General features: G+C 42.0%; 1 protein-coding gene across 2 annotated transcripts; it reads right to left on the bottom strand.

Moving 5' to 3' along the window:
• Positions 1–16,402: 16,402 nt before the first annotated feature.
• On the bottom strand, positions 16,403–61,175 carry wnt7bb (wingless-type MMTV integration site family, member 7Bb). 2 transcript variants are annotated; one of them, XM_044124899.1, is made up of 4 exons: positions 55,025–55,481; positions 46,458–46,684; positions 24,247–24,518; positions 16,403–18,949 (listed from the first exon to the last, which is right to left on the bottom strand). In XM_044124899.1, exons 1-4 carry the CDS (start codon positions 55,105–55,107, stop codon positions 18,470–18,472), a joined length of 1,062 nt encoding a protein of 353 aa, XP_043980834.1. In that variant the 5' UTR covers positions 55,108–55,481; the 3' UTR covers positions 16,403–18,469. The 2 variants fall into 2 exon arrangements, with proteins under 2 accessions (XP_043980834.1, XP_043980835.1); XM_044124900.1 differs by lacking the exon at positions 55,025–55,481 and adding an exon at positions 61,038–61,175 and having other exon boundaries at positions 16,404–18,949.
• Between the last annotated feature and the right edge of the window lie 10,914 nt (positions 61,176–72,089).

The following is a 72,089-nucleotide window of genomic DNA, read 5'->3' as shown; positions in this document are numbered from 1 at the left end:
GAGGCGGTAAACTCCCTCCCGGATTCCTCGTCACATTGTTCGACCTTTTCCTCCCGAGCCCTTCGCGACGCAAAGCTGCGGGGAGGCGCTGGAATGCCCGACGCCGAATTCCTCCGAGTGGCGGTTTGACCTGTCGCTGCACTCAGTGTCGGCTCAAGCAACGCCGTGGTTAACCACCGGCCGCCAACCGGAGGGGTCGTCAACCTAACACAATAATAATAACCATAGTAATATTAATAATAATAAATATACACACTCACACAGACCTCGTGACCTATTGGGCTAACAAACCCATTTCCAACTTCAGCATCAAATTTTCAGTGACGTAACAAAAGCGTAGGCCTTTAGATTTAGTATAATTGACTTGTAGCGTTGTCTATTGGGGATCATAAAATCTCCAGATTTTTAAAAGAAGGTGCTATGAAATTATTCATAGTACTCATGTTCTGTCGTTTTCTGCCAACAGATCCCATCAGATATCAGGCGACTGTTTGAATCCCTCAGACTTCAGTCAGGCATTTAGGATCCAAACGACCATAGATAAATTTAATAAAGTAAAAATCTTTAGTCAGATACTGAAAATCTGTACCGCCAATCACAATTCCCCAGAGTATTTCCCCTTTAAGTAGACTTGCATTTGTGTGTTCATGTCAGGTTTTTGATCATTGGATTACTTGTTAGTGTTATGACTTATCGGTGAATTACTGATTCTGCAGGCCAGATACAATATAATCATTTAGGTCCCAGTTCCGGTTCATGAGGCATGCAGTTAAGGCCTGAGGAAAAAATGAAAAATACACTTCAAAATTCATCATAGACTTTTTTATTTTTTGAAATGACATATTATGTAATGAGTTTGAATACATCAATATAACTGAATAGCCTAATGATTTGTTAATTTTAAAACAACTCATGAGGTAATATATCACGCCAGTAAAGCAGGGTCCAAATAAAAACCTAAGCAGCACTTGATCATTTTTTTATTATACATAGTAATTAAACTGATTTACACTTGTTATTTTATATAAAGTATAATACAATCATGAATAACTCACTGGACAGAGTTTTACAGTAGATTAAATGCTCGTCACAAAATGTTTGGCAGGCATTCAGTTAGACACCTAAATCTGCAGCTGCAGTTGGAATAACACCTGACTGCCTACAACGCGCCTGGCTGCAGGCCTCCCTCCTCAAGCAGCTATAGCTTCCCCTTTAGCTCATCTGGAAAAAAAAAAAAAGACAGTTTGGCCCCGCCGCTGCTTTTTTTTGTGACATACAGTATCTTGCTGAGTCCACGGCGTCTCCAAGCGGATTCGGACCGATATCCGGTGAGTTGTAAACATTAGACTCTCTCAGCAAGGCTTGTGGTGGTGCACCTGTTTACTGAAAGCAGCCCCCTCCACCCCCAGAAAAAAATGTCAGATTTGCTGTGGTGCAGAGGAGACCCGCTCTTCTCAAATCAAGAGTGTCTGAGACATCTCATTGCTTTCCCAAAATTGCAGAGCAGAGTTTTCCCCCTGCACACAAAAACATGCCACGTTGGTTTCATTTGATATCCGATCACAGATTATGTTCCCCTTTTCAGAATTAGGAAATATTTCTCTAGGATATTTTGTGCCAGAAATATTATATTATGGTTAAAGAAAAACCATTCATGCAATGTTGAGACAGCAGGGCTTAACAGAGGGAAGAAGAAGAAGAAAAAAGACGTTTTGTGAATAATGTCCTCTTGCTCAGTCTCATTGTAGGTCTTTTTTTTTTTTTTTCTTCCCCTCCTCTCTGAGCGCCCAAATACGTTTAACCAACACTTGCTACCAGCCAAACCATCAAATAACTAACATGCAACATATTTTAAAACCAAATGAGAGCAAGCTACCACAGCAACTTTGTGAAAACCAAGCTCCTCTCAGGCAGGGGGGCTGCAAATGAGTCCAAATAATGACACAACACGACCAAGAAACAGCTGTGTGGAAGCGATGGGAAAGAAAAGTGTTCTGTCGGGGCAGAGAGGACTCATGTGGTCCTTTTCAGGGCTGGGGAGGAGGAAAAAGGAGCCTCTCATGGCCCATTGTGCAGGAATACACCAACCCCAACACCGTTCTCATTACCCGGGCCGCTCTCAACCACTAGGAGGGTTTGTGTTTGTGCACAGCTTTCACGTTTCTTAGCCTCTTTTATAACAAGTTTTTTTTTTTTTTTTTTTTTTGTGGTTGTTTAAACTGAAAGAAAGTTGGAAAAAAAAGTGTGCGTAATTCAAATTAAATGTATTAAATATTTGGAATTTTTTAAATGGAATTATCAACTGTTATCCTTTAAGTTAAATCACATTATTCAAATTTTATTTACAAAAAATTATTTAGGTGACTCGCAAAACAACTCAGGCATCTTGAGAGAATGCTCAAGATTTAAAAAAAAGTTTTTTTGTTTTTTTTGGTGTTCCGTCATTTTGATAAACGGTGTCAAAAAAAAAAATCATTTATTTTTACCCAACAATTTTTAAAAAAGGATAATAATGACGCTTAATTGCATTTTATTTTTATTCTGTGTCATATTCAACAAGCTGAACAGATAATCCACATTTTGCCATCATACTCTTAGCAGAAACGTTTCTTATGTTGGTTTGATTCCACATGTTCTCTGTGCGTAACGTTGAAAATGTCGATCTGCACCAAACGGTCAGGTGTAGATGTAATCTGCCAAAAAAAAAAAAAAATCACTCTTCAGTCACAGTTTAAAGCCCTCTGTGTTGATGTAAACATCCATCCAACACGTTATTCCCATTTTTATGAGGGATTGACACAAAGAAGTGGAAACTTGTAAAGTGGTTTTATTTTTGATTTTTTTTTTCTAAATAGGAATTGGGGAAACTGTGGTATGCTAATGTATACAACCCTCTTTGCTCTGCCACTTTGTGTAAATTAATATTAGTATAACAAAACCTGTTTTAAGAAGGACTCAGAGGTTGGTTGTAGACAGATGAGGGAATACAGAGATAAAGTTCTGGAAGTAAACCGGGACGCAAAACTTCTCTATATTCCAAGCTTTAAACACCAACGCTCTGTTACCCATCATCTGAAAACGAAAGGAGCAAAGCTACATATCCGACCTTCGTGACAAGATCGTTGAAAGTAAACCAGATGTAGCCTTTACAGTTTGCTAGAAGGAACGATGGGGAACCAGCAGGCCTACATGGACGGGCCGAGGTCAGACGGAGGTGAAGCTGAACGTTTTTGCAGCACTCATAAAACGCTACATGTCAGAAAAGAACTGACACTTTAAACACGCAAAACACGAAGGTGACGGTGATGATTTTTTTTTTGTGGTCAGAGTTGAGAGGAAGATGGATGGAGTTAAACACAGGAAAGCCGTTAGGGAGGGAAAAGTTGCTGAGAGGTAATATTAATGTATAATAATAATAATAATAATAATAATAATAATAATATAAGTCTAGACGGAAAGAAAGTTAGTGGCAAGAAAGTCTGCATTTGTTTGTATCGAGTCAGAAACATTTAACAAAGGGTTACAAGCAACCCAACAGCAGACCTGCTTGTTCAAGGACTGGACCAATGCTACGTCACTTCCTTTCTTTAGAAATCCAGAAATGTGAAATGAAACAACTACTTCTACCTTAGAAGTTTCGTTTTACCAAGAAGTTAGAAATATTTCTTTTTGAAAGCAGAAGAACGCATCGCATTTTCTTCTGCACGTTTGTCTTTTTTTCAACTGTAAACACGGATTTATGTGGTCCCATTGTTTAGTTTTTCTCTTAACACTTGGAGTAAAGTTAGAAAAGTAAACTCAGAAAAGTAAATAGCAATCATTAAGCCCAATGATTTGCTGTAACGTAGAGGAAGGGACGTTGTGACGACTTCCTGAAGGAGTTCCAGAAAGAGCCAGAGATTTTAAAGGGACAGAGACCCCATTTCAAGGCGTTAAGTTATGAAGTAAAATTTATTTTTAGGTCAGATTTCAAATCTGTAGCCCCTTTACAAAAACTGAAGTTAACATGGTTACTTAGTTATGCTATAAAAACGTCACTCTCTGCCTGGAAAACACGTACTGTCCCTTTAATATTGGGACGTTTCACGAAACAAAAAGTGAACCAACAAAGCGAAGTCAAATGGCTTCAGTTTGGTGCTCATGTGCAAAACCCTTCAATCTTTATCTGCTCCTGGGAGCCCCTTTTTGAAACTACAACATTTTTATTTTCACCATGTTTCTCGTTTTTTAAGCAGAAAAAATGATTTTAGGAGAATTTTCAGCCCTGTAAATATAGTAAATTAATGTGGTTTAAGGCCATAACACTTGTCCATATTTTAATGTAACACGGAAAAAGTAAAGTTGGTGCTTTTGCTAAATGTGAGCCCTCCTCTGCCTCCTCCCTCTCGGGATATTTTATGAATCCACATTCATCAGCTTGACTTTCATGTAGCCTCGGTTTGAGTCGTGAGTATTTCATGCCGCGGCTTCACATTAAGGCCGCGCAGCTCCGCAATCACGAGGGCCTCCGAGGTACGAAGTGTTGAGTTTGCAGATAGTCCGGCTTACTGCACCACCAACCTATAATCTGCTAGATTTACTGCACACCTTGGCCCGCCTCTGTAATTAGAAAACTTCCTAATAGTCCCGGCGCACAATGACTGCAAACACGAGGATGTTGCCATAGCGACGACTGTCACTGCTGCTAACCGAACTTCAAGCTGCGTTTCTGGTTTCCCCTGCCAGTAGTTATCACTGAGGCAACGGTTTAATGAACAACAGCAGGTTTTCACGTTCAGATGATAGAAGAAAAATAAAAACAGCGAGCCATAGGAAGAAGAAGGATTGTTTGGCTGTGAGTGGATTCCATCAGGTTATGGAGCATCAATGAAAGAAGCAGGGAGAGGATTGCTACAGGCATGCTGTACGTTGAAACGGTAAAGATTCTCCGGGAGAAACTTGTATACCTGCAGATGTGATTGTCATAAACGGAGTCCTGGCATTGTTTTCTCTCCTTTCTAGTGGATGCTGTCGTCTCCTAAGCAACGACGTTCACCTGTTGGCTTCAAGGTGTATTCTCAAATGTTCTTCATCTACTGTTATTTAAAACCTCCGCCTCATCAAGAAGGTAATTACGGGCAATAACTGAGACTGAAAGATTTCGCTATTTATTTTTGTGGATAATTAGATAACGATCTAAATTTTTAGTTTATTAATAATTCCCACTTTCCAGCAGCTATTTATAGGCATTATTAGCCAACCCAGACTTTATGTTTCTGCTGCTTTTACTCATCAGTTTTTCTGCACTGATGTATTGTAAATGTCTTTTTTTTTAATATACACATCACATAATGTACATTTTTGGAAAAGTGAGCAGACTTAAGGCATCCAGTCGGATGTGCCTGTTTTTAAAAGTCTTACAAAATGTATATCTTAACATATTGCTTTTCACACATCAGTGACTTTTTGTGCGAACCTTAAATTTAAATATCTGTTACTACGCCTGAGCTTCCAGCTTTGCAGGGAAAATAGACCCTTTTCTTTTCTATTCCATTCTTTGTACTAAAGAAATAAGAGTTCAGATGTTTCTCAGTGTAGCCAATTATAAACACGGAGAAGAATGATCAAGTCATTTGGAGTCCATAAAGCCAGAAAAGAAGAAGAAGAAGAAAAATAAAAACCTCAGTTACTTCAACATTTTCTCTGGCAGGATTCTAAAGCAGAGGAACAGCAGGAAGGAAACTTTTACCAGTTTTCAAACCTCTCAAAAACCTCCGTATACCTTGAAACAAGCGGTCAGCCCCTTTTTCTGGCGGCCACCGATCCTGAAAAAATGTCTTAAAAACCCACACCAGGAGCCCCAGCAGCCTGTCCCAGATGACTCTACCAGTCTGAGGGGTCAATCGTTGCTCTGCGGCTGCGAGCAGCGGGACAAGTGTCTGATCGCTCGGGCCAACACCCACCGTCTGACATCTGCTGTTGCCTTCTCATCGCACACAGACGGGGGAAGGTCCAAAGAGACCAAGCAGACAGTTGGCACTGGGCAGCGCAGGACAGGACAGGACAGGACTGGTGGAGGTCTGAGCGTCTGCGTTCTCCATCACTCTGGCCGCCTCGGCTCCACGTGGAGCGCTTTGAGTTCTGTGATGGTGATGAGAGGTGTAACTGCAGGTTGTTAAATGGATTTCACCGCTGCTCCAGGAACATAACGGCGCTTCCCTCCCCGGTGAGGTCTGATGCATTTATGCGTTTCTGGATCTCTCTCCTTTATTTTTTTTTGCCATTCACCTCTATAAAACAGTGAATATACGGGTAGAAGTTTTCTTTGGAGCGATGAAACGTACGTCCATATGTCAGAACCATGACACTCAAAATTAGAAACATGAATTTTTCCTCTTGCTTTCCGCCCAAACTGGCTAATTGATAGAACATCTCCAGCGGTGGGTTGAAGCCAACCTGCAATAGAGGAGCCACTCTCTCAATCTGCTTTTCTGATTTGTGGGACGGCTAATAAAAATCTACGCTAAGCAGATTAAAGAAAGATAGGTTATTATTATTTTTTATTTTATTTTGCCGAACCATTCAGAGCACTAAACGACAAAGAACGAGGGCAGAATTAATGCAGGGGTTTTATGTGAAAACATAAATCTGATTTGTTGTGTTTACAGTATTCAAAGCAGGCGATCAAACTATTCTACGCTTTAATGAGATTTACGGCACATGTGGCACTTCACAGCGTCTCGCAGGATGAAAAATATGTTGTTCGCAGAAAGACTTCATGAACCAATTCAGAATTACTAAATAATTACAAACAACCAAGCTTGGCTTCGAGATAAATTTGTGCCAAACTCTAAAGATGTGTCTTTAATTTAAATGCTTTGTTGCATCAAAGACGCCCACGAGAAAAAACAGCGTAAAAACAGATGCGTAGACGTAAAGCTTGGATGCCAGTTGAGTTGATCTTCTTTTACAAGTTATGTCTCGCTGTTAAAATCTACAAGAAGAAATCTGATGCTTTTAAACACTTGCTATGTTTATATAGAATATGTCTAACCACACATTTAGTTTGATGTGCTTCTAGCTTAGTTTGAATAGATCTTCAGAAAACATCCTGTAGCAGCGAATGAGTCTGAGGGATTTAAAGAGTTCGTAAAATAGCTTAGCATGAGCTATTCCACAGTACAGAGAATAATCTACAAAAAGTAAATGTTCAAAACGGATTAAGATCAGGTAAAATGCTAAAAGGACTCTCTAAACTCCCCTAAAATGTTGTTGTTTAGCACGCTTTTGCTAAAAAAGTTTACATTTTGTGAGAGGTGTGCAATTACAAAATGTTTGCTCTATAAGAACAACTTCCTGTAAGCATTTATGTATTTATTGTCCTGATATGTGGTCAAATTCATGATAGGTTCTGTGATGGTGAGGAGGCCATGTTGGGCTGCAGCGAAGACCCGATACGTCCTGCTTCAAAGTCGGCATGAGGTTATTTGCTTTGCAATGAGTTGCGCCAAGTTTCTCCTTCGTGTTGGTGTGAAATAATTCACACGGAGAATTAGACCATTGTAGAGATTATTGCAAAAGTCCTGATCGTAGGGTGTTTTCCCATGAAAATTGAAACATTAGTTTCATTTTCAGCCACTGCAGTTCGCTTTCGCAATGCAGCGTGTCAAACGAACCAAACCCCTCCCTGCAACCTGCTCCCCTCCTCGCCTTTGGCGGCGCTGCATCAAGAACCACGGGAGGAAACGACGTGAAAATCTCCGAAGAAGACATGAGCGCAGCTTCATTCTTCACGAAATGAAATCAAAAAAGGAGTGGCATCAGGTTTTAGCGGTCTTTGGTCGTTGCTCCTGCTAGCATAAGATGGCTGGATTTGTTTTGGCTGTATTTACCCAGAATGCTCTACTTCGCTTCCTGCTTTTGGAGCGGTCTCCGGTCCGTCTGGCATTCACATTTGCATTCAAACCGCACCAGAGTTCCCTTCAACCAAACAGACACCTAGCTTTTTGGAGTTCGCCTTTTTGGACAGGATCAGAGTTTGATTGCGCGTTCACAGCTGCCAAAACAAACCGGACTTTGATTAAAGTGGACTAAACCAGAATGGTGTGAATTCGCCCTTAATCTTCATCCTTTCAGGGAAATTTCAGTCTGGCTTTCATGTTTTTCTAAAACACCAAACAAAGAAAGAAATCCAGTCTAATCTGGGTGGCTGATCAATTAAAACAATTATTTTTGCACAACTTGATATTTAAAAAAAAAAAAAAAATCCTGTTTCCCCAGCCTGAGAAATTTCAGCTATGTTGTTTCAACTCCTTCAGCCAAAGTAAAATCAACTAAAGACTGGGTGTGTTGTACATTTAACAGATAAAATATCCATTTCAAATTGCCGATGGCGCACTGAAATATCGGCTTTAGCGGTGGACGAGCACAGTGAACGGACGACGGTTTTCGTAAAAAATGTGTCCATTTTCTCTTGGGATCTGCTCCGTGTTAGCTTCGTTTGGGTACTAAAGAAGCAGAAGAGCTTGGAGGACTGTCAGTGCAAGAGCAGCATCTTAAACAAAGACATGTGTTACCAAAGAGGTGCAGTGCAACTCAATCCATATTCTAATGCACTGGATTGGCTCATAAAGAGAAGAAGAGAGAGGGTTAACAGCGGTGATCAACGACTCAATGAACCAGAGGAACTTCTCCGTACCGTCGATGTGACCTTGGTGCCCTCATCATCTATCTGGATGTCAGGACCGCGATGGTGATGAGGCGAGGCCCAGTCGGTTGGTAGGAAGTGGAGGGGATGTGTTTGCAGGCCGGGGCCCTGATGGGCCGATGTGGTACATGGGGAGCTTGTCGGGGGGAAATGAGATTCAGAGCAGAAAAAAAAAATTTAAAAAAAGAGGGGAAAATCTTGGAGGAGCGTAGCTGGATTAAAGCCCCAACCAGCCTCTAACTTTTCCCAAACCACACAGAGCTGGTGTCCAATGCCCTACATATTAGCCATGTACACATGCCCACTTCCAGCTTACGACACAGATGGAGATAGAAATATACAAGAGCTTAGGCAATTACTTTTCTTTTTTTCCTCCTGATGTTGCTCTCTCTGTGGTGAGGACGCTTTAGCTGTCAACTCTCAGATCGGGAGCTGGACTAACGCAATTCGCTAAGTGAACTTTGTCAACTCGCCGCTTGCTGGTCGTCATTTGCCAAAATTACTTTGCTGGGTTTTGACCCAGCTGGAAAAGCCATTAAATGTAGATGAAGATGATTTTCTTGAACAATGAAGCCTTGTGTATCAGACTCGAAATGTCAGGAGCTCGAACTGCGTGTTTGTGTGTCGTTCCGGTGACCCTCCGTTCCCCGATTGGAAAAGCAAAGAAATTCAGCAGAATTTTCCGTGTGTGTGTGACCCACATTGTGGAACCTTCCTCACCTCCTCGCCTTTTTTTTTCCACAAGCTCGACGTGGAAGGGAGATTCACTTCATCTGGATTTCACTCTATTTGTTTCTAGGGTTTGGTTGGAGTGAGGTGAATGAGGGAAGTAATTATGACGTGAAGGCGTGCGCTTCAGAACTGTGTCAGTTCATCACACTGTCATCTAAACAAGCTTCCAGATACATTCCTCTTAGACTTTGGGTCGTATTGACTCACTCAGCTACTGCTATGGTTTTGATGATGCAAATCTCCCCTATTGCAACCTAAACTTCCTCTGTTGGATTAAAATCTCATGTTGGGATTGGAGTACAGTGGACTCACAGTCATGATCAGGGAACAACCTTGAGATGATTTGAGGTTTGTGACATGGTGTTTAGCAACAATGTGCAGACAGACTGGCGTTTTAACAATGCCCAATTGGATGGCCACAATGTACCAATGAAATCGCACCATCACCAGACCTTTGACCCTTGGATACACAAGACGGACCGACGTCTTCTTGTCGTTTGCTCAAATTTCTGACCTTATGTGGTAATGTGGCCTCGGTTTTCCTTTTTGGTTTAAATTTATGTTTCTTATATTTCTGTTTTGAATTGTGTGTTATATTTCAAAGTTATTTACTTTTCTTAGATTTAGTTGAGTTATATTTTTGGGGTGTTGTGTTGCATGTTTCTGATTGGTTGTTTTGAGGTCACGTGCCACCCGGAGACGCCCGGCACGTGCAGACCGGGAAGGATATAAGCCATGGACACCGAGACAGCGGCACGAGAGGAAGACAATAGGCGGTTGGATGGACAGCGGACGAACCCAGGGTGGCCGTTGTTGTTGGAGTTGGGGGACGGTGCAGGTGGACTAGAGATGGGAAGACTGGTCGCCGTTGAGGAGCGGCGGCTGGATTGTTGTCAAGGTTCTCCAGGAAACGGAGGATTGGTCGGATCGAGCCAAGAAAGGGTTGCGCCCTTTGATCAGCTGACAGTCCCCATTATAGACTTGTTTATTGACTTATCGTCAAGGACTGCCTGCACCTCCTCCTCTTCTGATTATTCATTTTTAAATAAATTATTGTAAATTTTATCGGTCTGTTGGAAACTGTTCACAATCCTCGCAGTTTTTATTTGGTACACCACTCGGGTGGCACACTTTAATCCTGCAGCTTAAATCTAGACTCATCGGACCAGGCAATTTTATTTTATTTGTTTAGGAACTGTAGATTTAGTTGAAAACCTACAAGACTCAGGCCTGAAATGTTTAATTTTGCAATGAACGACGATTCTTTAAAACATCCTTCAGATTAATAAAACATTTATTTTAATTTGAAGACGGACAAAGGCAACATTTTTATTTTCTTTTTATTTTCTTGTCACTCGGATCGCCATAGAGTTGCACATGCATAAAAACTGCAATATATATATATATATATATATATATATATATATATATATATATATATATGAAAAATGAAGGAACCGCTGCGCACCCCATTGAAAAGCTCAGTTATTCCACCAAATATTGATTTCCGAACTCTTCCTGAGTTAAGACCATGTCCAACATGGAGCAGGTCACGTTACACTGATTACTGAAGGCTTAAAACACCTTTTAGAATTAGTGAAACTTTTTTAAAAAATCAAAATAAAACAAAAAAAATTGAAATTTTTACCATAAATAGAGCAAAAATTTTGCTTTTGTGGTCCCACCATTGCGTTGTGATAAAAACTTACTTTGAAGATCTGCAGTGAAGTCGATCAAAAAGCAATGAATTTCTTCAGGGAAGTTTTTTTTCCCTTCTATTAGTGTGGACAACATTTGATGCTGCGTGCAGCTTAACAAAACCGACGACCAGAATTTTACAAATGGCAGCTGTGGAGTGTCAAGTTCTGCGGTCTCAGCTGCTCACCATATTGATGTTGTTTTATCAGAAAGGATCATTTAGAGTGCAGAACTTGGAGCCTTTCTGAGGTTCTTTGGTTTTGACTGAGGTAATTTATCGTAATCTTAGCTTTCGCTTCAACTTATTATTCGCTGCATTTGAGCGATATGTGAAATTCAACTCAAGACGAAGTTAATCACGGATTGGAAAAGCGAATTGTTGAGCAATCAACTGTAAAATCCGGCAGACACCGTGGCTTGATCAACGTGTTGCCCAAAAAGTCGGAGTCTTCCCTCATCCGTTTGCATCACAGCACTAGAAAATGTTGCTCCTTTCCGTGTCGGAGCGCAGGGGGACAAATTGCTGAGAAAAGCGACGACTTTTGTAGCTTTTTCTTTTCCTCCAGGGTGGAGTTTGCTTTCAGAAGCCCCGACCTCGAGTCGTGAAAACAAAGCGAGTAGGGAAAAATAACTTCCAAGATGAAGCCGTGGCCTGGACGTCCGCAAATAAAACCACTTCGCACCTACAGAGGTGCCATTTAGACGGACGTGTGACGCGAGCGGACGCCCCGGAGAGTTTACCGGAAGGCCGAACAACGAGCCGGAGGCTCAGAAACTCGACGGCGCCCGAGCTTAGATCCGTCCCATCGCCTCATACTGCTGATGCCGTCTTCCCCAGTAGCTGTGAGGCCTGCAGGCTTCACCGCAAGAGCATTAACCTCATTTTACAAGCACAGCTCATTCTCCCAGTCCAACATAAACAGGTGGACATCCCAGTCTGAGTACTGTTAACGTCCAAGTGTGCGCTGCACGATAAATGCTCAGTTTCCAGGTTATTTACAGCTTATATGCACAACTACAGCCGGTTATTAGACTTAAGGAAGACACAGCTGTAATTTGCTTCAATGCGTAATATGTAAAAGGTCAATTCAAACGCACAGCTGTTTACAGAATAAATCACTTTAAGCGTTATGCCGAATCAGGAGGAATCTTTCAATTTCAAACAGCAACGGCGAAAACAAAAACTCACAGAGACGGAAAGCCCTCGCTGCTGGTGCAATGTTTGAACAATCCAGTTGCAGACGGATGAATAAAGTCAGGTTGTGTTAACAGACCTCAGCCTGGGGTCTCCATGATCCCCACTTTGCCTTGTGGTCTATGATGTCACGCAGGGATTTTTTTTTATTTTTTTATTTTTTTGCCTTTGAATGGCCATGTGTTCCTCACCACTAATATCAAACAGATGACGAGAAAACCTCCAAATGATGGTCTTTCACAAAGACAAGCAGTCAAAACAAAGATATAGCAACACAGAGAAACAGCTCTGAGGCTGATCACATGACACCAAAAGACTGCGCCGTTTTAATCGCTGCAGGCTGTGCTGCGGTCGCGCTGCGTTCATCGGCGTTGGTTTGGGGCTGACGGTTTTTGGACCATCTCAGATTTTAGCTCGTGTTAGAATCTTATTGTTGTTTTTATGTAGTTTGTCTTTATTTTTAAATGTGCAAAAATAAAATAAAATAAAGTCAAATGAGGGTCATTATAATGCCAGGAGCACAGCGGTACCTCCATGAATGTTCACAGGACAACGGGACCAAAAGGGTTAAAGCTAGCCAGTTATTTTAGGACTAACCAGATTCCAGTGTCAGAGATAGAACAAGGATTCAACAGACCACCACTTCAAGCCTCTAAAACCTTTTGTTCACACTGCTACTTCAGTTTAATGCTTCAGACTGCCAATCAGCTGGCTGAAAGTAAGTCCATACAGCATGAGCTAATTCTCACAAAATGTGATGAAGGAACAAAAAACATCTGATAACTACAGCTGTAAACGTTGTTCTTTTAGATTAAATGCATGGGATTAATCAAAAAACCTCTTTTGAGGGCTACTTGGGTCACAGCGGTGCGGTCTTGTACTGCGGTCAACTGAGAAAATGCAGAGTCGCAAACGGCAGTGAAAAGATGAGCGAGGAGAGTCAGACGGCTGTTCTCAGAGGAACATTTCACTTTTGAAAAACACATCGGGACTAAGGTAACTAAGAACTAAGGTAAATATAACAACCAGTTTATAGTTAACATTTCTAAATTACGTTTGAAACAAGTATAACTTAAAAAAAAGAACCTGGCTTGAGACAGTAAAACACTTTCTTGAACGTGATTAATTGTCGCGCCATAACGTGATTAATCACTTTAATTTTTTTTTGTGTGTGTGTCTCTTGACGGCATTAGTGATAACACGTGGACAAGTCATGGGAAATATGAACTACGACCCCCAGTAATGCTGTTTCAGTCCAAACACAAACTCATCCCCAAGACATTGTCACTCAATCACAAAATCATCTAAATACATTTGGAGCCAAGTGTCGGATTGAGAAAATTAAAATCCTGAAGGATTTACTGGTCTTAAAGTATTTCTAAATTACAAAATGTGAAACAAACTGATTTAGTTGTTCTCAACCACGGGGACAATGCAGGGGAGCTTACGGGGTTCCGGTCCCCTGGGCTTCAGACGACTAACAAAACACATCTTACTTCTGCTCTGCTGCCCACCCACAATGCTTTTCACACGCACATGGGGGGGACGACGAATGGACGGAGCAGCGCGGCTCTCACAGAATCATAGAAAGACACAACAGAAACTTGGAATGGGAAATTAGGTGCCATGTAAGTGACCAATAAAGTTTTGTTTGATTTCAAAAGGATCTAATTAAAGGAAATTTCAAACTCTTTTAATTCCTTTGGCTGCCCAGGAGAGTGGCCTCAACGCGGTAAATAACTTTAACGGCGCCCCTAAATTTCTTTGAACTACTCTCTCGACCAGTAACCAAGTCGCCTCAACAGCTGCTCCTGCTTACACAGTGTACCCACTATTTCTCAGAGAAAAACCGCCCTCAATTAGCTCCTCTCTTAAATAACCGCTCTTTTCACTCGCAGTTTCCGGCTACGCATGCACCTCCTTTCACTGAGCCGTCCCATTCGTCTCCGAAACACCCCCACAAAAGGTCTTACACTTCTCTCTGTGTGCCCCTTAAATAAGGGCCACACTGAGCCACTTCCCATTCACATCAGATCATTTGCATAAAGGTCCTCTTCTTATTCAGAGTCGTCAGAGGCGCTCCGGCCGAGCCCAGCCGTAAACACGGGACTCTAGTGCTGAGCCAGAATGAAAAATCCTCTATTTTTATTATTTAGTTTGTCTTTATTCTTAACCTTTTATGTCCTAAATTTAAAATCTCTGCCTGGATTTTTTTTTTTTTTTTTGCTTATTTCAATTGTAAGCAGTTCTTTAAATGTCCTGTGAGTAAATATTTTTGCCCATTTATCCATAACAACTGGAACTTTCAACTTCCAGCAAGTTTATTTTGGCAATTTACCGTGAGCAAAATTACCGTAATAACCCGAAAGCGCAACCGTTGGGAGTTTTTCCCAGATAGCGCTACCTGTGGCTGAATTATGGTACTGCACATTTGGCTAAATCGTTTAGGACTTACGGGGTTAAAATCGAAGGACATCGAGGCAGTTCCATAAAAAGATTTTGAGGCTTTGACCAGTCATGTTGGATACCTCCATTTTGAAATGATTTGCTAAAAAACAACAACAACAAAAAAAAAACATGCTGCTTTTTTTCACATTAGTTAGAATTCCCAAAATAATTGACTTAAGAACATCTGAGTTAAATTAAGGAGAACTTGTCGGTATATTTTAAGGCACGACCGTGTTTTGGTTTTCAACGTGTGCACTGACAGCAGGACAAACGCAGTGAACCGGTGCACTTCATGGGAAAATAACTTTATCAGGAAAAGATTCAACGCATTTGTCCGGGAAGTTCAAGCTCAGGCACAAATGGATCTGACAAAAGCAAGACTGTCCCACCAGAAATTATTCACAAGGCCGTCGAAGGACGGTAAAGTCAGTGTTGTTTAAGAGGCTGCAGAAAATCTACAGTCTTAGTCACGAGGAACATTTTGGGACGGCGCTGAAAGGAGGCGTACAAACCCGACTCGGTCACACCAGTTCTTCTGTAAGGAGGGAAACCACTGGGAGAAGATGGCGGAAACGTAGCCAAGACGTTTCACCCAAGACATGCGCTACAAAGATATTTGGATGAAGTGATCAAATCTGTCTAAACATCTGACTTTGAAGATAGGAATGAATTGTTTGAATATTATCCTGGCAAATAGGGGAACAAATTTCTATTTCTAACTCCGAGACGTTGAGAGAAAAAAAAAAAGTAAAACGTCTTTTTTTTTCTTTTCAATTTGAAATTTTTTGCTCAATATCAGTTTCTCATAGAAAAACTTGGAACAATCTGAGGAATTTGCCCAGATTCTGTTTCCATCAGTGTTTCGGGCTCGTCGGTGACAGTTGGTTCCCATTATCTGAGCTCATTGTTCGTCGTTATTGTGATTCTGATCACATTTCATAGAGATGAAGACCTTTCTACACACGAGCAGAGAGAGAGAGAGAGAGAGAGAGAAAAAAACGACTACTTCTTCCACGCTGACCACAATCAGGACGTACGACCGCAGCATATTACGAACATATGCTGTGTACAAAATAACATTGCTGTCAGCCGAATGCTTGATTTATTTGGGTTTAATTTTTAATGATTTATGCTTCCCCAAACTGTCTGCCAGTTGTGTGTGGGCGTGTGTGTGTTTTCCTTCAAAGAGGGAAAAATTTATTCAAATAATAGCTTGGGAAGCTTGTTGGAACAGTCGAAACTGGCAACTAAACACCGAAGACAAAATGTCTTGTACGGACATGCAAAAGCAATAAAAGAAGAATGTGGAGTTCTGACTCCACTGGGTTGCAGGATAATCCTGTGTTATGTGTCATGAAGCACTTCATCATTAAATCAAAGAAACATCTTTTTATATACATGTAGAAAAATAAAATAATTCCTTCTTTCAATAAACAGGGTTTGTTTTTAGTGTGCTGCTTGAAAAGCCATTTGAAAAGAAACGGGAATATGATTGATGTGGTGAATCAGTAAGTCATTTAAAAAGTGTACGTGTGCATTTTATCATTTACATTTGAATTCATTTATGCGAGCTACACCTCAGAAATCTACGAACATAACTTGAAATATAAAAATATCCCAGACTACATCACACTAAACCTTTAACATCAGGTTTAATCAGTGTCAAAAACTCCAATATGGAAAAAAAATGTACAAATACTTAGTCATAAAATAACTTAAATTCAGTTAAATTAAACTGTTTAGACTCTATTATTTGAGTAGATCCAACATCTGAAGTGCATGTTCTGCACTGGTTTGCTGTATTTTGGTACAACGGTTTTAATTCCTGAAATTAATACCATTGGATTAATAAAATCATCTGACTGCGAAGGCTGTAAAAACACCAAATCCAGAGAAGCAGAATATAAGACCAATAAAATCGATTCCATTTTTCTTGCCTTATTCAGAAACGCCATCCCACTTAAAATCCATTTGTATGTTTTTTGTCGTATGGGTTTCTCCGCATCCACTTTGGCTTGAATTGCTGTTGCCATGGAGGCTCTGATCCAGATTATTAAAAATCTATTTCCATCTAAAGGACATTTGACCATCTGAGCAACAGTCCAGTCATTTTTTTCCTTCCTTAGCCAAAGTTACAAGCCATTGGTCATCAAGTACAAATGACTCAGCATGTCATTTCTGCATCCAAAACTCTTGAACCGGCGTTGTTTTTACCATGTTTTTAAGGTTGCGGTCATCCCAAAGGCCTGTGCTCTTTTTGCTGCCGCACTTTTTCCTACCACTCAACCTTCCAGCACACTGACCTGCCTGCTTCCTTAGCAATGATGTGTTTTTCTCCCAGTGGAGGAAGTCAAGCCACTGTCACATTTTCTAACTGTTGTCTAACATTTCTGTATTTAAGATGTTTTACACATTGGTTCTGTGCAACACTCTGATATTGTGATATAATCTTTAACATTTGCAAAAATGAACGCTTGAAATGTGTCACTCTGTGAGGAGCCTGAGGACAAATCATTTGGATTTCACTTCATCATTGAAAGACATGATTTTTCTGTGATACTTTATGTTGTTGTAATTGCACACCCACCATGTTCAGAATATAAAACCTTGCATGATTGTGCAGTTTTGTTTATTTCCCATGTTCTGGTGGCGATTCTGTTCCTCCCCCCCGAATGATCAGACATCAGCGTAGAAATGAAAGAAAAAGAAACTTCAAACTATAAAGTCGGGAATTATGTATTTTGCTGTCAACACAACAGTAGCAATGAAAGCTTTTTCTCTTTTCTTCTCCCCTTTTCTAAAAGGTAATGTTTTAGAAACGACGTGGTCATCTCCTAATAGTTTCTAAAACTGTATTTCTTATTACATTTAGTAAAAAAAAAAAAAAAGACATCTCTACCCGTTAGTGCTTTTGTTTTAAGATACTATAACATAAATAGACAATTTATTTTCAGTGTTCAGAACAGACAGTTCCAGTGTAACTGGAAAACTAACATTCTCCACCGTATTCCAGTTGGCAGCAAAGGGTTTGACAGAGTTCCCCACTCGAAACTTTGGTGCAACACATTGCACCACGCTTTTACAAAATGTTCTTCATTTCTCGGCCTCTGACACCGGACCCAGACAATCTGGGAGGGTGCGGGTCGAGATTCAGTTAAGCTCCCGTTTAGCGGAGATACAACAAGACCTATAAAAGTTTTTTTTTTCTTTTTTCTTTTTTTTTTCTTTAAATCATAGATTTGACAGATCTTCCCCCCCAGTCACCTCAGATCAGCCGTGGCCATTTTTTTTGTCATTCCCGTCCGTCTCTGAGTTCATCCCAAAAACCGACGCGCGTATTCTCTTCCCTTCTGCCCCCCGTAACCCCACCAGACTGCAACGTGCAGCCTGTCCCCTCCGAGGGCCTTCTGGTTCCTTACGGGTGGTCCCAACTTCACTGTGGATACATCAGTACAAGAGCACAATCCCTATCTGACAGCAAAATTCTGGGCTATGATCTACTGATACTTAGCAATTACTTTCTGGAAAGCAATTAGATAAGATTCTGCTGTGCAAAACGACGCCACGAAGAGCTGATAGTGTTAAATCCCGTTCGCTTAGCTATACAATCTCTCACTGCTCGAAGACGTGCGGATATCTCGCTCTGTCGGGTCTTTGTTCAACTAGTCCTTGGCGTTTCGCCCGCCGATGACGACATTCCTTGCGGCCTTTTACTTGCAGGTAAAAACCTCCGTCCTCTCGCTGCACGTGTTGCATTTGACGAAGCAGCACCACTGGAACTTACAGTTGCACTGCCACACTTTGGTGTACTGGTGCGTGTTGTAGCCGCGGCCGCAGCACATGAGGTCGCAGCCGTCCGTGTGCGGCGACGTGCGGTTGCACAGGCGTCCCTGGGTGCCCACGCTCCCCGTGGCCGCGTCCTCCTCGCAGTAGTTGGGCGACCTCTCGATGTAAACGAGGTCCGTCTCCATGGGCTTGCGGTAGCCCTGAGTCTGCTTCACTTTGAGGTGGGTGGGCTGGCGTAGCCGGCTGGCCCGCACCACCTCCACGTGCACGGCGTCGTTGTACTTCTCCTTGAGGATGTAGCCGATCTCGCGGAACTTCGGGAGCGTCGTCCAGCAGGTCTTGGTGGTGCAGGAGCCGGAAACGCCGTGGCACTTGCACTCCAGCTTCATCCTTTCTTCCAAAACCTGCAGAGTGGTGAGGGAAGACAAGAACACCTGTAACTGGGCCAGACAAACACACGTCACCGAGCGTTGCAACTGTTCTGTGCACGGATGAGGGCAGTGACCCAGAACTACATATGGTGAAATTCAATTCAGGTTGTTTTTTTAAGTGCTGATTCACAACAAATGTCATCTCGAGGCTAAACAGTCAACCAAATAATCAACCAGCCAGCCTATTGAAGAAACTAATCAAGCAATAATCCAACCAAGCAACAAATGAACTGAGTAATTCAACCCTTACTGTTCGTGGTTCAGTATTCACAGATTCACCTGCTCGCAACTTTTTCAATGTAACTCCAAAATATAAACTTGAATTTGCCTATTTGTGGATGTTTTGAGAGCTTGAACACCTTGGCACATTGCTGCTTGACAGGCTATTGGCTGCTGTTTGTCAAACAGCCAATCCAGGAGTGCCGTTCATTTTCCTTGACGATTGGCTTCACCAAGTGAAGATGGTTTTCACTTGGTGCATCAATGCATATTAAGCATCTTACAGTCGGCCTGAAGTTTTCATGAATTTTAGGCATCTTCTCTAAACACCGAACACCGGAGAGACATTGTAATAAACTAACAAGTCGGGCAATTAACCAACCAACCAACCAACCAGTCATCACAGTAGCCAACCAATAAATATCTAATTATACAACCAACCAATAAACCAACTACTTATAGAATTAATTCAACACCCAATCAATAAAATAAGTATCCAATCAACAATCAAATAAAAAATTAAGCACGTAACTGACCAGTTAATCAAGTGGTTCAGTAACCAGTGGCACGCTTTTGGTTACTGACTATCTAACAACATATTCAGACGCCTCAACTGATTTTGTTTTTCGCAAACTTTTCATCTTGGAGAAAGGGAGTTGTTTATCCATAACGTTGTGTAACTTAAGTGCACAATACCTCTAAAATGTCCTCAGGTGGAAAAACCCCAGCATTAAATTACGTATACGTTTTGAGAGGGGGAAACTGAAACTGGAATATAAGGCTTCTTTAAAAAGCCTAAAATACAAAGCTCCGGGCCAATTCTGAACCAACGCACACAAAAAAAAAAGAAGAAGCACTTTATGTCTTTGCTGATATTTCCAGTAAGGGATGATGGCGCTGATTACTTGCAGCCACAGGCACTTCGTCAGACGCTGTCAGTCTAGATGACTACTGATCTAGGCGAACAAATCCAAACATATCTTAATTCTCTCCTCTGCGTGTCGCAGCCTGTCCTGAAAGAAAGGTAAATTGTATGTACGAGTAATGTACCATCCTGTAATTTTCTCTATCTTTCCGAAACCACATCAGTCAAGGGTGGAAAATAAGCCATCAGTCATCCTGAAGGGGTTAAATCAGGATTGTTTCAGGAAATGTGTTGCAAATGCGAATCCAAACAAAGACCAGCTCAATTATAGGTTCACAGATTGAAGAGGAACCCGTAATTATAACACACATGTTAAGAAATTAGCAAAGCACTCTAATACCAAAGAATTATTTTGATTTTTTTGTTTGTTTTTTGGGGGATTTCAGGTTTAGATACTTCCCTCTTAAGGCCTGGTTTCTGTTTCTTTGTGGTCATCGGCCACATATGGCAGCGAAGAAGAAGAAGAAAACCTAGTCTCTCAGGAAATGGTGACTATTGTGTTCTGACACTTCAAAACTTAAAAACACTCACAATAAAAAATTGTACTTTGTTGAGGTTGAGCTGAATCATTCTTAAAAGGCAATGGAACCCAGAAACAAGGGAGAGGAGCTCGAATGGCTCCTATTAACACATCTATAACAGTCTGACATGAGGCCTTTAACCCAATTAGGAGCCCTCAACTCACACTGAACCAAGCATTTGACTTTTTTTTTTTTTTTTTTCGTATAATAAGTTGGTTGGTTGTGCAGCTTTTTCCTGGCGCCCGGCCTTTCCAGAGGCACAAGTCATCCCTTCTGCCCAACACTTCTACGAACGTTCGCCGAGTGACGTTCAGTATCTTTGTCAGTCTTGTCTGCGCACCAGTGCGGTCACAGTTTCCCAGTTTAAAGACGTTTGATTGAAAAAACATGAGTTCCCCGAGCTACATAAAAGCCAGGGTCAGCTGTCAGATTTGCCGCGGATGTTGATTCAGAGCGAGGATTTCCAAAAATGCGCAGCGCAGAACCCACAAAGGAATGCCTGGCATAGGGAGCCTGACAGATGCATGGAAACATTTACTTAAAGTACGTCGATCAAAGCCTCCGATCTGTTCCTGATTAGTCCGGCGCGGCCGAGAGTCCCGTCTCGAGATTGCTTGTCAAACACCCCGCAGCCCTCCCAATTCTGCAACATTTAAGCAGTGTGGCGTTTCACTGGGTGTTCTTTTACATTTGGTTTGGTCACTGAATATAATCATGTAATTATAGTCTTCTGTTTTAATGATGGTCCATGTTAGTGTTTGGAAAGAAAAGAAAATCTCACTGCTCCTCCTGTCTTGAGCTCTCCCTCATCAGAACCAGGATTTTCTTTTCATTATTGGCAATAAATATGCAAATCGGATTAGCCTAGAAAGGTGTTTTTTTGTTGTTGTTGTCCAAACTGTTGTGGCATTTAATGCAAAAATTAAAAGATTCATTATTGTTTTGTAATATTATTTTTGCTTTGCAAGTGTAATTAACCACATTACGGTGGAATAAGACACATTTTGAAACCACAAACTGCACAGTTTGAGCTTCTGGAGCAGCGGCCACGCCATCATTACAATTAAATGATGATTAAAAGGTAGAATAAGTTCACATATTGCAGATTAACTTGTCAGAACAGTGACATTTTCTGGGAAAGATGAGCAAATTATATTATAAACACTACATCAATGTAGCAATATATAATATAACTGACCGATAAAAGACATCGGTCAGTTTCTATTATCGATGTTTAGCAAAGTTTTCCTTCATACTGTTCATACAGTTTAAAGGCCTTAACAGTTGGGGGATGTAAACTTTCTTAATGGTTTTATTTTTTTTTTTAAGTGTTTGTTAAAATGATCATTATGCCATGACAGTATAAATTAAGACAAATAAATAGATAAATAAATCGAGCTCCTCTGCCTTCTTCCTGTGGATCTACTTTCCTCTGAAAAAAAGACAACTCCATCAGAAACAACCAATCAGAGCCAGGAGGCGGGTCTTAGCATTGCCAATCAGAGTCGTGAACGCCGCTCACATCCTCCCTCTTGCTCTCTGTTACGCTGCAGCTGGTTCACCACAACAGAGCCTGTAGTGAATGCTAATGCTAGTTAGCATGAACATCGATTACGGCGGACAAACGGTTTTCCTCGAACATTAACTCGGCGAATACACGGGTTGACTGACGGCGCTAAGACACTCCTTCTGCCTCTGATTGGTTGTTTTTGACCAATCAGAGAGCACGTCTGCAGACGGGAATAGCAGCACTGGGAGGAAGTGGAGGAGCTCTTTATTTTGATTTTTTTTGTTGTTGTTTTTTACAGATTACCCGTCTTACTGTAACGACACGGTGACGATTTGAACAAATAAGGTCAGACGATTTTTTTAATTTTGATTTTTAAAATATAAAAGTTATATAATGAAGCTTGAAATAAGATTCCAGAAAAAGTGAGTGGAGTTTTCTCTGGATTTCTGGGAGCAGAACATCACACTCTTCCTCAAACGTAAACGCCTTCCTTCCATTCAACAAAAACAAAGTATCGCTCTTACTGAGTTAATACTGGCTGCAGTATTACTGAGTTAATACTGCCTAATTATTAACCATCATGACACTATGTAGCTTCTTTATTAGCACAATGCTAACACTGACATGCTATTTTACAGTTCTTTTAGACTTTCAAATAGCCTAACCTGAACTACAGATGATAGACTGTAGTCTAGATGATTTCATCAGCGTAGACAAGTCTCTAGTTCTTAATCTTGTGTTTTAAACAGCTTTGTTCTCTTTTTAGCATAAAAACACAAATCAAGGCACATTGTTAGTGTTTTTCTGCATTAGGAACACCTCGGATCAAGACAGGAAAGAACATTTTACTCCGTCTCAGACTTAAACTTTGACTGTTCCCTAACATCAACACTCCCCATCCCTAGCAGAGAAGACAGTGATGACAGTATTGACAGGCAATCTCTGAGAGTTGGAGGATGAAACCAGTGTGTAGATTTAAGCTTGCTGCGTTCCCTCCGGGCTGCGTTTCGGAGGGAACCGGGGCGAGACCAGAAACAGCGCCAACCCTGTCAGCCCAGCCTGCCGGCACCCTGGCACCCACCGGCGCTGACCCGGATCAGTCTGCTCCGCTAACACCGCCATTGTCAGCCTGCTTTCACACCCTGAATAGACGCAGTCAGATGGGAGTGACATGTTTTGGTTTTGTGCAGACAACTGCAATAATATCCACTTCCTGACTTTCACACTTCATAATTCCGTGAACAGAAATGGAAAGAGGCAAAGCCAACCCAACCCTCCGTCTGTCAGCCGCCGGGCGGGCCGCGGATCTCCTCGCACGGGGCAGAAACGAAGCCGTCGGTTAGATCGCTCACTTTATTTCTTTCCTTTTGTTTACAATTTTCGGATTCAGAACAAGCAATCACCCGATAATGATGCGTAAAATAAAAATCGTTCGCTCCCCTTGGATACTCACATTTGTTCAACTACAAACTTCAGTTTACTCGCAGCAGGGCTGGCGGTTTATCGCTTCATTTCTCATTTATTGCGATGAATTTTTTTGATGAGGGCTCTGACTAATGTTTAAAATCCCCTCATGCTGTCCGTATCGTTGGGATTTTGCTTCTTTATCAATAAATGTCAAATCATTTGAAAACTGCAATGAAATGGCCCAGTCAAAGTCCAGATCTGCGTTACTACAATATACTTCCACATCACAGCGCTTGCCTCACTTTTTCATCTGACCATTTTGTTTTTTTTTGTACTAACTGAGAAGCTTACTAGTCATTTAATTTAAAGATCTTGTGGTTGAAGATTCAGCCCTTTTCTATCTGTTGTTTTTTAACATTTTTTTAAGCTGCATTGTTCTTGAGGAGTGTCCTCGTCAAAATAAAAGCGGTCAAATAAGACCTGAGGAGATGACGCACGGATCAGAAAGTCCCATTGAGAGTTCAAGCTCAGCTGCGCTTTTTTTTTTTTTTTTTTGCTAATTACTAAACCCAAAAAGCGAGTGCAGGAAAACGTGAATTGTTGATTCTCGTTTAAAAGAAAAAAAAAAAAAAAAGAAAGCATTTTTCTTTTCGAGCGTCGGGAGGTTCTGGGAAAGCGGTCCCGTTACCTTTCTGCCTGCCTCATTGTTGTGCAAGTTCATCAGGCGGCGGGGCGTCTTTTTGATCTCCCGGGCGTCCACGAAGCGCCGCGAGAACTCGATGCCGTATTTGATGTCGGCCGAGCAGCCGCCCCACTTCCAGCCTTCCTCCTGGTTGTAGTAGCCCTGCTTCTCCCGGTCGCAGCCGCACTGGCTCAGGTTGCCCTGGCTGCAGGCGGCCGTGATGGCGTGGGCCACCCCCGCCGCCGTGATGGCATAGGTGAAAGCTGCTTCCCGACTGCCTGAGGGAAAGACAGTAGATTGTTTTTAGAAAAGGGAAAAAAGGATAAAAAATAAGAAAGGAGTCTTTTTTTTTTTTTTTAAAGCAAATATTCTGGAGATTAACAAAAAGTGGGAAAAAAAATGTATATATAGTTAGTCGAAATGCCTTTTCTTGAAGGTAATTCTGAGTAGAGCAGATTCTAAACTCGGGGCATCGTCCTAATGGGTCGCCAGCTTCCCTCCTGCACCTTGGTACCAATACGGCTACATTCCTGACCGCAGCGTCCTCGGACCCGGCCCGGAGAGAGCGCAGCGTCAGAATCCCAGAGTGGGGAGAGATTTTTTCGGTGCTGTCCAAAGTGCTGAATTCCTCCGCAGGAGCACCTTGTTCTGCTGCCCACACTGCACAACGGCCCGGGGGCTGCGGGTCCCCGCTGCCTCACTGACGCATGCCTCGTTTACGGGGAGGAATCGCTCCGTCACGTCCAACCGTGACGAGGTGTTCACGTGTTAATAGTGGCGGCTGGATTTGCTGGGGCCGGTATTAATGGTGGTGGAAAAGTCGGGCTAATCCAGGTTTGCGTTTTGGCCCCACTGCCGTCAGTTTAAAATGTATATATATATATATATATATATATATATATATATATATATATATATATATATATATATATATATATATATATATATATATATATATATATATATATATATATATATACATTTCCAGTACAAAGGGAAAGACTTTGTACTGAGACCTGCTTTGATTTAAGCAGGTCTCCGGTTCTGGTGGAAAAGGGGAGCAGTGTGTCAGAATAAACGGATGTTCAGGCTTAACGATTCTAATTCTTTAAAAGCTGCTGCCGTCTATCCGTCCCTCCATCTTCTTCTGTGGTGCCTTTAGAAATCTGACTTCTGCAGAAAGGTCTCGGTATGCGGTTAAGTTTTAAAAATTTTAAACATCCAACCAATGTTTAAAAGCTCAGAACTGAAAGCTGCAAATGTTTCTTTGTTGTGAACCAGCTGTAATTTTAAAAGGGGCAGTGAAATAAATAAATAATTTTTCTTGTTGTCGCGACATCTTTTGACATATCTGTGCAACTTGAGCGCAGATGTAGCCACAAGGAATCATTAATTAATTATTGAAATAATCATGAACTAATTTAGTGAACAATTAATCGTTTACTGGAGTATACAGACTCAGAAAAAAGCCATTTGTTTAACAAGAACAACACAAACAGAGCAGATATTAATATAAAACTGTATATAAATGTATATATATACAGAAGACAAAAACAAATCTTGAAATATGTTCCACTCAGAACTCCTCAAGTGGTACATCTTCAGCTTTAGTTGGTTCAAAGTAATTTTGTTACATCCGATTAATCGATTGATGATCAGGTTTTATGGAGTAATTGTAAAAACAATGTCAGCTGCAGCCCCGGCTGCCTTGTGCTTCGTTGCCGTTGTTAGCATTAGCCTTGGTAAATTGTTTCTGAATTTTCACAACCCAAACTCTCTGTGACAATTTGCTTTTCTTAAGATGGTTTTCAGAGGAGCGGAGTAGAACATGCGTGTTCCTGAGCGAGCACTGAAAACCTGGATTCAGGAGCACAGTGGTGACACTTTGTTACCGTGGGAGACGAGGTTCCAATCAGCCAATCGCATGGCAGCGACTCAACGCGATTAGCCATCTGCACACTTTCAGAGCGGGGAGTTAAATGACTTTTGAATGTCATGTGAGAACATCAGATGATCAACAAAAAAAATAAATAAACATTTGCTGATGTCAGAAGTACCGATTGGTCCAACATTACAGAAAGGTTATAGTAGCCCAGGTAACCACCGGTTACAACCAGAACGATCAGACAGAACGTGAGCTACACCTGCAAAACAACCGAGATGAGGAATCTGGGGCGACAATCTGCAGGCTGGATTTCAGCCATGACAAAAAACAAAACAAACATGACGGATCCATCCTACCCTGAGAGCATTCATAAAGCAAACTCTGAACTTTGGGGTCTTAACGCCATGTTTACCATGAGCAGGAAGTAGTTGAAGACAAAGTGAGTGGTAACTGATTACTGACTAATATCACCACTCGTTAATAATGAAAGATGTTCATGCTTAGCGGCACAAAGCGAAAGCTTTCAACACTTCATTTAGGGGTTCAAATGATGCAAGTGTATCACCCAAAACAAAAAAAACGGTATCCATGGAAACGCGTGAATTACATTCTTCATTCCCTGCAGCTGCAGAAAATGTACGAACTTTAAAAAGAAAAATCTAACCGTAAGAGAGAAATGAAAGAAAAAAAAAACTGCTGCATCTTTTTTACCCCCCTCATATTTAAAAAAAACTCTACAAATGTTAAGTTGGAGGAAGTTACTAAACATCACTGCAGACTGATTTAAACCAAGGTTGAACGTTAACTTCCTTTTGGTGATTATTTTGCCTTTTGTACCATGTTTTATGAGACTCTTAAATAAAAAAACTAATTTATTTTTATGTACTGCTAATTATAGTGCATTTATGATGCCGTTTGCAGCTGTTTTACAGCTGATTTCCTCCACAGATGGGCTTTTTACACCTCTCATTCGGGACCCGGGGGTAATTTATTTTTTTTTCTTCTTCTCTCAACTCTCCAACATGTTTTCACCCAAAGCTGCTGTTAATTTCCCATCCTGGGACTGGCACTCTGCAGCTAATACCGTGGCCACAGGTTTTGCCCAGAGGTGACTGACTCACCACCGCTTGCTTTTTTTGGTTAGCATGCTAGGAGCTGTGCCCCACCAGCTTGTGGGTAATGTTCTTCTGTCCCTACCTCACACACACACACACACACACGCACACACACATATATGTACATGCACGGACCGCAGAGTGACTGGCCTCCACCCTGACACACATCCACTGTTTAAAAGGCATTTTGTACATAGATGCACAAACAGCGTGACACTGTAATGTTTAAAACAGGACAAAGGTAGTTTCCAGAGAAAGGGTGGTTCCCCCGGCACATTTCCGGGCCCGTCGGGCTCCGCCGTTCACGGGGGGAAAACGCATGATGATGAGGTTGTTGAGGTTTTTCCCTCTCCTCCCGACGGGTCTGGGGTCGGAAAACCTTTCCGGTCAAAGAAAGTCAATAACTTCACAAGTGGAATTTGCTGGCTTTGACTTGTCAAATGAGTCGAGCGTTAGACTAATCACTCTGCACTTTACTCCCGTAAAGCCTGTAGGAATCAGAAGCTGATGCCCGGATTGGCCGGAGCTAAAACGCACCCATTAGGGCATCGAAAATCCCTAAAGAGCCTGAGCCCCAAACGTTCTGACAGGCCTCCAGCAGGAACCACCCTGGGATAGCCTCGCTGGCTGCCAGTGGAAAGTTGGCCTGACTGGAGAAACCTCAGTGCATTTGGAAACATCCAGGAGAGAAGAATGGGGGCTATATTAAACCAGATGTCTAATGGAGTTTAGTGGCAAGTGTCTGCTCCGGTAGCCAAGAAGGGAGGCGAAGCAGATCAGCATTACTTCTCCCCAAAATGTGGTGGAGGAGGTTATAAACAACCAAAACGTATCCTGTTGTATTCCACCAAGTCAGTAGCAAAAAAAAAACCAAACTAAAACCAAAAACAAACAAACAAAAACAAACTAAAATGAACTGAAGGATACTGAGTCAGTCTGATTTTGGCCTTCACATTAAACACCCACATCACTTTGGAAACCGGCCCCTGCTGAGATGCCCGACATGTTTTTGTTTTTCTTTTTTTTTTTTTTTTTTTTCAACCGTCTGTCGGAACCAAGACACACACACACACACACACAAAGAAATATATTTATATATAAGGATGTAGCGGCTGGCCGCTGAAACGGCGATCTGTGTTTAGAGACGGAGGGAAGCATTGAATATGACACAGCACGGGAGATTTACAACCAGCAATACTGCGCAGGCAGCGCTGGTGTAGCATAAGCTGGATGATGTTAACACAGCCGCTGACCTCAACAGGCCTTGGTTTGTCCGCTGATCACAGACCGAGGCTGCGCCGTGCTGCTGACAGGAGAGGACAAGGAAAAAAGATATACTGGTGGGATTTGGACAAAGGCTTGGCTGTGGAGAGGCGAGCAAAACACGCGGCGGTTTTTCGCGTCCGTACGCCACTACGCGGCGAGGCCGTGCCGGCCGAAGGCTTTTCCCCATTCTGCCGCGTCACGAGCTCAAACGTCGACGTTGTCGCGCTGGGACTTTTATGTGACGGACGGCCGCAAAGCACCGCATGATTATTAAAAGAAATTGGGATTGGGTTTATGGATGTTTACAAAGAAAATCTGGAAAAAACAAAAAACCTGTGACATCCATTCTTATCCATCTGATCCATCAACTTAGATGTAGGAACAGTTCACCTCCACCCTCCTTCTCAGCACAGCTGGTCCTGAAATTTGACTCCAATTGTCACTATTCAGGTTGCGCGAGCGCAAAGAAAGGCGTGCAGCTCAAACAAACACTGAAACATGAAAACTGTCGAGTTAAAGGAGTTAAAAAAAAAAGAAACAACCTATTGATCTGACTTTACAAGTTGCGGAGGAGCTGCAGTGTATCCAGTGTGTGGTTACAGAAAAGACCAGGTAGCAATATAAACTCTTCTTCTTTTTTTTTTTTTTTTTACTGATTAAAGTCTTACAAGTGTAAAGTGTATTTTTTTTTTCCAGTCAACTTCTTTCACCTCGATACCATTAAGTAAGATCGAGTGCCACCAACCGCCTCACGGAGCAAAACGAGTTCACCTGTGAGTAATTTATTCTGAGAAGAGGTACAGCTGTTCTGCGGAGGCCTGGGGGGGGGGGGTTGTTAAGGAGCATTAGAGCAAACAGAACCACGGAGAACAAGACACACAGCAGACAGGCCACGGAGAAAGACAACGATGAGTTTAAAGGAGGGACAGAGGCGTGTAGGAGCAGGAAAAGCACGGCTCCGGAGACTGGAGATGGTCAAACACATGCATGCTTTAGACTGGCCTAGTCAAACTCCAGCCCTAAATCTGAACGAGAATCTGTCATTTTTGCAGATGCAGCGACTAATTTGCAAAGCTGTAAATCTGAGCTCATCTTTGCTGTCGTTCAACTCAACATCAGAGATGAACCGCAGAGCAAAGTTACGATACATGGTGGGTCACAAACAGAAAGCAGCTGGACGAACTATGACAGAATATAAAAAGAAGCAGTAAAGAATAACATAAAATAAGAACCGGAGAAGAATATATATATATATATATATATATATATATATATATATATATATAGGTAAAAGAAAAGACTGAAGAGAAATACAGTTGAAAGCCTTGCAACAGAGAAACACACACACACACGGATGCGTGGAAAAACAGAGTCTAGCAGTGCAGCTGAATGGCCTTTCTGCACAAGCCGGGCCTGTTTGTGGTGGGGCAGTGAAGGGGAAAGCTTTGTGAAGTCCACTCTTCCCAGACATGCACTCACACCCCGAGGACACAGGAGGCCCGGGTTGCGTAAGACTAAGACCTCTCAGCCGGACCGCGGCACAGCTGGGCCTCACGCCCGTTAGGAACAAGAAGATCCTGTCGCAGACAAACGACACCACAAAGGAGAACAAAGGGGAAAGTGTCACCTGCTGGTGGTCAAGAGTCTTTACACTGACCACGTCTGAATGGATCCCAGTCATGAAAGTGTTTCCCAAATGAAAACAGAGATTAGTTTCTTCGCTTTATTTTTAAATCGGATGTTTCCGATCTTCAGAGAAGTTTCCGTATTGGACAAACGTAACCCGACCTAAATAAATCTGACGCGCGTCAGAAACTGCACTACTGAAGTTCAGGTTCGGGTTCAACGTTTGTCATATGCATGGTGGAGACGCGCTTCCTTGGGTAACGAAAAGCTAAAGAATGCCACTTAAAAGGTTAAAAAAAAAAGCTCAAAATGTAAAATAAGCTCACAGATATATACATTTTCTATAATAAATTGTGTCAATAAAGTAATGTAATCTGCCAAAGCAACACAATGAGAGGAGTTTTTGAAGATCCTAGTCAAAGTCAAAGACACATCTGCTGAAGATGATATGACTGATTAACATATCACGATAATTATTGATTAGCTGTTTTAACCTTTGACCTTTCCTGTTTTATCAGTTTTCCCTCCACAACGTTGCTTTATCTATTTTTAAGCAGTTGAGGCTGAAACTTAAACTGCTGCTGCGCGAGTTACTCAACAAGGCTGTTGCTAGGTAACCAAAGAATGAGTGAGTCAGTTGATGCTAGCTGCAGCTAGCTTAGCTGACAGCCAGCTAACTCCTCACAGTTAGCTGCCTGAGAGAGGCTGAGCAGCTTTGCTCTGCCTACATCCCCCAGAATGCTGTGCGGTTCCGGGTTGCGGGTCAGTAAAATGACTGAATCTTGTATCAGACAGCAGTTGTTGCCACTAAAGATGCTGGAACGCAGTTTTTCAGCTTTAGTCACATTGGTTTGGGAAGCTTTGTCTAAAAAGTGAATATATTTGAAAAGGGCTCACTTCATATTTATCTGATATTAGAATCAGTTCAACCGTCTGCAGCTTTTAAGTGCGACAAGAAAGTGTAGACAGCAGGAATCTGTAAGAGGGAGGGGTCAGTGCGTCGTCATTTTCTTTTCGTCCGGTTAGAATCGACTCGGACGTCTCCACCCCCAAAACTAAACGGTACACAGAAAACTCGAGCAAAGCAGCTGAGTAAATATGAATATGATAATGAGCAGAAGAAAAGAGGAGCGAGAGCATAAAGTTGTGACACCGAAAGCACCGAAAATAGGCTGCGACCGAAGCCAAGCCGACCCTGGAAGTGTGTCTCCGGGGCCCCGAGAAAGGGAAGGAAAGCTGGAGGAAAACCCCGAGCTTTGTATACCAATCACTGAACTGACTGCGGCCCTCTCCACTACTGTTTTCCGTTCCGCTTTATGTACCGTTGCTATGAACATATGCTCCCAGCAAATTATAGACACAGTTGTGGTCTGTGAGGTTTTTCAGCTTGAGGAATTAGCACAGCCATGTTCCTGTACAATAAAATAATATTGTTTTACCAGAACCGGGCTCCACATTCCCCTCAGAACTCGCAACGGCGAGACGAGGAAGTGGCACGCTCTGGCGCTGCCTCTCACCGATGGGTCCCACCACCCCAATCCCCCCCCCCGGTTTGATTCATGTAATGAAGAGGGCTTTAAGCAGTAAAGCTAACCCAATTATGAGAGTATTCAGCATTGGCGGTAGAGTATTAAAACGCTGAGAGTTTAAGTAAGCTGTCTCCCAGGCATAGAAAATTGTGCTGGCAGAAAAGATTTTTCAAAAGCATCCTTTTTCTTCTCTGAGCTCCCCGAGGTGGATATAAATCCTTCTGACTGAACGCTCAGACTTGCTAAAACAAGCACAAATCCTTCTCCCGTCGCTCCCTCCCTGCTTTCATCCTAATAATGACACCGAATCAGGACCTCACCTGCTCGGATCTGGAAAAATGAGGGGCTACGCGGGGGCAATTATCAGGTTCAAGTGAGGTGAATGTTGAGGATTTTCCTCCGTTTTGATCCCGTTCGACTTCACTTCGTCTTTGTCAAAAAAACAAAACATATTTACTGAGACATACAGCTGAAGATGCATTTATCATTATCACTATAATCAGCCAGTCAAATACCCCCGCTGATTACATGTTTCCTTCCTCATTACAAAACGGGTCTCCAGAGCTGAAATTTCCATATGCTCCACCAAAATATGGTCCAACTTATTTTCTCACGCTCCTACCGCAAACGGCTGTGTGTTTTATAGGGACTTTATGTGATAGTGTCATGCGTGAAGCTTGTTGAGGGCGCCTGCTGGCAACGTGACAGCGTAGGGTAGGACGATGGAGAGCAGAAAATTGGATTCAACAATGGAAAAAAAAAAAAAGACTTTAGGACAAGAGAGCCGCCATAAACCAGAGAAACCAGAGAGCGTGGTGGAGGTGGAGGTGGAGGTGTGGCTGTGGCGTGTAAGCCAGGTGAATGTAGTCAATCAGAAATGAATGGCGGCTTGAGTGGAGCTCAGGGAATTACACTACAGAAACATGGGATAGTTGCAAATAGTTCTGGGAAAACAGAACTAAATACAGACAATACGCACGAAGCTAAGATGAAATCCAAAGGTACATGACAGGAAGTAGCACATAGTTGTGACATGGAGCAAAAATAAGACTTTGGTCTGAAAATCTGAAAAGTGTGACAATCATTTGTAGTCGGCTTCCTTTGCCTCTGCAGTTTTAGAACCGCCTTTTGCCGTATTAGCTTCTCAGATGCTTCAGGCGTCCAAGTCAAGTCCTCAAGAGCTTCTATCCCTTTACCTTGGAATGAATCTGCTCCAGCACAGCTGAATAAAATGGCTGAATTTCCTCGTCAATGTGTCATTCAGCTCCGCAGGAGGACTTTAATCTCAGTGGTGCTTCAGGAAGCAACGTATCAAAAAGTTGGTGGACTTTGGCACGTCTGGTTTACGGTAATCGTTGCAGTTCTGGCTGCATGTCGATCCCACAGAACTTCCTCATCACTTTGTCTCCACTAGCACAATTCAGCTATAACAACACCCAGCTTTTCCATTTCAGCTAAAACATTCAGTTTTTATTTTATGTATTCAGAGCACCTTCTTCAGTAAGTCCTCATAATGGATTTTGCTAAAGAAAATAGACTGTCATGAATGACTTTCTTCTTGTTTCTCTTCCATAAAGGCCACATTTGTATAGTGCATAACGAGCTGTCTTGCTTACAGATTCTACCACCAAGTGTGGATCTCTGCAGCTCCTCCAGAGTTACCGAAAGTGTCTTGGCCTGTACGGCTCTGACTCTATAGGACAGTTTTAAGTCTTTCCCTTGTTCTGCAGACACACCAGACTTGGATAAGTCGGTGATTAACAGGCTTCTGCAGTACTTGATGGGAAGACTGAATACTGATGAATGCCAAATTTTGAAAGCAACTTATCATCTTCCTTCTACTTCGAAATTATGCTCTACTCTCAGTTGGCGTATCACGTGAAATCCAAATAAAATACATTGACGTTTGAGGTTGTAGCAAGAAGACAAGGTACATTTCTCAATCAATCAACCATCTCTGCTAAAAGACTCTCTGCATCCTGCAAGTGTCTCCTTTCCCCAGACCGGCTAACTCTTCCCCGCTCGGCTAAAGAGGCTAGCAGCGATGTGATTGTTGGTAGGCGTCCAGCATGCAGAGAACACACCGATCGGCCTGGGATTGTGCGAGACAAAGCGCGCTGCGAGATTACGCTTGATCCTCCCGCATCCTGTTTCCTCCCGCATCTGTCTGTGTCACCGGCGGACTCAGACGGACACAGATTCTGCCGATAACACAGCGCCCACCGCGGGGCCGGGTAGGGCAAAACGACGCATGCACTGACAGGAGAGAGATCCCCGGCCAAACCCCTGGAGGACCAGCGTCCACAACGAGCACCAGGGGAGGTGGAGGTGGTGGTGGGGGGTTTGTAGACAAACAGTGGGTGGGTTTGAGAGAATTCAGTGGGATCTCTGCTCCAGACACACCCACACTAACCGGCAAGGAGACAGAATTGATAAATGAGCAAGAGGCCGCACCCCAAACACAAGCACATCGACGACATTTTGATCCGTAACGGAGGAGCTTGGCAAAACGCAACTTTACTGGTTTTCACAGTTGTTGACTGTGTGGTGTCTTCGTATCGCACATTTAGCAACAAGGCTGTTCAAAGTGCATCGTAAAAATACAAATAAACCCGATTGATTGATTGAGGAGGAAAAGGTGAAGTGGCTGGGCAGAGCAAATATGAATTTAAAGTTTTATCGTGGTATTTTGTAGTAATATTGTGACAGCGATAAAAGTGACGGACTAGTAAGAACCTTTTTTTTTACTATCTGGCTGTGACTGCAGGACGCAGAAATCAGAACCCCAAAAACACAAATACTGCTCTTGGAAAAACATTCCCATTTCTAATACGCTTCTTTAGGAAACCAGTAACATAAAGACGTGTAATTTGTACCAACTAAACTGCAAACTAAATTTAGTCATATATTTTTGTTTATAATTATTGATACTCTGAGGACAATATCAACAACACGGGCGGTTTTCAGTTATTTAAAAGTCATTAGTTGGAATTTATTTTGACAACGGCAAAAAAAATAAATAAAAATTTCTTATCATGACGAGAAATTTATCACAATAAATGATAAACGATCCGATAAATTCCCACCCCTAGCGAGCGGTGACCTTTACTAAACCATGATTACCCTTACTGTATCTACGGTGGGGGGATCCTACCCTGACACACACACACACACACACACACACACACACACACACACCCCTCCATACCGTCACACTGTTTTCTCTGGACTCGCATGGAGGAGGGCAGGGAGGATTACCGCTACCCACATGATGATGAGCTGAAAAATAGGCCTTTAATCCCCCACCGTTCCACCATAACACAATGCACGCGTCATTTCCACGCTGTTATCCGCATGGTGTCAAGCGCTTGGCAAGGCATGGGAGTGAATCTGCACTTTCAGCTGGTAGCTCAGCTGTAAACAAACGAGTCAGCGCGTTTGCGAACGATCCGGCTCGTGACGGTTTTTCTTGTTTGTCAACCCTGGGGGGGGGGAAATAACAGAATCGGGTGAATCATTACGTTTCCCAACTGATAAGCGCAACTTGCCTGCAGAGTGAAAGAAATCCCAGAAATGGAGGGAGGGAAAGAGGGAAACTCCCAACAGTGGGAAGATTGATGGGATTTTAGGGAGTCGAGTCAGAGTATCCACTTGTGCGTTCTTGAAACCCCCCTCCAGTTGTGAAGAATGATTCCTGGACTGTCGTTATTAAGCTAACTCCTGCACATAACACTCACTGTCAACTGATTAGGCTCATATGTCAAACACTGTATCTGTATCGTTTGTTAAAGAGAGACTCTACCGCGGAGCTTCCCTCTCAAACAAGGTGAGACGCAACTGCTCTTCTAGATTCATTTCACTTCTCAATCAATTCATCATTTGAATAATAACAGGTTTGATTGTAGCCGTGGCTCCAGTTACACTGACCAACCAGCAGCGAGAGTTTATCCTTTTGATAATTTTCCACTTGCGTGTTTTTTTTCTTGTTTTTTTTTGGGCATTTCTTAAACGCAGCTGATTTATAAGGAGAAAACGGCCGGGCTCTGAGTAAATATTTCAGCTTGGGAGTTTTGTCTAAACGAGGGAACAAAGCACGCACGGAACCACACGGCCATTGGAGTGGGTTTCCTCGGCCGCTCATTATTAGCCTCTCGGCTGGACCGAGCCGTTGTGCTCTCTGCATTCTGCCGGGATACGGTTTCACCACAATGGACCGTGTGTCGATTCCGAGAAGTGGAAGGAGCTCGGCCAGCGCATTTATTATCTGCGAGGCTTTTTTGTCGTCCTCAGACCAAGGCCGTGTACCGCGGCGCACACGGGCTTCCTACACATTGTTCGAGTCGAACGTCTGAACCCCTCCAGGCTCGCTTTTCCAATACATACATATAAAGCTCTCAGTACAAAAGTTCACAATGGATGGATGCAAGCTTTAGGCAATGAGATGGGGAATAAATTCTGCAAATACAAACATTACGCCACATATTTTCTTTGTCCTGTCCATTCTCGACTTGGAAAGCACTTCAACCCAAGTTATTGGCCGAGGATAAATAAAACCTGTTTACAGTTGCTTTTGACCCATAATCACTGGAACATTGACCAGCACATATAAGTATTGATGATTCTGATGACGGCACTCGACAAAATGTAATGTTTGTTGCTGCTTTCTCAAATTTTCGACCGCATCATGTTTTTTTTGTTTTTTTTGTGTGTGTGTGTGTATTCTTATGATGTAAAGCCCTTCCAGTCATCTTGTTGTTAAAATATGCCATACAAAGAAACTTTATGGATCGATTGATTGATTAAAACGTAAACGAACTATTAATTATCATACATAATTTAGAGCAAATCCGTCCAGCTTTTTTTTCCTTTCTTTTCTTTAACCAATTCAGGGTCTCGTGAGGCTCGTTCTCGTCTCAACAGGCCAGAGGTGGTGAACAGAGCTTCCACTTGCATTTCTGCAACCAAAGCCATAATCATGCATGCACACGCTCACTCTTAAGGTCACTTTATTCCATCCATTCGCCCATAAGCCTCGTCTTATCCACTCATTATAGGGGATCCCGACGCATTCCTGGGTTGTCTCCTTTCACCGGGACGTGTTGCCAAAGGGGGAAAGTTAAAGTCCAGCCGCCTTAGAAGGTTGTATGAAGGTTTCATGCAACGGGTAAACTAAGAGGCATGCTTCATGGCTGTTTCTTCATCCCCGTAAACCTGACAACACACTGAAGTACTCAAACTCCTCTGCAGAGATGGGAAGAGCGCCTAAAAATTGTAATCAAGTCAAGAGTAAAAAGTAGCCATCCAAGAAATGACTTGAGTGAGAGTAAAAACGTGTTTGCTCAAGCACTGAGTAAGTTATCCAAACATCGATCATTTCATACTTTCAAAGTGACATGTGGAGATGTTGGGATTTCACCAACCAAAATGAAAGTAATTCATAAGATTAACATAATTACAAAATGACAGAAACATTTTTACAAATCCATTTCTTTCAATGTAAAACTTACGAACCTTTAACAAAAACAGCAGCTGCGTGTCGGAATATGGTGGCTTTTCAGCTGAAACAAGCTGCTTTCTCATTCAGTGAAGTTACTCACTCTGGGCAGAGTGTCCAGACTGTTTACTCAAGAAGGTGTACCGATACTTCATCATGAAGTTACTGAAGTAAAAAGGAAAGCATAGTAAAATACTCCTGAAAGCAGTTACTACCCAACTCTTCTCCTGTGCTTATTGAAGAGCCCCAAACCTGGAGCCAGAACTCCACCTCTTCCCGTCTTGAGAGAAGCCGTGTCTTAGTTAAGTTAGTACTTCCAGAAACGTAACATGCCTGTTCTCAGACTTCAGGAGGAATCTTCAATACCTTGAATGTAAATTTGGTATCACAAAGCCATGTTACCAAGCAGAAACACCCTCACACCTCTGTTAACCCCGTCGCCGGTTCAAGCATTCCCTTCCTGACATTTGGGAACAAAAGCCAATCCTGATTTATGTCTGGCACTATCTGCTCTAAGTTGACCTTCCTGTGCCTTGAGGAGCCTGTACTCTCCAGCTTCCTACCAAGTACGTGCCTGTCTGGGAGTTCTTTCCACACAAGTGGTTTTCAATGAGCCTGCTGACTTCAGCATCCTTCATCTGACTAGGTGCCGCTTCGGCCCGCGGAGCCCTGCGGTGCTGGCAGGTGAATTTGCCTCTGTCGTCACCAACGCTCTGAACTCCTGACGGGGAGGGGGGAGGAAAAATTATCAAGAGCAAGAAGGCGGCGCTAAACGAGACGATGGAAATGTTCAAATCTCTGTCCTAACTGTCCTCTTTTTTAAAAAAAACTACCTTTAATGAACATAATTTGTACCTTAATGCTGACTTTGAGGCCGAAGCAAAGAGTTTGATGAAGTTGGCAGAAAGGACTAAGAAGGAGAGGATGTCATCCGTTAGCAGCGAGTAGAAACTTATGTAGCTCTACGGTTTGGTAATATGTCATTCAGCTGTGAAATATCAGCAAAATCAAGAAAATAAATGCATGTTTGAGAGAACAGAGGAGAGTTTCTTCTTTACCTGTCTGCTGTTGTTTTTTGGGGAGGGTTAGTACAGTTTTTCAACTTGTACTTTTGTGGTATTTTGTTTTGGAGTGTAGTTCCAACAACAACAAAAACCAAATAAATAGTTTGATATTTTATACAAATATATAAGCATTTATTTATTTTTTTTACATGCAACTCCTCCTGACTCTTTTTTGTCAAGAACAATAGGACAAAATGAGCTTCTTATTTTCTTTATGCATCACTTCCTAAACTTTAGTAATGCCGTCTGTGAATCTGGATAAGGATCGTTAATCCGCGAGGTATCGCATTTCACTAGAGGCCTCACCGGTGACTGTACGATGAAAGATTTCGGGATTACAGTCTTTTGAAGTTTATACAGACAGGCGTTAATCCCAAGTGTTCGTTCAGAAACTCCAAGCGGCCACTCTGGAAAAAACCTGGACATACCAAAAGAAAAACCTCTTCAGAAAAGTCACTTTTTCTGATGTTATTAGTCAATTTAAACTAGAAACAGTTCACATTTCTATTTCAGGAGTCTTCATATCCAGTCCTGCAACTTTTGGATGTCTTTGCTTCAACACGCCTGAAGCAACGAGTCAAATAAGGAGGTCAGTAGCATAAGTTAGTAACTTAGCATTATTATTATTTTTTTTCCAGTGTTTTTGTTCAAGATACAAACAAAAACAAAGGAATGTTTATCATGAATCACTATAAAACTGAAATGAAGCAACACACCGTTTGTCCTGGTTTGTGCTCCATCAGGGAGATGCAGTGAAAGCAGAAGGTTTTATTATTTCATTCCTCCTCCTAATTTCTTTTTATTCATTTCAGAGAGGAATCGCAGTAATATAAATTACGACTGTAAAACACCGGGTTGTAATCCCGACATCTCCTCTGCGTCTGTCTTGTCTTTCCCAAACTAAAAGAGCCAACACTGAAGTTGTTTTTTTTTTAGCAAAATCCATCAAGTTTTTTTTTTTTTTTTTTCCATTGTTACACCGTAACGTAGAGACTCTACATAAGTCACAAAGTGTAACTGCTGTGGTGTAATTGTTGGTTATAACATCCTGGCTTTTTAATTTCATGATTTTAACTCCTCCCCGTTTGAAAGGAGTTTAGAAAAACCTTTGTTTTTCGATACAAATCGTTCCATTCGCGTCCAACTTCTTCATCTGCTCTTGCGCAACGAGCCAGAGGCGGGATGATTTAACTTTTGTCATATTTCACTGCCAGCACAACAAGAATCCCTTTCAGATAAAAAAAAAAGAAAAGAAAAGAAAAGAAGACGAAGAAGAAGAAGAAGAAGAAAGAGTCGGGATGGTGACAAACTGGCTGGAAAGCCAAACAGGGAGTAATGGGAGCAGGCCGCTTTGTGACAAGGGGTCCAGTGTTGGCCTTTGATGCTGAGTGTAGCCGTTGAAAGGTGTCCACTTTCAAGCTCTAATCGCCGACTTCAAGTGCGCTGAAAAGAGCCGTAAGGTGTTCAGAGGCAGGTCTTTTAAGTGAAGGCCATCTCTATTACAGGTGGTTAGCCGGAGGAATGTACTGCGACTCACAGGACCAGGCTTTCCCATAAGGAGAGGGAAAAAATCACAAAACACATCTAACAATTTGATAATGTCCCTTAGAGTCTAACAATGTTAAATCCGTGATGGGATTGTTCTGCAGACTCAAATGAAGCTTTTGCAAAAAGATCCCCACCAACAAATAGAGGGAGATAGAACCATTAAAATAATAAAAACAATTAAAAATAATTCACTTGATGCTTTCTGTTCACCCTGACTGGCTGATGGATTTGGCTATAATTCTGTTATTAGTTCGTCGTGGTCTGCAAATCGCTCAATAAGGTCAATCTCTTTCAGCGGCGGGATAACTCGAGCCACATTTCCTCAAAGCCGCCAGCGCCGTGGCGGCAGGGCGAGGAAACGAACGCGAGTTGTTGCACAGGACAAAGAGATCCTCTTAGACTCCATGTTGTCAATCCAATAAAACTTCACGCTGTTGATTTTCCAGTTTGCCAGCCAGAGAAAATAATATTAGGGACTGAGACAGAGCAGAGGCATCGATTAGATGTTTTGTATAGGTTTACCTGATGTAAAGTTGTGATTAAAACATTAAAACGAATAACCCCGATCACCCGTTCGACATTTTTGTGCGACTTTATGCCGAACATGAAGGTAGTTAACGAATCTGAAGTGTGAGGGAGAGGATACCTGGCAATTCAATTCACTTTTCCAAATGAGTAAAAATATGAATTTGTATCGATCTCAGTAACTTTGATTATACCATATCAAAAGAAAACAGTGCAACCAATTGTCTTTAGAAGACACTTGACGCCTAAGGAACTTTTGAGACAAAAATCAGCAGACAAGTCAGGAAGAAAACGTTACGGAGAGATTTATATCGCGGCATTATTCCATGCTTTGGAGGGCGACACACATGGAAAACTAAAAAGACACGGCCATTCACCTAAGCAGACAGGTGGAGCAACTTGTTGACATGGCAACTGCTAATAGTATAAGTCCACAAACGAGCCCTTTGTCAGAAAGGTGGCGAGAAGAAAGCCGTTGTTAAACTAGAGCCATCAGTAGTTCCACGCAGCGTTTGCAACAACGGCAAACATTTGGGAAGATCAGCTCTGGTCAGATGGTGCTTAAAACAGGACGATCGTGAAAGAATGAACATGGCCAGAGCTACAACTCCAAAATGAGTCCTCGTGGATTAAGGTCTTTTTCATGTTTCATTGGTTTACCTCACCTGAACTAAACAAATATGTGACTAGAAGCTCTGGGGAAAACTCAGTGACAACCATTTGAGTCTGCTGTGTTGGAGCAGCGATCCATTTAAAACATGATGGGATCTTAATGACTAATGTTGGACGCTCCTTTGTTACAATAAGGAAAATGGTAGCGCGTTATTATGGCCTAGTCAAAGTTGAGACCAAAATCAAATTGAGAGTCCGACTCGAAATATGATGTTCGCAGAAGCTCTGCCTTCGATCTGGCTGAACTAAATGATGTTCAAAATAATAAGAAAGTCCATTGGTTATCAAATGCACAACCTATGGAAAACAAACGCAATCGCAGAAAAATGCAAATCCACAAATTATTGACTGAGAGGGCTGAACAGACGCAAGCCTCACATTTCATGCTTTTCAATAATACAAAAACCATTTCTCCCTTTTCTTCCGCTCAACAATTTGTGTTGGAAGATCCAATAAAATCCCAATGAAACACATAAAAGGGCTTTGGTTATAATGTGACAAAATGTGGGAAAGTTTGAGGGTAATAAAGGCACTGAAATTAATCTCTTCCTAATCAAAATACCTCGTATTTCGCCAAATAACCCAGCTATTAATGCGTGCCTCCCTGTAACGCTGTGGAGCGGCTCCAGAACCGCCTCCAAGAGCGGGCGGCGCACTGAGAGAATGCAAAGCAGTTGTGGTCCGCTGGTCTCTCTCTTTCTCTCTTTCTCCACAAAAAAAAAATAAGAGAAAAATTCATCTCTAAGAGTCCAGAACTAAGCCTGGATCTCCAAAAACGGGAAGAGGTTTTCACTCCTTAGCTTCACTGTGATGACGATGATGTTCCCAACATCAGCAGACACAACAGGAAGACCTTAATGAAGGACTGTGCTCTATAACTTCGTACGCCAAAGGGTCTACGATCTGCACAAACGCGGCTACAGAAACCTGAGTGCATCTCCGGCCGTGAGCCACCGAAGATTAATATGTCAAAACAACCGGGAATGCAGTCTACGCCTCTCGAAAAATGTGGGGCGCTTGTAGAAAATGTTCATTTAATTTCTCCTGATTGCACCCGCGCTACGCTGCAGCCCTGCAGCTGCTGCGGCTTACGCAGTTTCCTATGATGACACGCGAGAGTATTCGCCGACCTTTTTTCCACAACCGCAAACTTCCATGTATTTTAATGGGATTTTTAGACCAACACAAACGTAGCGCATCGCTGGGAAGTGGAAGGAAAAAAAAAAAAAAAAAAAAAGACGAAGCAAGATTTTCACAATCCGTTTCCGAATGATAATTACGAGAAAACATAAAAAAAACAAAATAATAAATTTTCATACCTCAAACGCAAACGGTTGCAGAGAGAAACAGCACTAATCATTTAAACGACCACATGAGGTATTTGTAACAAAGCGCTGATAAATATTAGAATAAAATGGACATTATGAACTCAGGGTGGTTTATAAATGACTTCCTGGCAGAAAACCTGGTGAATGACTTATGGGAAATTTGGAAAATAAATACGCTTAAAATCATCGAAATAAACACAACAATTAGGAAATGTGGAATCAAAACCAGCAGACGCACTAAGCAATAATAAGTAGACTAAACATTTCCTGTTTTATGTCGGTGAGGATCATTAAAATTACCTCTATTTGCACGGCAAGATCCTGACGCAACAACAGAGTTAAATGGAGAATGTATTTTAAAGCAATGCCTGAAACACTCTGGATTTTCTTTTCTTTCTTTCCATGACGTCAAACAGTGAAGCAAACAAATCAGTCAAGATATCAGGAGGAGAACTCCACAAGTCTGGTTCATCCCGGAGTACCAGTTTCAGATCCCTGTGAATCCGTTTTAAATCATTTTAAATAATTAGAACTCCAAACGTCCAGCTGTAATATTGATAATGGATGCGTTTCAAATTATGTGAATCAACCCTAAAACCAAAGCAAAACACCTTCCGGATAGTTCACAGCAAAATGAGACTTGTGCCGACGTCGGCTGAAAGGTCGCTCATGGTACGGAAAATGTTTGATCGAAAACCAGCATGAAGACGGAGAGACTTCAGCTTGTAAATGCAAAAGCTTTAAATTTTGGAAGCCATGAAACTAAAGTGGAAGTGCTTTGACATAATGACGGATTCTTTGGGGGGGGGATGGTGAATTCACAACCCCGAGAACACGGTCCACGTTGTGAAGTACACACTGAAAAACAAAAACAAAAAACGTCTCCAATTTAAAACCTCGGCAGCTGTGGTTTCCCCAGAAATTTATCATAAAAATACGTTAAAATTCAGTAAGTATTGTTGGAATTTTTGTACATTTAAATGATAAAATTACAGAAGTTTATTGTATTTATACAGTAAAATTCAATGTATACTGACTTTAACCATATAAATGCAATAAAATTCTGGAATCTTATCATTTAAATACGCTACAATTCCAATTAAATTTACCAAATTTGAACGTATTTATACGATAAAATTGTGGTGTGATTTAATGTTAGACAGTGAGATAAAACTATCTGTATACGTGTATTTCAGATGGGTATTTATCAAAGGTAAAGAAGAAAACAACTAAACTAAAAACATAAAAATCAACACTTGTGACCCCAAATGTTTAATAAAAACTAAATGACATGTCAACGCCTGATCTCTGACTAATCACCGCATTTTAAATTGAACTCTAAATGTCTTCTTAAGGCACCAGGACACAACCAGCAGGAAGAGCAGCAGCCTTTACCCAAACGGGAAACTTAAATTACTGAGTGGGTCATTTATACTTTTGCTAAATGCACAAAAGGGAGGAAAAAACCCCCCACAAACAATACATCTGAATATATAAGATGCTCCAGACCAAAAAGCAGGTGAAGGGGGAGTGCAGTTAGCCTGCTGATGCTAACTCTAACCTGGTTCGTTTGTCAAGAAAGCTAAAGTTAATTAACTAGCCCTAAAGAGAAAACCAACTGAATTATATGCACCGTCAAACCAACAGGATAGCCACAAAAAAAAAAAAAAAACATATTACATGGAAATCTGAAATACAAATAATGCGGACAACAAAATCACACTTACACATTTTACTACTTCCCAGCTCTAAGCCTACATTCCTGTACGCTTTGCACCTTCTTCCCTCACAGAGCGGCCAGGAACGGACACAACCAATTTAACTCGATTAACAACAGATGTGTCCGTCTAATTCCGGCTCAGCGTGACTCGTCTGCAATAACACCGTTAGCCGCCCCCTCATTTGAGATATCATTTTTCAACCGAACAATTTCTCCATTAGGACGTCTCTGTGTGTGTGCGTGCGTGTGTGTGTGTGTGTGTGTGTGTAGCTTTTCCAGGACGCCGCCGCTGGCCCGCCGGCGAAAGGCGGCGGCGCGCTGGAAACGCCAACAGGAGCAGAAACTCCGTCAACAGAAAGCAGAGCTGACTGAGGCCGGATCAAATCGGCAGTACGGGACGCTTTTGGTGAAAGGAGAAAAAAAAAAAAGAGTCAAAAATGATTGGGTGTTGCTGGTTTAAGTTTTAAGCTGCGTGATGCGCGCAGCTTGGGGTTTGGCACCTTTAAAGACACATGTCATTGGGTTCAGCGGGCTGGGGACTGGTACCAAATGTTTCAGATACTTCATAAAATCAAGACAATATGATGGCATGCATTATGCAGCTTTTTCTCTCTCTCTCTGTGTAAATAAGACAAGCGCATTTCAATTTTCAGACTACATTATTGGTAGCTAAAGCGGTTCAGTCAATAGCCAGCTTTGCAAAAGTATTCATACCACATAACAACCACAAGCTGCAGTTTTTCTTTATTGTACGTTTGTGTGATACAACAACGACGTTGTGTGTCCTTGTAAAGTAGGACAGAATGTCATATATTATATATTTTTAAAGGCTAAAAACTGAAAAGTGTGGCCTACATTCGTCCAAAATCATGTGAACAGTAAGAGAAACTCCCACCTGCCTGTTTTGACCTCAAGCAGCATCCCCAACTAGATATAAATATGAGGAGAAATTTAACCCTTTATGTCCTAAACTTCAAATCTCCACATGGATATTTTTGCATATTTAAACTGTACGCAGTTCTTTAAATTTCCTGTGAGGAAATATATATTTGACCATTTGTCTATAACAGCTGGAACTGTCAATATCTAGCGAGTTATTTTCGCCATTTTCCGACACTCCCTGCTACGGCGGGGATGAAATTACCGTAATAATCCGATATTGGCTGGACGTCTTTCCTTTCAGGAACCGTTGGGATTTTTCAGTGTAGCGGAGTTCCGCTACTGCAAATTTGGCTGGATCGTCGCCGCTACATTTACGACTTATAGGGTTCAAGCAGAGTTAGGTCATAAAGCAATTTCCCAAACTTTAAGCAACCCGCAGAGCTCCGTTCAATTAATCAGCTCAAAATGGAAACCCTGCGGCACAACCTCAAACCTACCGAGGCAAGAAAAATGGATTTGTACTGCACGTTTCAGCAGTGGGCGACTCAAGATGCTTTACATGCTGCAAACATAAAACAACAAGCATATTTTATCAAATGATATCATCGCAATCATCAAAAATCGTAAAATACTGGGGTAAAGACCATAAAAAATTTATGTATACTCCAGTTATTATTTATTGTTCGGGATTAGTGAAGTATAAAAACTAACTGCTGCTTCTCCATGTTTGGATCCGGCTCTGAGTGTGCCGAGTAGACTCGACCCAGAAGATCCGAGCGGTCTGGAAAGTTGGTGTAACGACAACAGATATTTAATGTATTTCAGTGCCAAGCCATTCAGATTTATGGACCAGCAAAAGCCTAAAAAAAAAATATAAAAAAAACATCTATTCAAGGAGCCAGTGCAAGGTCTTCAGAACTGGGCCCATGTGTTCTGTCTTCCTGGTTTCAGAGAGAATGTGAGCAGCGGCGGTGGATTTCTTTTTTTTTTTCTTGGGACCTGTGAGGGCGCTATAGCAATCAATGGAAGTAAAGATAAACGCACGTATAAGTTTCTCCAGATCCTGCTGTTAAGTTATTCCTTTAAACCTGGAAATGTTCTCCAGGTGTCGGAAGGCCGACTTTGTAACTGTCTTTATGTGTCTCTGAATGTTCAGGAGTGAATCATCTGCTCGGTGCTTGAATAGGTTCATAGATTCTTAGTGACATTGCAGTGAACGGCTGGACAACATCTGCGTAGCTATGGTAACTACTCGTGTTACGTGTTGTTTCCTGAGCTAGCTGGAGGATGTAAATAGTAAATAAGAGGTGCGAGATCAAACAGGGGTATATTGAAATCTTTTTGCCCAGATTTATTACACTGCCTCTCCTTCTTCACAAATCTAAATTGATCCCATTTCTGAATAAGATTAAGCTTCCTCAGGAAAGAAGCCAGGTGTCCCCAAAATTTAATTCCTCTGTAAAAATAAATGTCAGCGCTCCAAATGGTCAGCCCTATACGTGCGTCAACACACGCACACACACACTGTGCCCTTTTCCCTGCGGTGAAAGAACTCAGACTGACCTACTCGAAGCTCCTGACCGAAGACCGTCCTCTCTCCGAGCGCCGAACAGTTCCAGCGTCCATACCGGAACTGGTACTGGCACTCATTGATGCCCATTTGGGCGCCTTCGCCCACAACAATGATGGCGTCTGGGCGGCTCTGGCAGATGGCCCGCTGGCGAGGTGCCAGCCCCGGAATCTTGTTGCAGATGATGTTGGCACCCAGAGCCACAACCGAGGACAGGGCCCTGCCGGAGTAAGAGAAACACACACATGAAACAGACGCACAAACAGAGGCTGGTGCATAAACCTTGAAGACATGCTTACACCTCTAGTAAATATCTGTAAATAACATTGAAATACGTTCATCTTTCATCATAGAAGTGTAATTTGACACACTAAATTTATTCTAGAAGCAAAGAGAGATTACAGGATTTATGTTTGATAGATGTGCAAGAAGGTCGACCCACTTTTATGTTTATTTGAGAAAACGTATCAGACCAAAAGACCTCCTAAAAAACCCAATGCTAACTCAATTCCAGCTCTGTCCCTCTTTCAAACGTCTTCTTGTCTTAAGGGGGAAGAAGTAGAGATTTCCCAGCCACATAGAATCAATTTATAGCACAATCAAGTAACTATGTTACATCTGGCTGTTATTAATAAAATGCTGAATATGTGAAATATGACTCAATAGAACACTAGCTTTTGTCATTTAACACCTTAAAATTGGGTTACTGTCTCTTTAAAAACTCCTGCTCCTCCTCTTTCTGAAGCTCCGCCTTCGCCTCTGCCATCACAACATGGCTCCCCTTTAACAATGTTTTAACAGCAATGCGATGAGAAGGAGATCAGCAAATGCACAGTTCCTCCTAATTCCTGCTGGCTAGTCTGAAGGAGCGGAGGGGTAAAGTTGTAGGAGAAGGCTGGTCTGTGATGCTGAAGCTCAAAAACTGGAGCTCTGACCTGGAGCTTCGTCCTCAAAGAGGCGGAGCTAGGTCCACCCAGGCGTTCTGTCCAGCTGAGTGGTTGCCATGGGAGATTAAAGGATTTCTCAAACATGCATGAAAGAATCAAGACAACACTCCAGATATGCTTATGATGAGGGGATAAGATAATAACATGATGTAAAGCTCAAAAAGAAGGTGAAAGTTGCAAAACAAAACCTTTAAACGGTTCCAGTTTGATGAGTTTCCAGCTTCCTTTGGGAGAAACACTGGCCCACAGCATCACACATTCTCCGTACGTAGCACATGAGATGCTTTTACACCCCCCCACCCCCCAGCCCTTTGTTTCACACAAAACCCACATAAAACTGCTAAGGGAGATGGAAACTTACAGAAAGTACCCGGAAAAAAAGAAAGAAAAAAGTAGGATGCCGGTTCGACTACTGACAGCAGTGAGTGCTGGCTCGGATGGTGGGAGTCTGAGTAATGAGTTTGGGGTTTTATGCTAATTGTTTGGTACCATAGCACTGTGAAGGGCTTCCAGGCTCTTATGGAAACACATTGTACTCCATTGTGGTTTCTCTCGGTGTGGAAGCACTGTCCCTCTTTCAAACAAATGTCACACAAAGTAATACGTCTCAGGCTTTGCTTAATTACATGTTTGAGGCGGACTCCTGAGGTAACGTGCCACCCTCACTGTTCACAGGAGACTGTTTTATCTTCAGCCACATCCCCATAATTAATTTGTAATGAGTACATAAAACAAAACAAAATGAAACAAAAAAAAAAAGAAGAAAGTTTTCAACACAAATCGCCGTAATTCAAGGTTATTACGCGCTTGAGAAAATGACACACACCTTCTCCTCCTCTTGTTCTACCCAGAGACAACACGCATCCAGTGATTTGCTGTGAATACACAGAAAACACATTTAAAAGGTGGGCTGGTTCTGCCGCTGCGGAAGCCAAAGCGGATTGGTGCCAAAAACAAAGTGCCGACTCCCTCCAGTGCTCTGTTTGCTGCCATCAAGACCATGTAGATACGTACTTTTTTTTTTTAAACATGTTGAGGACGGGCAGCCAGAAATGAGCTTGGGGGAACACTGCTCCTTTTGAAATACGACGTTGACCTCGAAAAGGATTAACCGCAAGACAGGGCGAACGAACTCAGGCGAGTTGTGTGTCAGCGAAAAACGGGATGGCGGAGCGTGAGGAAGGAGAGTCGGATGGGAGGGGGTTAGAGGAAGAATGGGTGAGGAGGAACAATGCTGAAGAATTATAGTCTCTTGGATTTAGATTGGAGTTTACAGAGCTTCTGGGAGAAGACCACAGGCTGAGAACTAATATATTTTTATTTGGTAAAAGTCACTCCCAGATAATCTCATCTGGACAAGTACCTTTGCTCCACCTCACAAAAAAACAAAATACTTTTACATTTTAGGCACGTGCAAACTCCCGCAAATTTTTAGACTATTGGAGCGCGATCGGCTCGCTTTGATCGAGGACAAAACGTTTAAGTTTTCAGTCAATGCGGTTCGCCGTCATACCGCCATGGCAGACCTTTGAAAAATCTTTTCCCCTCCTTGCCTGTGGTGGCGCTGCACCAAGAACCGTGGAAGGGAATGACACAAAGACCTCCGAAGACGACATGAACCCAACTTGGCATCTCACTTTAGTGGTTGTTGGATTTCTCTCTCTTGAGGCACATCTTCTGCTTGCACTTGATGCATTTAATTCCTTTTCATTGTATTTACCCAGAATGCTCTGCGCTACAGTGCACTTCCTGGTTTTGGAGTGGTCTCCGGTCCGCTTGGCGTTCACATATGCATTCAAACCACACTAGAGTTCACCACAATCAAACCGACAGCGAGCGTTTTAGGCACACCAGAGTTCAATGTGTTGGTTCGCATCAGAGTTCGATTACGCATTCACACCTCCCCAAACGAACATCACTTTCTAGACAAATGAACTAAAGTCTTATAAAAGTGGACCAAACAGATGAGACTAAGGTTACGAACGCAATCTTAGTCTCACACTAAGAGACTAAGATTACACTAAGAACAGTAACATGAAGAACATGTTACTGTTCTTCATGTTACAGCAACATGAAGAACTTTTTCACATGTTCTTCATTTGGGTTTTATGTGATAGATAAACACAAACTAGTGGAAAATTGTAGTGGAAGGAAAATATAAATATAAATATATATGAAATGTATAGGAATCTGACAAAATTGTGGCGCATCTTTACATTTGTACCCTCTTTCCTTTGATGCTTCTAATTAGAATATAGTCCAACGAAATGCCAAGTCACACATTTAGTGAATCAAGTTCCCAAGAGACAAATGTAATAAAAAATTAAGAAACTGCTTTTGTCATCTGAGATTGAGATATACGTTTTTGACCATGTTCAGAAGAAGACTTGCACTGCGCATGACCCTGAATGCACCATGGAACAACATTGGTGGCAGCATCATGCTGAAGTAACGCTGGATTTCCTGGCAGAGTAAATGGGCTGGAATAAAAAAGCATGACACACTCTTCATATTTCTCTTTTTTTTTCTTTTTATCTTTTTTACTTAACTTTATAAAACCATGTGTTGCATAATTTTCCCTCTACTTCCAAGAAAACACATCAGAGTTTGATGTAGTAACGTGCAAAGCCTTTAAAAATGATGTTTCTCAGTGACTCCTGGCATATTTTCCAAACCTTTCTCTGCTTGTTGCAGCCAAATATCGCTATAGGGGATATTTAATGCAGTTGCAGCAAAAAAAAGTAAAAAATAACATGTTACATCAAGGAGAGAATACAAAGCCTTAAGGCGGAGGCCGGCCGGGAACAAGACGTTCGTCAGGTACACAGCAAACACTGCAGCCGGCTGCTGCTTTCAGGCCTTCTTTGCTCTCGCTGCCGTAAAGCGATTTGAACTCCTCTGACCTTTTTTGACCCCCCAGCCGAATACGTGGTTGTTCTTAGCAACGGTGATGTCCCGTCTGCACAAGCTAAATGGGGCGGACTCGTTAAGTAACAGCAATCTACAACTGGAGAACGAGGTTACCGGCGTAACGGACGCCAACGTTGCCAACGCCGCTATGCGCTCCAGATCCTTTCATTTCTTTTAGTGTTTACGTTTCTCTGCCGAAAGCCCACGCAGCCGTTTCACTGGCTTCCTTCTCTCGAGCGGTCTCCCTCACTCTGAAACACACAGAGCTCCAGCACCGTCCCAAACCCTCGAACACCAAACAGGGAATTCCAGAGCTAAGCTTTTAAATCCCCGCATCATCGCGGCGCACAAATGCGATTCTGTTTGCTTTAGCCCTGTTCTCTGTTTGTGCCAGCAGCGGCTCGGCTCGCCTCGGCTCGGCGGGCCCTGGGGTGGGGACGGCTCGTCTCCCACGAGACAGGAAAACCGACGACCGAAAAGTGTCACGAAGTTGCGCCCGGGCAGTTCGGCAGCCGCTGAAATGATTGAGTACCGGCGAGGCATCGGCCTTTCTGCAGCATTACCCAACGTCAGTGGTTTAAAAGAAGAAGAGGGGGAAAAAAAAAAAAAAAAAAAGCTTGAAGGTTTTATTACTAAGCAGGGTGGCCTGAAAAGAAACCATACCCTCATGGCATACAGCGTGCTTCCAGCCACCCACTCCATCACATGAAACACTATGAAGCTGACTGAAACGCTGCTAAGCTCCGGGGGCATGCATCTTCCGCTGAGGAATGCACTTACCAAAACGCCGGAGACACAACCGAGTCAAGTGAATGAAAGCGGGGAATTGCTGTTGTGTTAGCGCCGAGAGCACGCCGTTTCCTCTCTGGCTGCTCATTTACAAACTGCGTGATTATATAACGGGCGCAGCGCTGCCCGCTTCAAAAATGTCAAACAGAAGCCCCCCACTGCTGATCATAAACCTCAGAACAAACAGTGACACGGCACTGCCCCTTCCCAACCTGTTGCTGCGCAGCAGAAAGCTACGCTTGTAGCGAATATGTCACACCCTACAAAGTGTAAAACACTCTAACAGTTGTAGGTCATCCTATGGACTTATTTACATTAATCTCACTTAATTTTCTTTTGGGTCAGTGATGACAACTTACTTTTTCTATTCTGAATTAACTTAAAAGTTACACATTTTTAACCTAAAGTAAATTTTTACTTTAACTTTACTTGAAACAATGAACTTCTATGCCGTGTTTGTATCCGACGGCTGATGTCATGGCGCCAGCTTCACCAGGGACAGAACCTGGACCGACCAGGGTGCAGTGGTACCGCAGGGGTTTAACATGAGAAGGCCTTAGTCGCTGGTTCGATTCCCAGCCTGATGACCTTTGCTGCATGTTTCCCCCCCTCTTTCATTACCCGCTTTCCTGTCTCTCTCCTCTCAAGTAAAGGCTGCCTGAACCAAAAAACACTTTTCGGCCCATTACTTTACTTCTTTATTTGACGTAAATGAAATGATTTGAGTAAGACTGTCCTAAATTTGTCGAGTTAAACAAACGTAGCCCTTTATATGCTAAATTTAAAATCACCGCCTGGATATTTTTTTTGCTTATTTTAACTGCACACAGTTCTAGTTCCAGTAAATATATATTTTTTTTTTCTTCTCCCCTCCAGTGGGTTTTTTGTGTCCCTTATTTGACAGTAGGTTGACAGGAAAGGGGGGAAGACATGCGGTGAATGTCAACGGGTCCGGGAATCGAACCTGTGACGGCGACTCAAGGCCTCCAAACGTGGGTTGCGCTATCCCCTACGCCACCACAACACGCCCGAGTGAATATATTTGCCCATTTATCCATAACAACTGGAACTTTCAATATGTAGCTGTTATTTTTACCGTCTGTTAATAGTGTCCCTCTCAGATTAATTTCACTCCCTGGTATGGTGGGGAGTGGGGAATATTGGGTTATTGCGGTGAAATTACCGTAATAACCCAATATTACCTGGAAAGCGCAACGTCTCCCCTTTCAGAAACCGTTGGAATTTTTCAGACAGCGCTACGTGTGGCGGAATTGCAGTACTGCAAATTTGGCTGGATCGCCGGCGCTCCATTCAGTCTGGACAGGTTAAGAAATTAAGTTGGATAAACTTAATTGAATTACTTGTCACCAATTGAAGCAATTCAACTAAAGCTGGTTCAACTATTTTCTTTTTCCAGTCCACATGCAGCAAAATCTATAAGTAGTGAATAAATGCAGCGTAGAAACACAAAAACCTTACTAAATATTTTTTGGTCTAGTTTCTAGTGCAAATGTCTCCATGCATTTGAAATTAGACAAAACTAACTTGCAAGTAACTTCTCAACAAAATACAGGAGCTTGTTTTGCATCAATAATTCCTCAATACTGATAAAAATAAAAAGTTCCTCAGGCAGGTTATTTCACTTTTAACAAGATATGTTTATCATGTTATGAGAGAAATAATCCACCAGTGGAACCAGTACATTTTCATCATTGTTGACTTAAAATGAGCTCGTATGTTTTGTTATTTGTTCAGCTTGTTGAGATGTTTGCACTAGAAGCTTGACCAGAAACACTTGGTCAAGATTTTGTGTTTTTTTGCAGTGTGTTAGAAACTTAGAGAATGTAATATTATTTTAGCAGCAGGACGACTAAAGGTTGTCTTCCTTTTACTTTATGTAAAAGTTGCTTTTTACATAAAGCATCATTTTCTTTTTCCCTTTCTCCTAATCGCATTGTTTCTTCCTCGGGGAGGGGGGGGCCATCTTTCATCTTTCAGAGACAGTCTCATGCGGGCCCCACGTCTGGCCAGAGAGCGTGTTGCATCTCAGCATGAGGCTCCAGCTGCAAGCTAGCGGGAGCCTTGAGGACGGGGTCTGAAAAGGTCAAGGGAGCATCCTGGGTCTGTTTCAGAGCAGCAGAAGGAACAGAAACTCTCTGAAATGTCTCATCATCTGCTTCGCTCCTGCTTGTTTCTCTGTGTTTCCTATACAACTGTTTGCTGGCTATTCACGCTGCTCTAGATCCTGAACGTATTTGCCCGTTCAGTTTAAAAATTAAATAAGAGGGAAAAGGCTAAAAACGTACAGCATGCAGGATCCAAATGCTGGTCGTAGCAGCAACGTTCCTCCAGAAAGCGGAGACTTTGCTATTGCCTTGCTTGCCACAGGCATTTTAAACAAACTCTATGAAGGAACCCGTCAAAATACATTTCGCGAAGACGCGGGCATGTTGCTTTTAACCCTTATTGAAACGGCTGGTTAAAAGATTTGGGCATAAATTATGCTGAGAGAATTAAAACAGACACTGTTCTGAGAGGCTTTGATGTGCAAGCCATCCCTATTCATAGTAGTGGAAACCACATCTATTTTGGACTCAGGTTTGGGGTCTCTGGGCAGCAAAAAGAGAGAAGAGCAGGGATGGAGTGGATGAGGAATTATTTTTGGAAAAAGCCAGCGTTCTGGTTCAGACAAACGAGGAAGGAAAATACGCCTGTAGCGCAATCGGTGTGTCGAAAACCGCAACGTTTAATGGTTATGTCACCGCGTCTAGGCGATCCAGCAACAATGCAGCCCTGGTGTTGGCGCTACGGCGAACCGCGGCTGCGCACTGCAGCTGGCTGATACTGCAGCTGGCTGATACTGCAGCATCTGATTCTGCTCTTTCAAAAAACAAACAAACCAACAACAAAAAAAAAGACAAAAAAAAGCCCCTGTTGTTTAAGTTCAGTTCTTTTAATAGTCTGGATGGGATTCGATCACCTCCAGTTCAGCGTCAAGAGGGAACGAGATTATTTGAATGCTGAATTTAGATTCCTCAAAACCCGATTTGGGATTTTTTCCAAGACAAAATATTTAAAAAAGAACGCAAGCATAAAAGCTACAGTAACACATGAGAAGAGTATCAGATGGGCCAACGGGGGCGCTCGTCCTTTCATTCACATCCACTGTCTGGAGACGCCTCTGCATCAATCACTTGTTGACTGCAGGTCAAAAGGACGCAGGATCTAATTCTAACACACACACACACACACCAACAACAAACCGAAGGTGATGTGACAACACACAAACAAACGCACACATTCCATTTTTTCCCTCAGAAAGAAAGTAAAATCTGAAAATCCACATCTGAAATGTCTAGAACACCTCTGCCACTCAGTGGCCGAAATGAACCCGAAAACAAGTTTCTGGGGAAAAAAAATAAAATAAATAAAAAGAGAGAGCATATGATCAAAATGATGTTGGCTGGAACATGCAAAAAAACAACAAAACATGTGAGGCGGCGACCGATTAATCAACAACAATCCGTTACGCGCGGACATGACGCCGCGTTCAAGTGTAACTAATCAGCCCACGTGAATGGCTTTCCTGACGATGTGCACTGTGAGTCGAATCCCCCAACTTCATTTTACAATTAAAAAAACGACTAGCAGAAGAAGAAGAACAAGAAGAAGAAAAAGAAGAAGCATTGTGGTTGGCACTGAACAAACAGCTCGTTGCGCATTACGCGCTCTCAAAAAAAAAAAACCTTTAACTTTATCTCCAGCGAGAAACGTTCCTGTCTCTTCAGATGTATTTACTAAGTGGGATTACAAAAGATGTGAAATGCGGTGTGGATGAGGGTGTGGAGGAGCCGCGGAGCGGGCAGGCTCCGGAGCTAATTAAGGAGCTGTTGGGTTAATTGGCTCTGACTTACAGGTAGCTTCCGCTCGTCAGGATCAGGAAGATCTGCGGGTAGTAGACTGACAGCAGTACACTGCGCGACGAGATGATGATCATGATGACATTGAGCGAATGGCCGCGCTCGGACAGGAGTGAGACGACGCCGATACAAGTAGGCAAAATAATAAAAAATAAAAATATATATATTCCCGCTTTTATGTCCGCTCGAGAGAGAGAAAGAGAGAGAAACAGAGAGACACCGGAGATTCTCCTTGCGCGGCGCTCCCTACGCAGCTCCGAGCTCCCAGCAGGGCCGTGTGTGCGCCGAGGTTGGCTCTGACATCTCTCAGCAGCCGAGGCTCTTTAACGCGCGCTGCTGTGGGCTCTCCGAGCCGAGCCGGAGCGATGATGGTTTTAGGGATTCTGCATGGCAGAAAAGTGCCTCTTCTGCGCTCTCATGAGGATCGCGGCTGCCATTGGGCAGGAGGAGACACTGCTATCCGCCCACTTTGCCACGGCGGGACAATGGGGTGACACTGATCCGATCCCCTCCACCCTTCGCCTCCCCCCCCCCCTCCCCACGCTGGATGTGAAGGAGGTTTTCATTCATGATCAGCCGCCATAACCACCATCGCCGCCGCCGCCGCTGCTACTCTAAACCCATCCGGCCAGAAATAAACAAACGCTGACGAAAAGCTGCGTGATAAATAAAAACAGTCCGAGCGCACACGTCTGTCTCTCTGACGCGACCTCTCTCTGATTCAACAAGTTGTTCCCATGGTAAATTGTTTTGGGTTTTTTTGGTCTTTTTTTTTTTTCTCACGCGGATTTAAGATTACAAATTAAAATCTAATCTCTTGCGCAGGCCGACATGCGTAATAAATTATCGGGATTATTATGAATTACATAATTTCTCACAAGAACAAGACGCATAATTAGATAAATTCAACATCCCTTCCCACTGTATTAGGATTGTCCTTATATAGTCGATATGATAAGCAAAAGAGAAATTTGGTGGTTGCCATGGTGTAACAACCTGAACCTTTTTTAGCTTATTTTAGCTATTTAGGGTTTAAAATAAACCTCACAGCATTTCAATAGACCTTTTAATGTACTTATTCCGTTTTAAACAGATGCACTGGGATTAATTCAACAGCTGAAGTACATAAATGCAAACTGACTCAAATTTTATATACTCGTTTTGAAGTGAAGTACAAATAAATCAGCAGTTTATACGATATGATGAACTTCTCAATCCCTCAGTTTTCCTTATTATAGATTTAAATCAAATCAAACAGTACTGAACATATAACACCGATAGAGTTTCAGCAGTTTTCCTTTAGAAAACACATTTTAATTGAACGTTGTACAAAGTTTGGGTTGCAGTTTGCCGCTTGTTTTCATTTTAATCTTAGTCAGCTGACTCTTAATGTTTTTTTTTCTTCTTTAATTGTTGTTTTTGTCTTTAAAAGTGCAACGTTTCTGACTCTTCTTTTTGTCTCGTTCCCGGAGTCTACTCTTTGTTTTTTTCTTTTTCTTTCCCGCTGGTTGCAGACAGCGAGGAGAAACCCTGAAACGTGGCCTCCGTTTCTGCTCAAGAAGATTGAGTCGCACTGGCCGTTTTTTTCCAGCCTTGTGTGACCTTTGACCTTGATTAAAATAAGACCTGGTTGGACTTCAGCTGCTTTCGGTGCCTTCATCTCTGTTTTATTTGTCGAGGGAAAACGTCAGCCATTTCCATCATGGGTTTTTATTATTTAGTAAAAAAATCAATTGGATGTCAGAAACCATGGCTAAGATTGGCTTAGTCTTCAAAACGAACACGGGTAAAAAATATTAGCTTGTGTACAGAATGTAGCTAACATATTTGTACACGTATCTGTACCTTTTCCTTGTGCTATTTCTGCCTTTTGGTTCAGTATTTTGACTTTCTGGTTGTAGTTTGTTCTTTTTGTCATCTGAGCGAATGCAGTATGTGCAAGGAATACTCTTAATGGAACTAAAATACCTTCTGAGTGTTTGTTTGTATTTACATGCACTTTGTTAAGTTGCAAAGGCAAACAGAGAGCCAAGCTCGAGTAAAGAGTAGGTGAAGCAAGACTTTGTCAAAGTCGAGCGCTTATTGAGCGAGCGTGTGAGGTTTAAACACACGCATAGCGAATTGTTGTTGCTTCACATAGAAGTATGCTCTTACGTCAGTCTCACTGCGTGCTCAGGTTAGAAACGCTCGTTGCAGTTTTTGAGCAAAACTACAGGAAAGGTCGGGGTTATGTGGTGCGGGTTGCAACACCCACACCCGGGAACGCAACTGGCACCAGAAGGCTGTCGGCTAAGGGGAGGAGTCGCTACTTTACGACAAACCGAGCCGCCATTTGTAAAATCTCACAGCAGCGACTGTTGTGAGATTGTGAGTCTGACAAAACGCCACAAACTGAGCAGAATGTTCAACGAAGCTTCCACGCCCCTCCGTTGTTGTGCTGCATGCAGATCCCATCGAGCTAATTTTCGTACGCTGGGGCCGCCCAACATGGCAACCCCACCCACCGGAGCTGTCACCTGTTTGTAACGGAGAGCAGAGTGGAGTTGAGCCCGGTCGGACCCTCTGCCAGGCGCTAGTGGAAAAGGGCCAAATGTGCTACTGTAGCCAGCTAGCTAATTCACTGTTTCTTCAAATAGGTTGCATGGTTTTCCACCATTTTAAAAAGAAATAAAAATAAAAATAGTTTCAGGCGAAAGCATAAGATGCTAGTGAAATAGTAGCAAACTCTCTTTTCTGACAAGGTGGCAAGTTATGGCTGGATGTACTGTTAGTTTGCATGATTACCTTAGGGATTAGAAGCTCAGCTTGCTAGCAAGTTTCAGTTTAACATTCAGGCTATTGCTGAGCTGGATACAAACTGATACTATTTATTTTAGCAATGCAGCATTGGAAGCTTTGACAGCCACAGTTAAGCTGTTCATTACCAAAACCTTCCGAGAGTTAGCGTTAGCACTGCTGCTAAACTAGCTACAGTAGGTTACAAAGTTTTATTATGCGTCTTCACTTGAATTGATACGGCATTTAAGTGCAGTAAAGTATGTAAAGTACATTTACTTACTGTTCTCTGTTGGACACTACAATGGAAGGGAAGAATGACTGACTGGACTCAACAACCATGTTTTTTAAATTATTTTCAAAGTGATGCAATATTGTTAGAATTTAACCGTTCACGTGTATTACATTTACAAACTAATACACTTGAGTGAATCCATATGTATAATTCCCTCCAAATTCCCTTTTTACAGTGCAAAGTCTTAAAACTTGTCCTAAGAAAAAAGACAAGGCATCAACAATCTGTCTGCCTGCTTCTTATTCCTTGAATTAGATTTTCATGTATCCTGAAGATGACAGCTATGATTTTATGACAGTTCTAATCCGAAAGAGGACTCCATCCACATTTCAGCTGATATATCTATACAGATAAGAGGAATCTACTGCATAACATTATGAGCGCCCAGTGGAATCAGAGCAAGGAAATAAAACCCTGAAGATTTTGTCGCAGGGTTTTTTTTCTTGTCCTCTCTTTCTTTCCTTCGTTCTTTTGTTCTTTTGTGACTCTCACTCAACACCTGCACTGGAAGCAAAGAGGGTACCATGAAAGATTTTCAGCCGCAGTGAAAGGGTGGACGGAGTGAGCCAAGAGCTCCGGATTAGTAAACACCGAAGATGGGTTAGTTTTACCTCATAGTGGAGCTATTGTCATGCGATAGCCAGAGAAAGTTGGGAAGGGGCAGCCAGATGGCGAGCAGCGATAAAGTCAGGGTGGCACAGCAAAGCTTAACGCCACAGCGGGAAATGTTATGCTGGTGTCGTGCTGGTGTTTAACTAGCCCGAAGCTCACGCTGCCGTCTCTTGGATCCATACGTTCACTGGACCCGTTATGAATATAATCTGTTTGGCCGGAGGGAAAACCGTAAAAAAAACATTTGATTTCAGTTCCCAGCAGCGAGTGACAGACTTAAAAGGTGGCTTGTTATGAATGTTAAAACGTTGCATGAGTATTAGTAGATGAATAATAGATACCAGTCACGGTATCAGCACACGAGACCGTCTTGGGGTTTAACAACTGCCCTCCTCTACTGGTGCCACCGTTCATTAAGTTCTCTGGGCTTCACCAGATACTTTATGTCTCTGGGTTTTGTAAATGTGCAATCTACGCTTTTCTTTTCAAACAATACGACACGGCTCACTGCTGCCAAAAACTAAAGGGATGAATTGCAACAGATAGTTAAATTTATTTCTTACGACGTCATTTTTGATTTATTTGATCCAGTGCATCGCGACCGTTGGGAATCACTTAATATCACACACAGAACACGAATTAAGTTCCACGGATCGGCCCGAGGTTAAAGGGAACCGTAAGAAAAAATCCGCTTGGACGTTAACTTAAATTCACACGTCGCATGTAAACGCACCGTCCATTCATCCGTTACCCGTTTATCCCAACCTGTGGGACCTTCTGCCTGCGAGGTTTGTTGTGTGTAAAAATCAATGGGTACTTCCTCCTAGCTGATTTATTTATGAGATAAAGTGACATGATTGATGGGGTTGTCGAGCGAAACGCCTCCTGATACATCGTCGACTTAATCAAAGGTCGATGAACGAGTTAACCGTGACACAAGCTGGTTGCTTTGTGATGACATGCAGAAACTGATTGAGCTTGAACCATACAGAGGGGAGCATTTTATGCTTAAGAAACATAAAAGAAAAAAAAGTCTAAGTTGACAACAGACTGTTACGCTAAAGTTTGAGGCATATAGCCTGACATGAGAAGAATTGTAAGACCAGTAAATCTCAACATGCATTAGGAATGATTTAGGGGCATCCACGTGAGAAACGGAGAAGTCATGACCTCTTGATCCCGAGCACGGACGGCATCGCAACCACCTGAGGTACAAGATGAACTAGAATATGACTCCAGGATACTTTGACTGAGTGATTTCATTTTAAAGGCTCTGCGGTGTTGAAAACGCTCAATGATATTACAGTTACTTTGTTTTAACATAACCCTCTCATAATTTCACAAAAACAAAACACTTTTTCCACTTTGATATTATTCCCACGATATCACAACAAGATAAAGTTACCGTACATTTCCATTTGTTCGTCCCTGGATGATTTATACTGTGTGCGCTCCTTGGGAATTTTTTTTTTTTTAACACGTTATAGGGATTTTTCAGTTAAGCTGTAAACAAAATGAATATAGCCTTAATTTAGAAACACACACACACACACACACACACACACGCACACACACACACACACACACACAAAATGCAGTTCACACAATTCAAGCCTGAATTTATCAATCAGGTCTACCTGAAGATTTAAGTTGAAAATTTGACTTTTGCTCTGTGGACTGCAGTGGTGCCCCCCACAATAAAACTGTACAGTGGCCCTCATATTTCCTTGGATCGGCTTTGGCAAAACAATAGATTTACGTTACAAAGTTACAAGCGAAGATGTTGGGTGATGTGTCATAGTGTCGTGTTTTTTGTTTTGTTTTTTTTTGTATGAAGCTGAGCTGTTGCAAAACAGGTAAAGACGTAAAAAAAAAAAAAAAAAGAAAGAAAATCTGAGTCTAGGAGATGGAATGTGGAAATACAACTCAGTCTGCCGCTATTAATGAAGGTATGGAGGATCGGGAGCTGAGACACTGGCTGAAATGATCTTGTGCAACAACAACAACAACAACAAAAAAAGAAGAAGAGAGCAAAGAGCCTCCTGACATGAAGCAAATAAAGCCTCTCGGTGTTCAGTGCAACAAGCAAGTGGGCGCTACTTTTACTCACAAGATTTTTTTTTTTTTTTTTTTTCTAAAAGTCGATGCATCTAATTTTGACATTAAAACTTTTTTTCTGTTTTTTCAATGTGAGGTCAGAGTGCACTTTAACCCACACATCAAGTGCGCATTTTTCTGTCAATTTTACAGCTTGCGCGTGCAAGGAAGCTATGAGAGAGGAGGGAGAGAAGAAGAAGAAGAAGAAGAAGAAGAAGAAAAACTCACCCTAGTCTGAGGTATATGATGCCAAAACACAGGAACACGTAGAGACTCCACTTTCGGAGGGGTTTGTGCATGATCGGTAGCACTTTATCCAGAGGCCATGCACTGTTAACACAAAGTGGCGTTCACATCTGCAGCGTTCCTAACCCCCCCAGAGGCACGTATACCGCCTGGTTCCCGTCACGTCAAGCTGAAGCTCCTTGGGGATCCTCGACGGCGACAAACCCATCGTCCAGAACAGGTGAGATGCTGAGAGGAGTCCGAAACGAAAGCTGGAAACGTGACCGCAATTGGGAGGGGGGGGGGGTGGGGGGGGGAAGGTGAATGAGTTCTTGAGAGGAAGTGGCTCCTATTCGTCCTCACTTTAAAAAAAAAAATAAACAAACAAAAACGCTAAAATTCTAATTAACTTGTTTCTCTCTCTTTCTCTCTCCTCCCCCCACAGCGTCTTTAAAAAGTAAAAATAGAAGAAGAAGAAGAAGAAAACAAGGACAGGGGGCGGAGGGGTATACTGCTGTCTTAAGAAGATTGAAATCCAAACTCTGTGAATCTCACTTGGAAGTATTTCCCCGCAACCTCAAACTCTCAGCGTGTTACAACCGTCCAACAGCCAGGTACGTCTAGCGCAGGTAACAAAAGGGCTGTGCGCCTCCTTCTCCTCCGCCTCCTCCTTCTCCTCTTCCTCCCACTCCTCCCCTACCTGCACGAGATACGCAGTGAATGGGACGGGCTTCCAGGTTGAGCTCGACACGTGTAGTTGTTGTACAGAAAACTAACAAGGAGCGAAACGGAATGGCCTTTTTATAAGCCTTAAAGGCTTGCAACATCACGACTTTGCCCCGGCAGTGTGGGCTCTCCCCTCCCGCTGTGCCCTCTCCGCCCCCCCACCCGGATGGGCCACACCACAACAGTAAGCCCAGTAAAAAAAAAAAAAAAAAAAAAAGGCTTTCCAGCTGTTTGCATTGCAAGACAACGTAGCACTGCATGACTAATAATGAGTAATTATGATGAACTGGCTTTTCTGATAAATATGTCGCATTGGTGCCCCTTTCTGTCAGACCCACTGGGGGCCGAGGGGAGGTCCAGTGTTGTTCATTATTGAGTTGTGAATTTTGTCCAGATGTATGAATAAATTCCTTGGGGGAGTCATCACACAACTCCCTCTGGTGGCAGTGAGACAATGATCTCAACATCATGACACATCCAGCTTTTTCACATTCTTAATTTAAATACAACAATTGCATTTTTTCCCTTCATTGTCCCACTTGACATATGCTAAGCCTTATATTGCTGGAAGGCTTTTTTTTTTTTCTTTTTGACTGCATCAAAACCAGCCAATGACGTTGGAGGTGGCAGCTTGCATACGGCTCAGTTCGGCTTCACTAAACGTACAACTTCTTGTAAAAGTATTGAGACTCAATCGAGCTTTTCCACATGTTGCTACAAACGTCACGGTCTGTCATTTTGAATTTTATGTGACAGACACAAAAAAAAAGAAAGAAGTGCATACTTAATTGTGTATGAGAAAAAAATGAGACATCATTAAAATTATGTGCAACTATAATTCCTTCAGTTTAGCCAGGAATACTTCTAGAAAATGATATCTGTTGTTCTAGTGCATCAAAGTTTTATTTTAAATGCAGAAAGGTCTTTTTCCTGTTTCATGCGTTGACATCCTTGACAAACTGGGGGATGGTGAAAATCGCAACTATCAGGTAAGGCCTCAAAGAAAATCCACAATTTGTATCAGTACTGGTTTTGCCTGATCGGTGCATCTCTGGTTACACTGTAAAATATACATTTAACATATCCCCTAGTGGTCTTTCCATATCTGCAGTTGGCCACAATCCATGTTGAGGTCCCCAACTCTGGTCCTCAGGCTCCAGTGGCTTGAACATGTTTTAGGTATTTCCCATCTGCCACACACATAACTAAAATGAATGGATGATTATTGAGGATGTTGATGATGTATTGCAACCACTTGACTCATTTGTGCTGGAGCAGAGGCGCATCTAAAACCTGTTGGGCCAGGATTGGGGACCCCCGATGTCAGGGAAACAGCGAAAACGTGGGAGAAGCCGTTGCTGGGAAGCATGGGAGTGGCAACTAAATGCTGTGAGGACGTTTTTCTTTCGAGAGTTACAATGAGGCGACCCAACTCCCAACTGCGAACCTGTGGCAGGACCCGAAAACGAGTCCACCTGCGTAAACACGTGTAAGAATATGTGCCAGTCAGATGAGACCAAACTGAACTTTCTGGCTGACGTGCAAAACAAACTCCACACGCCGTCTGAAATACATCGACCCCCTTCAGAGGGATTCGAGTGTTGGTGATGCTTTCAAAGTCCCCGACATTAAATAGGTTTTCACAGACACACTCGGTCCAGTCGGACTGGGCTCAAACCCTCTTTCCGAGGAAGAACGGGGGGAAAAAATCCTTCCACCTGTCGGCGGGACCGACACATACAGTAAGTGAAGTGGGGTTAGCTTTTTCGGACGCAGCAAAAGTCCGACTTTAACTTTTGCATTCTTTTCATTTTCATAGTCCAAACATGGCTCCGTAAAATAACGCATGACATGACTCACCCTTTCCGACCATTAAAAAAAAAATAAAAAAGAAAGAAAGACATGAACATTTGCTAACGTGTTGTAATAATGACAGCATAAACTAAAATTACAGACATGAGTTTCCTGAGTGCACAGACTGTGAGGCTGTTGTTCAGCATGAGAAACAGACAAAACCGCAGAGACCTTTTGTTTCAAGACATCCCCGCTTTTATTGTCTTGAGGCCTTGTTTCGTTCAAAACATGCCCATCAAAATTCCAGATGGATTTTCGAAATAATCAAAGTCAACTCCAGGGAACCAGGGTGACATAAAAAAAAAGACATCCATTTGATGTCTACCCTGTAAAAAGATGGTGTTGTTTGTCCTCGAGCATTCCTAAATCACAGGCCTGGGTGGAGATGGTCCCTTTTAGTTTAATTAAAATGTTCAAAGGCCCAGCTCCACTTTTATGGTGGCTGGATGAGGACCGGGGTCAGTGTGCGTCAGCGCTATTTGTCACTCTGTCGCTGTCACTGCAGACTTGTCACACGCATCGACGCTGTGCTCGTCGACGGCATTCCCAGCGCACTGGTTGTACACAGTCCCCCAGGGGCCCTTCCTGGCATGTTTTTTTTTTTTTTTGCACTCGCTGCGGCGACTGAAGGCCCCACAAATCAAGCCGGAGACACAGGCACTGTTCGTACTCGCAGACTCTCTCACACGCCGTAGCACTTGGGTGGTATCTGGAGGATCCTATGACACACTGTTTATTCAACTTCAAAAAGCCGAGGCAGGGGATGAGAGCACTCGGGTTAGCGAGGACATCAATCTGAGGACGCCACATCGCCGCGCGTGCTTCGCTCCGCACATACAGGCCGTTGCATGTGAAATATTTCCACTTAGAGGCTTCTGAAAGGAAATCATTGTCCTCCTCTGACTTTTTAAGTGTCCACCAACTTTTCTTTTTTTTCCCTTTCTTATTCTTTGAGATTGTGCTGCATTGTTATAAATCTGCATTGTCTGTAATCGTTAAATATTCAGAGGCTTGGAAGATCACATTTTTTGGCTAGACGAGCACGCTATGTCGCTTATGTCTTTTTGAATATTATTAAGTACTATTGACCGACAACTAAATAAGAAAACCCACCGGTCGCCCATGTGTTTGCATGGGAGCTGGTTCAACTGGAAACAGTGAGAGGGCTGAAATGCAGAGCGTGCCAAACCACGGAGTTGCGTCTGGGGCTGGGTCCACCGCATCTACTCTGGGCCCCAGGCAGGAGGGGGAAAATAGCTGTACTTTGCTTGCAAAGTCCCCCTTTCCATCTCCATCAGACATCTCAGTAGAACTCTTAGCTCTTCTTGAGCCTAACACTTCCTCAAACTTTTTTTTTTCTTCTCTGAATATAGTGAGCTTTGTGACTTCCAAACTTTGGAGTACTTTGTAAGAACGTGAGCGGGATGTCAAAGGTTAAACCAACCAACGGCAGTTTTCCTATTCTTAACTGTGGCTTTGACCTTCAGGCCTAGCCTGTTCCACCGCAGCAGAGATACGGACACCCAGTGTTGTGTGATTGAATCCTGACTCACTCACTGGAGTAGCAGGTTTTTCAACGCTTTTACTCCAGTGGTTATGAAACGATTACCCCCTCAGTAAATACCACATTTTTAAAGTACCGCGATCTTGACAGACTTTTTAAAACAAAAGTGCAACTAAACTGGGGCTTTCTTTAAGGCCTTATTACGGCTTTGACCTCATGGGCAAACAAGAATTTCTATTCATCCTATTTTTGCCTACCGTTCAGAGATGCACAGTTTTCACTACGACCTCTTAGGGGGTGATAGTGTGTTCGTTTGTACGATCTGTACTCAGAGGAGAAGAAGAAAATACCTGAAACAAAGGACTAAATTGATTTCGCATAGAGAGATAAATTATCCAAAATTAGAAACAGGAAATCTTCCCACAGTGTATTTATTTTTAAAACATTGTTGTTTTAAAAATAAAACAAGAATCATTCCTTTCTTCAGCTCTTGATGGTTTGGCGCCATCATTTGACCACAAACTTTATTGTCACCGTTGGCAGTAAAAAAATAATTAAAAAAAAGGAGGTTATAAAGATAAAGAAATTTACGTCGCAGAGGGTTTGCTATAGAGTAACACCGGACTGGGAGACAACAATTTGGCCTTTGTTGTCATCAGTCATAAAAGCAAAAGAGAACAAAACAAAAACATAAATTTTGTCATTTTTATCCCTCCATAAAACTGTAGAGTGGCATTGCATAATATAATATGATGTTATGTTTAATTTTCACTGAAGTCAGTGCCTCAAAGTTTGATGCTAGAACATTTTTTTACAAAAAAGATCACTAGAAGTTGTAAATCCAATTGGGAGCTGAAGGTTTCTCACCAACCTTGACCTGAAAATCCAATATGGCCGACTTATACATCGTCACCTTCCTCAAATAATTCCCCAAGTCATTTTTATGCCTAAGACATTTTTGGCAGGAGGTTTGTTTGTTTTCTTGTGCAGTTTGGCCAATTTACTTCTCAAAAAATCTTTCACACGCATAGTACCAATCAACATTATGTTTTAAAGTACAAAATAATGAGAAACACATTGTTAGTAACTGCATTGTCATCAGTTAGCGGCTCTCTGATTTTGCTTCACAACAAAAGTCAGGTTTTAAAACAGGTTATCTACAGCGCCCAACACAACAAACAGAGCTTGTTCAAAGCCTGAACTTGTGCTCAGAGACGGATTAGTGTTTTCTTCCCCAAGTTAAATCCTTCAAATAGTAATTTGCAATATTTTTTGTTTACATAAAGTCCCCTTTTTACCAAGCCTATGAGCCAAACTGTCGTGTTTTCTTGATAGGGCCAAAACTCTGAGACAGAACAGGGAGGCTGGATAAATTTACCTAAATCTGACAGTATAGGACACTGTGCCAGAGCTGTGGCCTCTATTCAAGAGCCCCACTCTGTAAAACAAGTTGAAGAAAAGAAAAGAGTACAGTTTCAAGTTAAGGAGGCCTTGGAATGAGTGAGATTAGGTTTCCTCAGTGCCATGTGTGGAGAGCTGGCGTATAAACGCTTTCAAGGGACATGTACAGTTTTGCAAAAAGTGAAGTAATAACCATTTGATAAATGTTGTATTTGCATGTGACAGTTCAGCAGGGAAATATCCCGATTCCACCGGAACATCTGTGAGGCCAAAAACAACATAAGCTATGGTTTGTTTGCGTGACTTTATTTTGTCTGCACAAACACTTCTGATTCATTTGAAAATTATAAGGAGGCAAAAAGCAATGCCAGGAAGAAAATGTGTTTGTCGTTTTTGGTTCCATCACATCTACAATCTGAAATACACCAGTGACTGTTGTTTTTGAAAGTTGGATTGAACTTTAATCTCCTTTAAATGTGGAAAAACAACAAAAATAAGATCAGTAATGGGCTATTTTATGGATTCTGTCGATAAACAGAAGGCATGGGCAGCTTTTCAGTGGCACATTACTTTGTAGTCTTTGCCATACGTAAACTATGGGCTGATTTTTAGTTCATATTCCCAGTACTAAGGCATTTATTATGGCAAGTATCGCTGTAGTTTTTTTTCTGTTTGTTTTTTTGATAAAGGTTTGACAGGATATGACTAATTAAACTGAGTTCGCCTGTTGACAGAGATGACTCGTAAAAACTGTCAATGACACTCGACTACAAAAGTACGGAAGAAGCCACGAACACTTTCAAGTTGTTTATCAGGCAGCTTTGTAAAAAGAGAATGAAATGATTTGTGAGCATTGTGAGAATACTACAACTGGCTGACGACGAGTTACTAAAAGTGCTGTAGTTGTAGTTCAAAGTTTCTAAAAAAAAAAAAGGAAGCCTTTTCAAACCAAACTTACAATTAGACAAGCATACAACCAAAATAGTTGGATGAATAATACATGGGTTAAATTCATCTGCATGGAAAAGATATTTAGTGATTTAAATCCTTATTTTGTATGTTAAAACAAGGACATTGGTGGCGTAACGTAATGTACTGCACTGTAATGTAACGTAATGTAAGGTAACGTACTGCACTGTAACGTAACGTAGCGCAACGTAACGTACTGCACTGTAATGTAACGTAACGTACTGCACTGTAATGTAACGTAACGTACCGCAACGTAACGTACCGCGACGTAACGTACTGCACTGTGATGTACCGTACCGCAACGTAACGTACCGCAATGTAACGTACCGCAATGTAACGTACCGCACTTTAATGTAACGTACTGCACTGTAACGTAACGCAAGGTAACGTAGTGCAACGTAACGTACTGCACTGTAATGTAACGTAACGAACCGCAGCGTGATGTACTGCACTGTAATGTAACGTAACGTACCGCACCGTGATGTACTGCACTGTAATGTAACGTAACGAACCGCAGCGTGATGTACTGCACTGTTACGTACCAAACTGTGCTGCACTGTAATGTACTGTAACGTAACGTACCAACCACTTTATTTCTTAAGCACGCAAAAATACAAAATAGTAGTGATGTTACGTGATGAGCCGAGGCTTCGAGGCGTGTGTCGAGTAATGGAGGGGGCGTTTCCGTAAAGCGCGTATCGAGGCTTGCTTCATTTAGGGGAGGAGCCGAAAACGATGACGTCCGAAGCCTCGCTGCCCGGCTGTACCACGTGACTGCTTCGGGAAGTGGCTCAGATTTTGGCGCGGGGTTTATAAACCCCACAGGCTCCATTCAAAATGTGGGTTGTTGTAGTCGAGTTGCGGTCAGTTGAGAGAGTGGATAGAGTTTTGATAGTTTGGATTGTGGTTATTTAGTTTGAGACAGGTAGGGAGAATAAATAAATAAACACTACAACTGCCCCCACCCAATAGGGCAGTTTCACTAGGAAGTCATAGGAAAGCACGGGCCGCCGCACGTCGTCCACAACTCCTCGTCCTCTGAGAGAGAGAGATAGAGAGAGAGAGAGAGAGACAGAGACAGAGAGACACAGATACAGAAAGGGGGAGAGAAAAAAGACACAGGCAAAGAGAGAGAGAAAGATATATAGATCTAGAGATAGAGAGAAACAGAAAAATAAAAAATAGATATTTACAGAGAAAGAGATAGATACATACAGACAGAAAAAGAGAGAGAAAGAGAGAGAAAGATATAGAGATAGAGAAAAAAATATATATATACAGAGAGAGAGGGAGACACAGAGAAAGGAAAAAAGAGAAAATCCTATCCTGTCCCACAGCTATCCTATTTTTAATTTTAATTTTAATTCTAATATTAAGGATACGTGAGTTTTCACCACTTGATTTAACTTGAGTTACCTTGAACTCCAATACCATCATCACACACATCATAAGCAGATTTGCTCTGGAATAAGCAAGGTATTGATCTAAATTAATTTTTCCCCCCTTCCCCCTTTATTTATTTTTCTGGGATTAATATTTAATGTTTTTAGACTTTATTATTTCAGGACTTATAATTGGGTTATTTATTTAATTTGAGCTTTTTACTAATAATCTCACTATTATAAATAGGATTGGTTAGTTAGTTTTAAAGTTCTTAATTTTTATATTAGGATTTTTAAGATAGCTGTGGGACAGGAAAGGATTGTTTTGTATATATATTTCTCTCTATCTCTATCTCTATACATCTCTTTCTCTCTCTCTTTGTCTCTTTTTTTCTTCACCTTTTGTGAAGTCATTCCCAAGAGCCATAATAGACAAAAATTCAATTCATCACACGTGTTAAGATACAGCTGGTTGTGATTATACACCTGGCCAGTAGGTGGTTTCGTGTGCACATGAAGCCTCAAGAAATGAACCCTTTCTCGAACCAGTTGGCTCAAGTGGTTCAATGCCTCATGAGGCTTCATCTCACCATCACTACAAAATAGCTGTTGACCAAAGTGCTGTACAGCAAAAATATGGTTTTTGTCTAATTTTTAGAACAGTGACACATGGAGTTTTCCTTGGCTAACTTCAATCAAAAGGGTGATTATAATCTAGGTGTGAGGTGATAAATGCATGAATCAGTGTCTCACGGTGGCGTCTAGACAGCAGGAGTTTATTCATAAATTTGTGATGCTGGATTTTTCATGCAGGGCCAAAGAAGAAAAGCCAAAGGAATGAACACGGATGGAGCTACTGTATTTAAACCACATGACCTCAGACCTATTTTTGGTAAAATTAAGAAAATTCCAATCTGAATATGCAGTTGTTATGGTCCACAGTGTCGAAATAGCTATTAAATCAGCAAGCGTAAGTAAAGCACAGTTATCAAAATATCGAATTAAAAACAATTAAAACTGCGGATTCAGCGCCGTAGTTTGACAAAGAAGAAATGAGGAAAGAGTTCTTCAGCAAGGGGTTTGACCACAGCACGTTAAAAACTGTTCGGCACCACATTAGAAGTCAAGCTACTCTTAATAACATTAAGGATAATTGGGACATAAGAGGACATGGAGGAACACCATTACAGAGGGAGCCAGATGGTTTTATAAGGTTTTATAACAGTAACCAGATTCCTTTCTCATTTATTCAGAGATGAGATCAACTAATGAGTCTTCTCTGGGTTTTATTTTTATTTTTTTCTGTTCACGTTATTCACATTTTATTCAAATTCACCCTTAATCGTTCTTTGCTAAAATTCTAAATGTAAAGGGAAGGCTAATTTATTAACCACCCAAACTTATATATTAAAACTGAGTGGGTTTGACGCGTACGGTTGTTACAGTGTGGGAGCCTGCTGCAGACAGGAAGTGTGACCATCTTTTAGGTTTGAAGGTACAATAGAGCACAATGTCATGAACTCTTCTGTTCTTTCACCTTTGTTAACTTGCATGTTGGCACTATCACAACCCAGAAGTTGTTTTGAATTCATACGAGTGAACCTGTTGTCACCTAGTGTATTCAAATAGTCAGGTTTCTAGTAAAGGGGAACGCTAGTCTTGTAAAAATATAATGTCTTTCTATTTTACTGCAGAGGTCTCTTACATAAAAAGATGATAAAAGGTTGACAAATATGTTAAAGGATGCAAAAGAGCACAAGGAGACAGCATTTAAAAGCAAGACAGAACACACTGCCAACAAGAAGAGAAAGAACGGGTGATAAAAATCTCAATTTATGACATTTAATATGATGATACTACAGACTTCATCCACCATTACTGTATTAAGTATCCCCATTCTATTATCGTTATTATGTAAGAATTAAATGGGGAGACATCTGACACAGATTTTACTTACCACACCATAACTCCAATCATTTCACATACCCAAATTTATTTCTGAAGGCTCACAGCTGTGTGGGTTACCGCTGTTTCCATTTGTGTTTTATGAATGAAAACAAGTAGATACGAGGCTGCTTAGATTTACAGGTTTTAACAAAAAGAAAAAAAAGAATAAAAACTATGAAAGAAACTTAAGATGAGGACGGCTTTTAAATCATTTCGAAAAGCCCAGACCATGACGTCATGGATCTGTAAGGTTCTCACTGGGTAGTTCGCAGGATTTGAATCCACAGGCATACCTGTGGATGTATCGTACAAACTCCTCCAGTGGGTGACATCACTACAAAATAACGACAAATCAACCACGATACCAGACATTCACACGTCCCGTTCGTTTTTTGTTGCAACATGTGGGAAGGCGCCATGTTTGTGTTTTGAGTATAAAGATGAAGGAGACTTTTTGGTTCAAAATATGTATCTCAGAAGTTGTTTTGAATTCATACGAGTGAACATGTTGTCACCTGGTGTATTCAAACAATCAGGATTCCAATAAAGGGGAACGCCAGTCTTGTAAAAAGCAAAAGACCTCGGAGTCAGCCGGAAAGAAATCGGCCGACTCTGATAAGAGGGTCCAATCATCCATGGTGAAACTGCTGTGCTGACATGGGGTGAAAGGGCAATCAGAGAGGAAGACGCCACTACTCCAAATACAACATATCATCCATTATCATCCCAGCTGAAGAAGACGTTGTGTACAAGAGCGGCACTCTTCTCAAAATAGATGGCACCATGAGGAAGGAACCACATCTCACAACAATCAGCTAGAAAGTTACGCGTCTTCCGAAGCATGCCTAAAGCTTAGCTATAAAGTACCCTGAAAACAGCGAAGTAAACGTTTTGAAGGGCTCACTTTCACAGAGTATTTGGTGCGTGACCAAAGTGGCCTGAACGCTTGACCCAATTATATGAGTTCTGTCAGGATTAATGGGTCAAAGTTTCAACAAACTATTGTGAGAAGCTTCCGAAATGACTCCAAAAAGGCATATCCTAAGTCACACAGTTTAGAAGGTGATTATTAAAGGTATTAATGAAGGGTTTTTACTAAATACTAAGGCAATGTTATGTTATATCTAACTTTAAGCAAGAATTAATAGGTTTTTCAATCCTGACTGAACTTAGTCAGTTAAGGTTTTTCCTTTTATATACTACATCAAGTATTTTTATAAAGGAAAAAGACAAGATTAGACATGAATGCCATCTAGAATGTTTAAAAACACC

This window comes from Gambusia affinis, linkage group LG08 (assembly GCF_019740435.1).
Source record: "Gambusia affinis linkage group LG08, SWU_Gaff_1.0, whole genome shotgun sequence".
Taxonomy (NCBI): Eukaryota; Metazoa; Chordata; class Actinopteri; order Cyprinodontiformes; family Poeciliidae; genus Gambusia; species Gambusia affinis.
This window is presented reverse-complemented; position numbering and strand designations above follow the sequence as displayed.

What these genes read in the sequence shown, in the direction of transcription:
- wnt7bb (XM_044124899.1), bottom strand. Translation starts at nt 55,107, where the DNA reads ATGATCATCATCTCGTCGCGCAGTGTACTGCTGTCAGTCTACTACCCG. An exon ending in CTGACGAGCGGAAGCTACCT is followed by an intron (nt 46,685 to 55,024) that starts GTAAGTCAGAGC and finishes TTACTCCGGCAG; the next exon opens with GGCCCTGTCCTCGGTTGTGG. An exon ending in CGGTCAGGAGCTTCGAGTAG is followed by an intron (nt 24,519 to 46,457) that starts GTCAGTCTGAGT and finishes TCTTTCCCTCAG; the next exon opens with GCAGTCGGGAAGCAGCTTTC.